The sequence below is a fragment of the Triturus cristatus genome, chromosome 6 (assembly GCF_964204655.1).
Source record: "Triturus cristatus chromosome 6, aTriCri1.1, whole genome shotgun sequence".
Classification (NCBI taxonomy): Eukaryota; Metazoa; Chordata; class Amphibia; order Caudata; family Salamandridae; genus Triturus; species Triturus cristatus.
Genome location: NC_140589.1, coordinates 1,502,857,902 through 1,502,929,990, shown reverse-complemented (window position 1 = coordinate 1,502,929,990; position 72,089 = coordinate 1,502,857,902).

Below are 72,089 nucleotides of genomic sequence, written 5' to 3'. Positions count from 1 at the left end.
TAGGGAAATGCATCAATATGAACAGACTCCCAGGTCATTAGGCTGAACATGTGGGACCTACACTGGACACCCCTTTCACAACACAGATGCTGTAAATCCATTGAACTGGCACACAAGTGAAGGGTGTGAGCCAAACACCCCCTGCTGCACACGGAGGGGCTGCAATTCCCCATTGATCCTCACATGGGGATGTCCCACACTATGTCCACCCGGAGCATCCCGTATGTTTCAGAGGGAAGTTGTACACACATTGATGCCTTCATCAGAATCCACAGTCCCATTACAGATTACTGTTATGAAGGGTGACTATCAATTCATGGGAGTCATGCAACATGTCATGTGCCCCATGGTGAGTCAACATGTATGTATAGTAACACAACATGCACAGGAAGAGTGCCCACACATTCCAAACACCTACCAACACGCCTTGCAGCAATCCTTAACCAAAAAGACTTTTCACCATGTCCGTGCATGGGACGCTGATTCAGCACACGTTGCAATACTCATGAGGAATAGCGGGAGGCCAAGGATGACACGAGCAGACAGCATGCGCAACTACCTGGGGATGACAGACACACAAGAAGTCAGGGAAAAGATTGTCATCCGCATGCATGGTCATTTACTGTACAGGAATAAGCGTGTCACCATGCTATTTTTAAATTGAGTGTCTAAGCTAAAATGTGTGGAAGGACATCATCCCTCGAGTGACACATCTGAACACACCTCTAAGTGACTTAGCATACAGTCAGCTGGACACACACATTGCAACACATGCCACACAAGGCTCCAAGCATGCAGACTCAGGCCCATGGACTCACCATTGTTGGACCCGGCCACGAGGCGTGGTCCCGAACCCTCCTACCAGACCAAACGGGGGCAACCCCAACCCAAGGGGCCACCCGAACTTGTACCCCGCTACCCGCACCAGCCTTCGCGATGCGGCCCGCCCGAGCCTCGGTCCCCGCGAAGCCCCAACATCAAGGTGCCAAGGGGGTCGAGTGGCCACTCCACCGATCCCGGAGGAGGGGAGTTTTGATGGGGCTTCCCGCCGGCCCCCGACACCTGGGCCCGAACGCCCTCCGGCCTCCCTGGGCGATGGCTCCACCCCCCCCCGCTGGGTGTCTAGACTCTCTCATCCCGGCCCCTCCGGCCCCCCAGGCACGAGGGTCCGGACATCAAAGGGCTCCAGCCATATATCTGGGGCAGCCCACAACCAGGACGGCAGTTGTATCCTGGAGTCCAGAGCCCTGCTGATCGGATCGCGGCTGACCCTACGGAGAGAGACTCATTGCCTGTAACTGAGAACTCGAGCCCTGCTGACTGCGTCGCGGCTCCCCCTTGCTGAGAAGAAGAACCTCACGGAACATAGGAGCCCTGCTGACCTCGTCGCGGCTCGACCTCGCTGAAGCAACCACCGGAGCCCTGCTGACCTCGTCGCGGCTCGACCTCACCGAAGCGACCCCTCGAACCCTGCGGACGACGTCCCGGGCTAATACTGAGACTGTCCCGCTACCCCCATTCCTAACCAAACCCTGAGACTCTTTTGGATAAACGACTTGTGAGCATTGATACCCTGGTTGTGTCCCTTTGTGGTGGGAGGGGATTACATGGCTGTACGATCCTAGGAGAAGGACCTCGCCCAGGAGGCTTCTCAGCGGTGCTAGGCTGCGTCCTTACGGAGCGGTGCCTCTCGGGGTGGTCAGTCCGACACCATCTGACTCCCCGGAGGTCGCCCTTCTAACAACCATTATGAGAAGAAGTTGCGTATGAGCTAACTCTGGATGTCGTCCTCCTCCTCCTCCTCCTCCTCCTCCTCCTCACTTGCCTCATGACCAAGCCCTTCATCCTCCACGGGTGGATGTTCCTGCTCATCCGGATCCAGGATGAGTGGCACAGCCTTCTCCACTGCCATGTTGTGCAGCATGCAGCACATGAGGAAGATTTTGCAGACTTTCACCGGTGCATATGGGAGGGACCCGCGTGTCTTGTGAAGGCACCAAAATCGGCTCTTCAGGAGGCCAAACGTCCTCTCGATCACTCGTCTGGTCTGCCCATGTGCGTTGTTGTAACGGTGATCTGCAGCTGTTCTGGGTTTGCGGAGAGGTGTCATCAGCCATGGCATGTTGGGATAGCCAGAGTCCCCCACATGGAAACCTCATGTAAAGAAGTGGGTCAGGAGATGCCGTAAGATACAAAGATAGCGCTAAACAAAGGACAAACAGAGTATACCCACCAACAAGACATCCTCGCTCATTGTGCAGCCGCAGCATCATTTCTGGCACCCTGCTACGCCTCATGATGTAGGCATCGTGTGCTGACCCTGGAAAACGTGCACAGACATGGGAAATCAGCATGTTAGCAAGACACACCACAAGGGCATTTATAGAGTGGTAATGTTTATGGTTGCGATAGGCGACCTCCTGTGCCTGTGGTGGTACAAAAGCCACATGTGTCCCATCAATGGACCCAATGACATGGGGCATCCCTCCCAGGGCATAGAAATCACCCTTGACACCTGTCAACTCCTCAGGAGTCGGAAAATGGATGAATTCATCCAGGTGCTCCAACATGGCTTCTAAAACATCATGCAGGACACGGCTGAACATGGTCTGTGACATGCCACCCACATCAGCTATGTTGAATTGAAACGTACCGGTGGCAAACAAATGTAGGGCTGCCATCACCTTCATCTTGGGGGTCAGTGCAGTAGGATTCCTGTGTTGCGGTTGGAGGTGTGGTTCCAGCTTTGCGGTCAAGTTCTCAATCAACTGTTGCGAGAAGCGGTAACGTCTTATGCAGTCACGTTCCCTCATGGCACCCAAGTCTGGCATTGGTCGGGGAAGAGGCGGTGCCCTGCAGACAATTAGAAGGAATAACAAAGAGTGAGTACATAATAACATCAATGTCAATTAACTGAGCACACGCTCAACTGCTACTACACATCTGCTAAATACAGAGTCTGGTGTGTGCAATACATCCAGGACACGTATGCCAGCCAGGTGATACTCCTACGAAAATCCAGCTACACCCGTTGATTGTCAATTTCTACATGACATGCCCCAAAACTAGCTGTGGGTCAGTGTAAGTGAACATCACAGGAGTGACATACATCCACATATCTGCATTTGAAGGATGTCATCTCATACAGACAGCTAGCGGCAAGCTAGACGCACAGGTCACATGTCATTGAAAATTAACAGATCACACACATTGCGATGAAGGGGTACACGTGAAAAACGAAAACGCAGACATGGATACGGCGCAGATATGTCCTCATGTCAAAAAACCATCTTCGAAGCATCCAGACACACGTAACGTGGGAATCCACATGTGGCATGGTGTGCGTATATGTGTGCCATGCCCATCTACACACAGACATATGTTGGATGCAGCAACAGCAGATGCAGTTGACGGAACACCAACAGCAAGCTCATGGGAACACATGACACACACAGGACATAGTCACATCGGGGCACGCTGGTACTTAGATGTCAGGTGTTAGTGTCCCTGTCCCTGGCATCAGGGGACAGTTGCGGGTTTTGGTGACTGTGCCATATCAGTGATGCAGTGCTTGACACGTTTGTCCTACATGCACACATGTGCAGAGTGGGAAGGGGAAGGGTGCCACATACTGCCCCATCACACATAACATGTGTACACAGGTCATCACACATCTATTGTGCTAAAACATGAGGAGACATGTGCCATATCACTGCCTGACACACCTAGGCCCTCCACATGAAGGACTGCATTGACAATGACTTGATGTACAGCCGTGCACGAGTCTGACACCTCCATTCCTTTCGTGTGCGCCTCCTATCACCAGTGTAAGCTGTGAAACGTCCCGTACACACGCTCTGAGGGCGTGTGAACGGTCCGTATCAATATATTGGTGTTGCCGTGGGAGTACGGGTGTGTGTATGGACCGTACAGACGTACGTCTACTACCAGTGTGTACACGTACGTGTACTACGGTCGTACACGTACGTGTACGACCAGTGTGTACACCTACGTGTACGTGTACACGTACATGTACACACTGGTAGTACATGTAGGTGTACACACTGGTCGTACACGTACGTGTACGACCGTAGTACACGTATGTGTACACACTGGTCGTACACGTACCTGTACACACTGGTCGTACACATACGTGTACGACCGTAGTACACATACCTGTACACACTGGTCGTACACATACGTGTACACACTGGTCGTACACGTACGTGTACGACCGTAGTACACGTACCTGTACACACCGTATTACACGTACCTGTACACACTAGTATACGACCGTAGTACGCGTACCTGTACACACCGTAGTACACGTACCTGTACACACTGGTCATACACGTACGTGTACGACCGTAGTACACATACGTTTACACACTGGTCGTACACGTACGTGTCAAACGCACTGTGCAACTGGTTCCGTAGGGGTACGTGTGAAACGCACCGTACCTGTGTGTGGATTTCTAAATTACATAGGGACACATGAGGGACACGTATTAGGGCCTAAATGCATGCTGGTTGTCATGGATACCGAGTTTCCAGTTCAAATGTTTCCATAAGGTGGCCTGTAAAAGTCAGTTGGCAACTAAATACAATGTTGCAAAGTGGTTGTTGACTTCACATGATGCTCAAATTTTGAACTATGCAAAGGCACTCACTGGTGTATGTTTAAAGGGATTGGAGGAAACGTAGGATGCAAATGAGTCTGACCAATCAGTCTGTACTCCTGTAAATGAAACAGCCCAGCAAGGCAGATATAAGTCAGCCAGAACCCATGAGAGGGCACTTGCCTGCACAAGCTTTCAGTCGACCCCACTGCTGCTGCCTGTGCTTCCTCTGGCACCATGTCAAGGTCTGTGGAGAGAGCCCAGCCTTTCACACAAGAGGCGAATGAGGCATTGCTAGATGTCATCCTCCCACAGTACCCCAGCCTGTATGGGAGACCAGGGGAGCAGGTGAGTGCTGACTCCACTACCTTTGACTGTGCACCTTTTTTGTGACTGCCACTTCTGGCATTTTGTCCAGGTGTGACAGACATGCAATGTTGTTTATAGTGGGTCCCAGGGGTGGGAATGGCTTATGTCTCTCATGCAGAGTATGATGTAGTTCATGTGTGCACTTCTCACTTGCATTGTGCTTACTGTGACATTCACTGCATAGTGCATGGCACATTCAGCCTGCCCAATCCTTTGGGCCATTTTTGTTCTATAGTCCTGAGTTGATTCAGTGGCCCCCCCGGTGTGACAGGTGACTGTACCCACAGATGTGTGTGAGTTGAGTGGAGCTGTGGTGAGAGTGGTGAGAGTGTCCAAATGATGTGTACGCCTCCTGGACATTGATGTGTGTGAATGTTCCTTGTCATGTGGGTGAGTGTCTATGTGAATTGTTGCACCACAGCTGCATGGAGGAGGCAACAGCTCTACCCAGCTGATGTGAGAAGTAAGCCGTGCTGTGTGTCTGACTTGCTGTGCTAGCCCCACACCTGTGACACCCCACAGGCAAGTGGCACATGTGCAAAGTGAGGTTTGTATCCGATGTTGCCAATGGCATGTGATTGATCTGTGCCTGTGTGTGTCTGTGTACTCTGCTGAGGTTGCGTCAGGGGCCTGGGGCATGTGACTGCTTGGAGGTGCTGTCCATCAGCCTGGTGTTGTATGTGATGCACAGTGTGTGCCATGATCAGGGAGTGTGTTGCACCCCTCATGCCACCAGTGTACTTTCAATGCCATGTAGTGCATTGGGGCTTCCACAGAGGCTAATGTCCCTATGACAAAGGTTCTATTTGTTGCCAGCATACTATGCCCTGTTCAACATATCAAAGATGTTCAAATGTGTGTCTCTGTGACATGGAGGAGGTGTAGTGATGTAGTCTTACTTTGTCATCCTCACAGGTAACTGCCTACGAGAAGGGGAAGATCTGGATCGGTGGAGGGTCGCAGTCGGTGCCTAGCCCAAGTGAGGAAACGCTTGCAGGACATCCGGTGCTGGACCCGGAGGATCGCTCGGGTCCAGCTGAAGGACTCGCCTCCACGCAAGCACGGCAGGCGCCGACGCCTGACCCACCAGATGAAGCGTGTCCTGGCGGTGGTCTTCCCTGACTTGGATAGGCGGTTACAGGAGTTGCAGCAGCAGGAAGGGGGTAGGTACATGTGTGTTTGTTGTGTGTCACCAGCTTTTGGAAGTGCTCAGTCGCCTGGATACACTGCGAGGGTTAATATGTGCAGGGCATATCCTGTTCCCCAAAGTCAATCGGTGCAGTTCTTCCTCCTTTCCCCTCCTTGACATGTGTTCCCTGGTCACTATTGCACATGGTCATCTAGGCTACCAGTTAATCCAAGTGCACATTGCTTTCTGCATCATGTGGGGGGGGGTCTGAGACATGTGTTGTTACCTTGCCTGTGCCATGTCCTGTTCTGTCATTTTGGGGTCCATATTAGTTGGCACTGATGCTGAGTCTCAACATAGGAGTGTGAGTTTTCAAATGAACAGACTTGCAGCATGCTTGACCGATGTTGTGGCCTCAGACATGATGTGCATGAGTGGGAGAAATGCATAGTGCCGGGACGATTGCTCATGTTACAGTCAGATCATTCTAGGACCATGGAGCAGTGTGCCCACTACAGTCCCCTAAGTCACCCTTGCCTCGGAATCATGTGTGTCATCCAACACTGTGCCCATTCTCTGTGTGTTCAGCATAGGTTGGCCTCTGTGGCATTGTTCCCTGGCCTCATTTGTATTTATCTAAAGTGTGCTACATGTGCCCATTGTACAGGCTGACCCCATTTGGCTTGTGCATCCTCACACTGGGCAGTGCCTGTGTGTCTATGTACAACTATCTGTTGATGGTTGTTTGTCACAAATATGTGTTGGCAGCCTCACGAGGTGATGTGGAGTACATTTTGGAATTCTTGATGCACATTTTAGTAAACCCAGATTAAGAGGTGTAACTTCTTGATCTGTCTCAATCACATTGTCTCAGGTATGGGGGGTTTGTGCGGGCAAGGCCTACATGTCCAAACCTTAGGTCTCCTTGCCAGGTCTGACCTGTGTGTGATAGTTGTATGGACAGACACTCAACATGCAGTGACCCAGTCATGTTGTGCAGGGTTTAATGTTTGTGCTTTGCAACATGTGTCAAAAGTTAAAATACATGGTTCATGCTCATCCATTTTTGCCACCAGTGTGTGGTCAAGATGCTACGTAGTTTGGTCTGTGTGTGCTGACATCTGTGTGGACATTCTTGGTTCCCATGAGGGTGTCTACTCAGTGCAGGTGCTCCTTATCCCGACACAATTGCAGGCACATTAGCTAATGCATTGTCCTGTGTTTGGACATGTGTGCCACTCCACATAACAGGCAGTGGGTCAGATGATGGTACGGATGGCCATGTGACAGGTGGCATGATTCAAGTTGTTAGTCAAAAAGTATTGTACCTTGGCACTCACTACACTTATCAACATGTCTCAATTTTTCATATGCTTGACTTTGATGTTTTGTTGTGAAGGACAATAATGTGCCTGCATGACAGATGTCTCCCAAGGAAGTGCAAAAGAAAGTACCTTTACACTTTCCGGGGACACGCTGGCACATTTTAAAGAAAGGCACAGTTCGATTAACACTTGTTTTCTGATTATACATATCCATGTTCCGACAGTGTGTTTGCATTTGGGTAAGTCCTTGGTTGTTGCTATACCAACTTACGAGTGTCAAGTCATCCAGACCACCGTGGTGCCATGTATATGTACTTACTGATACCCCATTTCTTCTTTACAGTGGCTCATTCGAATTCGGCTGGCAGCTCATACAATGACTGTGTAAGTGTAGTTTTGTGTGCACCGCCTTGTGTGACTTCTGTTATACAGGCACATGTGTGTTCTGTTCACAAAGTGGCACATTCACACATTCTAAACATGTAGATTGTGTAAAGTGTTGTGAGTCCCAAGGGATCACAATGTTTTTCGTTTGGGTTTCCAAAGTACTCACAGGTCTCTGAGTGTGGGGACACCTTCAGCATTGAGGTCTGTTATTTGGCCTTGGGTGCACCAATACTGTTCCGTTCACAGTGAACAAGAGGTGGCATGCCTTCATAGTCTTGCTGTGCTCAACTGTTCCCAGACACTAGCTTCTCAGTATAATTCAATATCAAGTTATTTGCTGTTGTGTCATAATCTCCATTGTTTCCAAGTGGCATGGTGGGTCAACCAACTGGGTAGTGCAGGGTTACATATGTGCGGAGTATTCTAGATGTTACTCATGATGCATTTCCTGATATGCACTGTGACATATTTTGTTTGGACTCATGTGTCAGATGTATACAGATGACTGATTATTTTCTGTATCTTCACCTTGCCCACAGCATCATCGGAGGACACCGAGGGAGACACCTGCACAGACCTGGAGGAGGGATCCAGCACCGCTGCCACCACTGCTGGCGAGTCTGCGAGAGCAAGTGGCACGGAGGGCGAGGGGAGTCAGGCGGAGGGCCTGTCTAGTGGCAACACTGACTATGACGCTGACGGGTCCGAGGCTGAACTCCTCGAGGGGGCAGAGGCTGCTACAACACCTGGCAGCAGCACTACATCTGTCACCGCCCCCTCCATTCCCATCACCGCCCTCCCATTTGCTCCGGTCCCTTCTGTCCGTGCAAGGCACCACCTTGTCTCCTTCGTGCCAGGCACCACACCCCCTGCCCCTGTCCCCCCTGCTGCCCTCACTGCAGAGTCTGTGGACATTCTGCGGCAGTTGCAGGTTGGCCAGACATCGATGCTGAATGTCCTCCATGGCCACACCAGACTGATGACACAGATGGTGTCGTACATGGAGGGCACGTCATCAGCGATGTCTGACCAACGGATGTTGCTGAGGTCCATGGACTCTTCACTGATGGCAGTAGTGAGTCTCCTGCAGCGCTTCGTCCCCCCCTACCCCTGCACCATCCACACTTCCCACTCCCATGCCTGTCCCAAGCACACCCAGACATTCCCAAGCACGCACCTCACCAGACACAGGCAGCACACCAACCCGTAAGGGCAAGCGCACACCTCCTCGCACGCACACTCAGGGGGATGAAGGCACACCCACTGGGTCTGGGGCACACAGGCATACACGCAGCCACAGTCCGAGCCCGCATGCCGCACTACCCAGTCCCTCCAATGGCACTCCCCTCGGCTCCCCTACCACACAATCTGACAATCTGTGCTGGGCCTCGGCCCCTCTGGCTCACCAGCCTGCAAACGGGAACGGCACTCCACGGGTAGGGGAGTTGAGTCCCCCCCTACCCCAGTAGTGCTGCACCCCATCCCTCCGACTCCCCCCTCCTTTGAGCCTGTGGTTTCTTCAGGTGCAGGGGATACGCTGGACGACCTGGCAGCAGTGTGCAGCGCCGAGCTGACCTCCACCTTTGGCGCTGCCCACCCCCTGTGGTGGAGGCGTCCGTCCCTGCACCACCACACCTACCCTTACACCTCCTGTCCCTGCGGTGCCTGGTCCTTCCCCACATGATGCCCCCTCACCTAGTCAACGAACATGAGGGTTCTAATGTGCAGGCAAGCTAGGGGAGACGTGTGACCATGTGTCCCCCCCAAGGACTTCTGATCTGGACTGGCCATGTGCCTTTGTAAATAGTGTCCTTTTATAAATGTGCTTTTAATGCTGAATAAAGCATTTTCTTTGCACTTTGAACACTATTGCATTTCAGGTATTGATGTGGGTGCTGATGCTCCTGGAGTTGGGGTTGTGGTAATGTGTTATGTTTTAGGGAAATGTTGTAGTCTGATGCTCATGGGGTGGACCATGGTATCTGCGTGCCATCACAAGGTCTCTGCAAAGAATCTTTGGTCGTGTGTGCTATTTGTGTTTGGAGACATTGTCCCAAGGAGTGTTCCTTCCTCTGTGGCACCTGACATCTTCCCTGCAGGGAGTTGCACAATTGTTGTGCTGACCTCTGTCTACATTTCCTTTGTTGGTGACGGATCGCTTCAACTATGGCCATGCCTGCTCAGCAATGTCTCCGGCTGCATCGTCTGTGCCATCCTTGCTAGTCACTGTACTTGTGTATTGAGTATGTTGTAATGCCTTAATGGTGAAATTCTCGATTTTCCGCACTATGCATGTGTGTTATCCCAGCCTAGCATACAATTGGTACTTGTTCTGCAGGGTATTTGGGCACCTGACTGACAATTGTGGACATTGTATCTGTGGGACTCCGCCCTATTCCTTCCATGAGAGGCATCATCCTGGTAGCTGTTCCAGCACCTGTACATTCCTATCAGTCCTAGGATGTGCGTGACATTGTGTGTTCCCTTTGGCTCTCTTAGTTTAGTAGGCATTGACATGACTATACAGTCTTGTGGCATGATCTCTGTGTGTGTATTGTGCTGCATCCGCCAGGGGTGGGTATGCATGTGTCATTTGTCCTCACACCCACAAGTGGTGTGTCATGCAGTGTGGGAAAGACATCCATCCTCATGGGAGTGGGACACTGCTGTCAGTGATGTGTTGTTCTGGCACTATCAACATAGTCGAACATTAGGGATGCGTACATACACCCATGGAGTTGTGGTCATCTGATCATGATATACACATCCCCATGTCTCTGTCCACTGCTGGTATTCCTCTGCATCCACCCCTCACTTTTCTCTGTCCACTGCTGGGAGTGATAGGCACCCACCCCCATGTCTCTGTCCACTGCTGGGAGTGATAGGCACCCACCACTCACATGTCTCTGTCCAGTGATGGGAGTGATTGGCACCCACCCCATGTCTCTGTCCACTGATGGGAGTGATAGGCACCCACCACTTACATTTCTCTGTCCACTGCTGATATTCCTCTGCACCCACCCCTCACATGTCTCTGTCCACTGCTGATATTCCTCTGCACCCACCCCTCACATGTCTCTGTCCACTGCCTGGAGTGATAGGCACCCACCCCCATGTCTCTGTCCACTGCTGGGAGTGATTGGCACCCACCCCTCACATGTCTATGTCCACTGCTGGTATTCCTCTGCACCCACCCCTCACATGTCTCTGTCCACTGCTGGTATTCCTCTGCACCCACCCCTCACATGTCTCTGTCCACTGCTGGGAGTGATAGGCACCCACCCCTCACATGTCTCTGTCCACTGCTGGGAGTGATAGGCACCCACCCCCATGTCTCTGTCCACTGCTGGGAGTGATAGGCACCCACCCCTTACATGTCTCTGTCCACTGATGGGAATGATAGGCACCCACCCCCATGTCTCTGTCCACTGATAGGAGTGATAGGCACCCACCACTTACATGTCTGTCCACTGCTGGTATTCCTCTGCACCCACCCCTCACATGTCTCTGTCCACTGCTGGGAGTGATAGGCACCCACCCCCATGACTCTGTCCACTGCTGGGAGTGATAGGCACCCACCCCTCACATGTCTCTGTCCACTGCTGGTATTCCTCTGCACCCACCCCTCACATGTCTCTGTCCACTGCTGGTATTCCTCTGCACCCACCCCTCACATGTCTCTGTCCACTGCTGGTATTCCTCTGCACCCACCCCTCACATGTCTCTGTCCACTGCTGGGAGTGATAGGCACCCACCCCTCACATGTCTCTGTCCACTGCTGGGAGTGATAGGCACCCACCCCTCACATGTCTCTGTCCACTGCTGGGAGTGATAGGCACCCACCCCAATGTCTCTGTCCACTGCTGGGAGTGATAGGCACCCACCCTTCACGTGTCTCTGTCCACTGATGGGAGAGATAGGCACCCACCCCCATGTCTCTGTCCACTGATGGGAGTGATAGGCACCCACCACTTACATGTCTCTGTCCACTGCTGGCATTCCTCTGAAACCACCCCTCACATGTCTCTGTCCACTGCTGGTATTCCTCTGCACCCACCCTCACATGTCTCTGTCCACTGCTGGGAGTGATAGGCACCCACCCCCATGTCTCTGTCCACTGCTGGGAGTGATAGGCACCCACCCCTCATATGTCTCTGTCCACTGCTGGTATTTCTCTGCACCCACCCCTCACATGTCTCTGTCCACTGCTGGTATTCCTCTGCACCCACCCCTCACATGTCTCTGTCCACTGCTGGCATTCCTCTGCACCCACCCCTCACATGTCTCTGTCCACTGCTGGGAGTGATAGGCACCCACCCCCATGTCTCTGTCCACTGCTGGGAGTGATAGGCACCCACCCCTCATATGTCTCTGTCCACAGTTGGGAGTGATAGGCACCCACACCTCACATGTCTTTGTCCACTGCTGGGACACCTAGGCAGACACCCACACACCCACCTGCACCCTTGGTGCAGTACACTGCTGTCCTGGCCATGAACACACCCCAATATACTGGTTATATGCTGCACCAGGCCCTAAGCCAACTTTTGTGGCGTGTATATGCCTTGTATCACAAATGTACTGGTGCCCTAGGGGTACGGGTTATGCGGTCCGTACCGCCGCATTCATAGGTTGGGTACGGTCCGTACCACGCGTACCCCTACATCACCACTACAATGGTGGTACGGACCGTACCCACACCCTCAGAGCGAGTGTACGGCCCGTACCACGCGTACCCCTACATCACCACTGCAATGGTGGTACGCGCCGTACCCACGCCCTCAGAGCGTGTGTATGGCCTGTACCACGCGTACCCCTACATCACCACTACAATGGTGGTATGGGCCGTACCCACGCCATCAAAGCATGGGTACGTCCCGTACCACCATTGTAGTGGTGATGTAGGTGTACGCGCTGGTGCCCTAGGGGTACGGGTTATGCGGTCCGTACCGCCGCATTCATAGGTTGGGTACGGTCCGTACCACGCGTACCCCTACATCACCACTACAATGGTGGTACGGACCGTACCCACGCCCTCAGAGCATGTGTACGGCCCGTACCAAGCGTACCCCTACATCACCACTACAATGGTGGTACGGGCCATACCCACGCCCTCAGAGCGTGTGTACAGCCCGTACCATGCGTACCCCTACATCACCACTACAATGGTGGTACGGGCCGTACCCACGCCCTCAGAGCGTGTGTACGGCCCGAACCACGTGTACCCCTACATCACCACTGCAATGGTGGTACGGGCCGTACCCATGCTCTGAGGGCGTGTGTACAGCCCGTACCACGCGTACCCCTACATCACCACTACAATGGTGGTACGGGTCATACCCACCCCCCAGAGCGTGTGTATGGCCCGTACCACGCGTAGCCCTACATCACCACTACAATGGTGGTACGGGCCGTACCCACGCCCTCAGAGCGTGTGTACTGCCCGTACCACGCGTACCCCTACATCACCACTACAATGGTGGTACAGGCCGTACCCACGCCCTCAGAGCGTGTGTACAGCCCGTACCATGCGTACCCCTACATCACCACTGCAATGGTGGTACGGGCCGTACCCACGCTTTGAGGGCATGGGTACGGCCTGTACCACCATTGTAGTGGTGATGTAGGGGTACGCGTGGTACGGGCCGTACACACGCCCTCAGAGCGTGGGTACAGCCAGTACCACCATTGCAGTGGTGATGTAGCGGTACGCGTGGTACGGGCCGTACACACGCTCTGAGGGCGTGGGTACAGCCCGTACCACCATTGTAGTGGTGACGGATATGCGTACGCGGGGATTGGTGGACACGCCCCCTGAAGTGACCAGACCCTGGCGGTAATGTATGGACAGTATATGGTATTTTCAAAATTAGGTAGAGGTTATGTTTCCTGTCCCTCACCCCCCCCCTTTGCCCCTGGGTGTTGTGCTGACCTTCTGCGGCGTGCGTGGTGGTTTCGGTGCACCAGGTCGTAGGCTAGGAGGGCCAGGATGACACGTAGGATGGGGTCCATGGCTGTCCGTCACGTACTGCTGCTCCTTCTTCGCGTCATCCTCAATTTCCCAGGAGTTTTTGGCTGCCGTAAAATATTTGCCGTGCGGAGTGACGTAGGCACGAATCGTACTTGCTGGTCCGTAAAACGCTGCCTGACTCCGTCCGGACATCACGTACGCGATGTCCCGGATTGGAACTCTGGGTATTTTTTTGCCGCACGTAGTTTTTTACGATTCGTACGGAAAAGGTATATCTGTGCGATTCGTACTTGCTGCTTTGTAAGGAGGATTTCCCGGGTACGAGTCTTATGGAGAATACGCTCCGTACGACCATTCGTACCCGGGTTTTACAGGATCGGAATTGGCACCAATGTGTTTTGAGGAAATATGAATTTTGTGATCAGTTATGTCCCCTATCGTAGACCCCAACGGCTCCATGTGCATGCTATAAGTACATGTATGTTCCCTCCAGTTCCAGTTATGAAGACGCAAATACATGTGCGTCCACCGTCAACATGTCCTCTTTCAGATCCGCCATGAATGGGTCAGATATTCCATTCCTAAGTATGAAAGGCCACCGACTTTATGTGGTTCACTTTCCACATTTTACAGATTCAGGCGAGTAGGCCCTGAATTCTGTCATCAAGCCTTTTCCTGCCTTCTGCCTCTGAAAGCTCCAGTTCGAGCCCGCATCTGTATCCATGAACTTTGTCCTACTCCCTGCGCGGCTAACGGTGCCTGATCCAGCCTGTTGCCTGCCAAAAACTGTATTTCACCTTCAAGATTATCTGCTCCGCTCCTCATCCGATGCATTCCTGTCTAGTAGTTTAGGTAAACATTCTTCCAGCTACCGTGCAAAGGGCCAGGCCTCACTGTCCTCATGCAAGTAATTCATAGCCCCTGTTACCATGGAAGATTCCTGCCCCCTCGCATCTCATGTAGACACTTAGACGCTTGTACACGCACCAACAGTCAGTATAGAATAGATTCTGTCCGAGAGACCTTTCCTTTTGGATAATACAGTTCTTTAAACATAAGATATTAGATATGATTTGGGATTAGGTTGACATGACCCCCCAGACTTCTGTCTCCACATGTAGAGCTAAATGTCAAGTCCCCTTCACCCTCTAGTTGCACGTCAATCACACGTCATGCGGCTGCGCGCGCATCTCTGCCAAATATTTCTGCTGACATTGCAGGATTCTCTTATGGATCCACCCACTTGTGACATCATGTATAATGACGTTTTCTAAGTTACGCCTATATGTCCGCCTTTTTTAGTTACGTATGCATATTTTATCTATCTTATCAACTGTTACGCCTCCTGCATCTGTTTCACTGTAATGCATTTCTTATAAAAATGATTACCTGTCAATAATGTATTGCCTTCCTTCCTGAACCTCCATGGTGATGGAATTTGAAGCCTGCAGTTCGAACTGTAATTCCTTTGTAGAGGAATAAAGCCTTTTAGAACCTCTAATACCACGGATTCTGCCTCTTATATTTACTGAGTTATTCTTACTAGACTTTACCGCATAAAAAATAGTACCGGTAATGAAATATTTACCACATAAATTGGCGCCCGAACAGGGACACTTTCTCATCTCACGCGCCGGAGGTGCGTTGCAGGCCCGGTCTCCTGCCACAGCTGAACGGACAAAAACGCGTACCTGCAGGATTTCCTGTATCTCCCTCCGGCCAAGCGGGGGCGACTGAGGCTGCGATCAACACCCAGACGAGGCGGTGAGAAGTGCGAAGTATCCCGACCAGAGCCTAGCTGGGAGAGCAAGATCCAAGGTATACAGAGGCCCACCAGGTTCCGAAGTTCCGAGTCCAGTCGAGTCGAGTCCAGTCCGGTCCAGTTTCAGTTCAGTTCCGAGGCCTTCCGTTCCGTGCTACCCGGTGAGTACCATTGCCGGGGAGGCATTTAAACGTGCACATAGTCTGTGCCGGTCAAGACGGGTTTGGGTACACAAATCCGGTCTGCACTGTTTCAGCAGTGTATCTGTACTGTTTAGCAGTATATCTAGTATGTCTTGCATATAATTAAGTATTATTTAGTGTTAGTATTATGTCAGTAACTAGTTTTCTATTAGTTATCATCGTTCGTTAAACTGTTAAATGTTAATTGTTTTAATACGTTCTATACATATTGTGGTGTGAATGATTGTTCATTATTGTGTTTATTGTATAAAGTGTGTTCTAGTAATAAGGTCAAAAATGCCGCTCTTTTCGAAATTAAGACAGATCAAAACCAGAAAAGGGGTACTCGAAGAAGCTGTTCCCATCCCACCTAGGGACACTCCAGGGTACTTTATGTATCATAAACATGGCTTAGATGCCGTATTATTTCTTGATTTATGGGTGGACTACACCAAAGAGTTACCAGAGAATCAGAGATGGCCCGCAGCGGGGACCTGGGATGCAGATTGCATCATGAGAGTAGAAGAAGAATTATGGAAAAAGAAAGCCAGACAGTCACAGAAAGATGCCATTGAATTATGGCGTAAAGAATCATATAGACGTACAGAAAAAGCGCTCAGACAGGAAGAGAAAGGTAGGGAGAATTCAAATAAAGCCCGAGAAAATTTATTAATTGAGGAAGGTACCCGAGTAAAAACAGAACAAGTAGACAGACAACGAAACACTCTTATGAATGGTATGTATCCTCTTTTGGCCGAAGGGTTACCTCAGGCCACCCCGGAAATACCGAAAAACTTGACACCCCCATTACTCCCGATAAAAGCACATCCTAAAACAGCAAAAGACGTTTTCCTTTCCTCCTATTTAGATGACGTAGCTCCCGAGTATGCTAATACCATACCACACACCCCGCTTGCTGATGGTGTTCAACGTCAAGATCATCCGTCTGTATCCCCGCAACAACAAACTCCTACGCCCATTCCCACAGGTCCATCCGTTTCTACTGTTTTTCCCGCATCTACAATTTCTATCTTACGTCCAACGAATCCTTTCTTGCCCAGCACCTCAGATGGTGCTACAGGAGGTACGACAGACATGTTTGCCACACCGCCGCGAAATAAACAGACCCTTAGAGATTTAGCACTCCAACGTACACCCCAACTAGCGACACCCGACATGTTTAAAGAACATCTTGTGGATTGTAGATACGATCCAGTGCCAGGTAAACAGGACAGATTGCTACTATCATCACTACGTATAAGACGAGCTACATTGTATTTAATGACGATACCAGGAATGGTTGAACACCTAGACAATATATATCACTTTGTCCAAACAGGGCGAGGCCCAGAAAGTATTAACGAAGCTATGGAATACCAGAAAGTGGATGTACAAAGACAACTACTACGTTTTTTCATAAACTGCGTGATCAGGAACCAAGACAGGCCTGAGGCAGATCATGATACCATGCAAAAACTTGCCAAATGGGGTCAGAACATATCAGACGAGAAACATGATAGACAGGCGTGTATAATCGCCATGTATCGAAAGATCCGCAAGGAAGTAGAACGAATACATAAAGAAAGACGAGAAGCAGACAGAATTGAATCAGAGGGAGAGGAGGAGCAAGAATCAGAACAATTAGATACGATAGCTTACGTAGGGAGAGGAAGACCCCATAATAATGCTAGAGGCTTTAATGATCCGATACGTCCGATACGTCCAGAATGTAATAGACATTTTCAAACCCCTATGTTAAATACAAGATCCCCTGAACACCTATTCCAAGCCGCTGATAAATTACTCCGAGATCGAAGGGGATACCATATGCTCGATTCCATGGATGAACAGGAATAAGCTAGGTCAGCAGTACAATGGGCTGACAGTCCCAGCAAATACAGTGATGATGCACTAGCACACACGTTTCTGAATCTTGCCCCAGACGAACAGCGTTTAGCTAGTATATACATGATTCAACACCTCCTTATATTATATAAAAGCCAACACTGCGATCCTGGACCCTTACCTGACATATTGACAGAACTACTCACGAATAAATGGAGAGGGTCAGGTACTGATTTAATTAAAGAAATTCTAGAATTTCGAAACCAGTATATAGCTTTCGTGTGCCCAGAACACGTTCCAATTCCCACTATGGGAAGAAAAATGTATCACATAGATAGTCAGAATCCGTTACGCGAAGTACACCCAATCAGAGGTGAAGATAATAACTTTACACGCGTGTTTGTGTACACGCCTATAACCAAAATTGAATTATTAGAAATGAAGAAAGTAGTACCCAGCCATGACAAGGATCCAGCAGGTTTCCACCGTGAGATAAAAGACATGTTACTCATGGGAGAGTATACCTACCCCGACATTATGAAAATATTGAAAGTGTTAATGCCTGCCGGTGTTTACGAGAAACTCAAAGAAAAGGAATGGGAGGTGGGAGACCAAAAGATAGATTGGACAGCATTAGAGAACGAAGAAAAGGCCCGAGCTGCAGGATCAGGGCTTGGGGAAAATACTACAGCACTACCAGGATTACTAGTGCAGGTACTGCCATGTTTATTAACTACGAAAAAGGAGGACTGGGGTGCAATCTCAGCCTGTAAACAAAAGCAAGATGAAGACACTAGTGATTTCTATTCCCGATTTGAAAAATGTTTTGGTATTAATAGTGGCATAAAAGCAAGTAGCGAGTCATATCCACATCTGTTTGTGACAAAATTAGTTGAAAATTCCCTGCCGCAAGTTAAGAATAGAGTATTGAAATTTGAGAGTACCTGGCAAGGTAACACACCGTCACAGATGTTACAGATGTTACAATATCACCACAATAGAATTAGAGAAGAACAAGAACATGAACAAAGACGTATGAAAGATACGAAAATGAAAATGCTTGTTGCCCAGTCAGTTCCAGCTGATGGTCATAAAAAGGGTGATTCCACAGGTCCGGCGAAAGGGACATGCAACTATTGTAAACAACAAGGTCATTATATACACGATTGTCCAGTCCTGAAACATAATATTGCCACAGGTAGAACACAGGAAAGACCACGTCCACCTAGACAGGATCAGAACCAACCACAAATCCCTCAGCATACACAATCTAGGTCAGCTCCGCAACAACTAGCTCCACAACAGACCGTAGCACCACCACAAGTGCAGCCTATTGCTACCACACAAGCAACAACGCAACAGATGTACCAGTATGCACAAAATGACTATCCCGATTATCAGCGATACACATGAAATAGCCTAGAGAGGGAAGTTGGCTTACCCCTTATCGAGGTTCCTGTAGATCAAGAGGGACCTTATGTACATAGTGAACTATTAGGGGAAGACAGAAAGTTTTTACTTGATACAGGGGCAAGCAGAACAACTATACGACGCAGTGAAGTTCCAGGGGCACCCCTCTCAGGCTCACAGAATATTTCCCTTGGATTCTCAGGAAAACCTATAATTAATGAAGTAACGCAACCCCTTCCACTTACGGTTGGTCCATTGACACGAACTACAGATTTATTGCTTACTAAATCATGTCCAGAAAACTTGTTAGGTATAAAAACATTGAAAGCTCTAGGAGCTATAATATGTTGTTCTCCGGAAGGAGTACGACTATTTTTACGTGACTTCAAAGGTCACTACGTGTCCAGAGACATGGATCACCGGCTGCAGAATTTACCTACACATTTATGGGCACAAGGCCCCACTGATGTTGGTTGCATGAATATTACACCATATCGAGTCACACTGAAAACAGGAGTAGTACTACCACGAATGCGACAATACAAGTTACCACCAGATGCTGTTGTGGCTTTGCTGCAAATCATTGACGAGCTCATTGCACAAGGAGTGGTTGTAGAAACCGACTCCAATGTATGTAATTCCCCGATAATTCCGATACTTAAAAGAACGGATCCAAAAGCACCACTAGTATATCGATTAGTTATTGATCTGCGCGAATTAAATAAATGTATTGTACCACAATACCCTGTGGTCCCAGATATCTCTTCATTACTAACAGCTATTGACTCAGAAGCAACGTTCTTCACCGTAATTGATCTCAAGAATGCTTTCTTTAGCGTCCCAATAGATCCGGAAAGTCAATATCTGTTCGGATTCAGTTTAAATGGACGAAGTTTTAAATTCACACGCGCACCTCAAGGATTTACAGAAAGCCCCAGCATCTATAGCCAAGCACTGAAACGAGAACTTGACAGTATCCACATGCCAGTCAACACTGCCTTGCTTCAATATGTCGATGATCTGCTGATCACCGCCCGAAGCGAACCTGAATGTGAAACAGCGTCACTGACGGTTTTGAAATTTCTGGCCGACAAGGGGCACAAGGTGTCCCCTTCTAAGCTGTAATTCTGTGTCCAGCGAGTTGTTTACCTTGGGCACTCGCTGTCCAAGGAGGGAAGACAGCTTACACCCGACCGCATCCAGTTAATTGCTAACATGTCACCACCCAAGACACAAAAGGAGGTGCGGGCTTTTATAGGTCTCACTTCATACTGTAGGCAGTGGATCCCTCAATATGCATTTCTAGCAAAACCACTCATCCAGTTGACAACACAGGAGGCAGCCACATCGACTGTTCTCCCTTGGACTCAAGAGCATACACATGCCTTTGAAAGCTTAAAGAAAGCTTTATGCCAAGCACCGGTTTTAGCAACACCATGTTACAGTAAGCCTTTTACACTCTTTGTTACAGAACGCGACGGTACTGCCTTGTCAGTACTCACTCAGGAACAAGCAGGATCACACAAACCATGTGCTTATTTCTCTAGTACATTAGATCCAGTAGCTCAGGCTCTTCCTGCGTGCCTGAAATCAGTGGCAGCAACAGCTTTAGCAATCAGACAAAGCGATGCCATAGTGTTAGGACATCAATTGACAGTACAAGTACCACACGCAGTAGAGGTTCTCTTGAACCGCACACAAACACAACACTTGACTATAGCGAGACTCACCGGTTATGAATTAACATTGTTTCAGCCACACATAGAAATCAGACGTTGTAATACGTTAAATCCTGCCACACTTTTGCCAGTAGATGGAACAGATCCATTAGCACATGATTGTATTGAAGTTATTACTATCACGACGAAACCCAGACAAGACTTAACAGATATCCCTTTATCAGATCCAGACTTGACATTGTATGTAGATGGTTCATGTATGAGAACAAGTACAGGAGAGTTAGTGGCCGCTTACGCAGTCACAACAGACACTGAAGTCATTGAAACAAATTGTATTAACACTTTGTCAGCTCAAGCAGCAGAGCTCATCGCTCTGACACAAGCTTGTATTCAAGCCAAAAATAAGAAAGTCAACATATACACAGATTCACGTTATGCATTCGGAGTCGTCCATGACTTCGGCGTACTGTGGCGAGAGAGAGGTTATTTAACTTCTCACGGTGCCCACATCCAACACGGACCCCTCATTCAAACCCTATTAGACGCGATTCATTTACCTACTGCAATATCGATTATGAAATGCAAAGCCCATACAAAAGTTACCAATATCATTTCTCAGGGTAACGACTTAGCTGACAGAACAGCTAAACAGACTGCTCAGAATCAGACTCACACAACTGACACGACAAAGATAATAGTTCCGACACCAACACATTGCATGACGGTTAAGGATCCCGCCCTTGATGTAATTGACATACAGACACATGCTACACCAGAAGAAATAAAGAAATGGACTGAATTAGGAGGGATCCAAACGGATCAAGGATGGATGACGAAGGAAAAATCTATATGGTTTCTTCCCGACTCCATGGTTCAAGTCATCATTAACACAATACATAGTCCAGCGCACCTAGGAGAAAAAGCTATGCTAGATAGTATTCAACACATTTGGTTCAACAAACACTTGCGAGCAGCAGCCAAACAGAAAGTACGTACCTGTATGATATGTTGTCAGTTTAATCCAGGTAAAAGCATCCCCGTAGAGCAGGGTGGATTTCAACCTCCCGATCATGCTTTTGAAGTCCTCCAGATGGATTATATCCAGATGGAACGATGTCGAGGATTCAAATATGTTCTCGTAGTTGTTTGTGCTCTTTCCCGTTGGACAGAAGCCTACCCGGTTTCAGATTACACTGCCCCGACTACTGCCAAACAGCTAGTTCGAGAATTCTTCCCACGATTCGGTTTACCACGTGTTGTATACTCAGATAACGGCCAGCCATTCTCATCTGAACTAATGAAACACGTTTCACTTTTGTTAGGTTACCAATGGAAATTCCACTGTGTCCGACATCCCGAGGCAGCAGATCTCGTGGAACGTCATAATCAAACCCTGAAAATCAGATTGTCCAAAATATGTAGAGAAAAAGGTGTCGATTGGATAGTAGCCTTACCAGTTGCGCTCTTTTACATGAGAATGGTAGCACATTCTCGAACAGGGCTATCCCCGTACGAGGTGATCTTCGGTAGACCACCAAATATGTGGGGGACGCCTATACCTCGCAAAATCACTGATGTTGACTGTAATATGCTGACAGATTACCTGGCTTCCTTGATGTCTGCACTACAATCTTGTCGTTCACAGGTAGCTGCAGCTTTTCCCAATAACACTGAGGTGAAACCCCATGACGTGGTTCCAGGTGACCTGGTTCTGGTGCGGAATTTCGACCGGAAGACCCAACTGGAGCCTAGGTGGAAATCGCCTAAACTCGTTCTGCTAACAACAAGGACAGCCGTGAAGATCGAGGGACGTAAAGGGTGGTTGCACTCGAGTCATATCAAGAAATTTTATGGACTACCGTCCGATGTGAACACTCAGCCCTGCATTCCCTCACAGACAGACTCAAAGCTCCCCTTGGTTGAACAAACAAAAACGGAGCTTTATAAACTGAAATTAAGGTCTAGCAAGTCAGACAATTTGATTGTTTAAGTCCTCTCCAAGGTGAATCGGTTGAATTTGTCTCTGACATGTATCCTCTAGACCGGAGTAGAGAAAGAAATCGACAGATGCAGCTTAAAAAGCATGCGTATTGTAAATCACTTCGTAGTCACTGCACAGTAACATTATTAATTTTGTTTCTTCTAAGTCTTCTGATCATCATAACTAGTGTATTGCTTCATATGTATTACCCTATTTCTAAACGTGATTACAATGTTACTGCTGAACATTCTTTTAGCGAATTACCTCCGCATGAGTTGTCTTATAGATTTGCGCTGCGCAACAACACATTCATTAGTATGTTACATCATTCCCATCAGACCAGCAATGCTACAAATTGTTGGATATGTGGCCGACTCCCTCCCTATCAGAACTATAAGGGAGTTTTGCCCCTCTTTCCATATCCGTTCACACACAATGGCTCCTGTGGAGCATGGTTTAGTTTGATTAATTCCCTAGATTCAAATTCAGTAGTTTATCAAGACAACTGGGTATGGGGAAACCTGAACCTAGTTTTGCTTAAAGTCTGCTACCCTAACAAGGAGGGACTTCCCAAAAGAACAGGAACTGATCTAGAAAATGAAGTATATGGATTAGGTAATTTTACACTTAACCTCCTGATTCTGAATGTTGAATCCGAAGCTACACCAATCTTGCCCGCCATGTCAGTATTCCCAGTTAGAGGGGAATTATGTGTAAGAAAGAATGGTTCCATACACATGGGCCATAGTAAATGCACCACTGTAATAAAATTCAGTGATCAAGGCAAATCTACATTTAGAGCTTCCCGTCATTCTTACTTCATATGTGGCCAGACCGCATATATACGTCTACCTCTAGACTGGGATGGTACCTGTTACATAGCATTCCTTCTGCCACCTGTTTTCCTAGCCCCTCCTGATTATCACAGAAATACCCATTTAGTACACAATAGACAGCAGAGAGATCTCCCGATTGTCGATTACACTGAAACGGCATGGGAGCAATACACAGATTTCAATAAAGGTTTCTTTCCCTATATAGGTACAGTCACTAATAGTAAGTTGATACGTAGATTAACTAGAACCCTTGAAGCAGTAGTAAACGAGACTACTTCCGCCTTAGGCAATTTAACAGAAGAGCAGTCTGCTATGCGGATTGTTGTGCTTCAAAATCGTCTTGTCCTTGACGTCATCCTGGCTGATAGGGGCGGAGCTTGTAGGGTCATCGGATCAAGTTGCTGTGTTTTCATACCAGAAAATTCGCCGTCAGTATATAAAGCCATAACTCGCCTTCATAAGATTGTGAGCCAGATACACCAGAGTCCAGGCACCTGGACTTGGTCCGGTTGGTTCTGGAGCGTGTTGTCAGCCTGGGGATGGAGGATCCTATCCTTCCTAGGTATTGGCTTTCTCATACTATTCAGTTGCTGCTTATGTCTACAATGTGGGCCAGCGATTTGTGGTCTGTGTGCCACATCGTGTATCCCGCATCCAAGTTTTCGTTCAAGATCCCGGAAGAAGAAAGAAGAACAAATGATGCTATATGAACAGATCGATGGATTGATGAAGATCGATATCTCTTGAGGGTCCGTAGGGGACAAGGAGGGAATGAGGAAATATGAATTTTGTGATCAGTTATGTCCCCTATCGTAGACCCCAACGGCTCCATGTGCATGCTATAAGTACATGTATGTTCCCTCCAGTTCCAGTTATGAAGACGCAAATACATGTGCGTCCACCGTCAACATGTCCTCTTTCAGATCCGCCATGAATGGGTCACATATTCCATTCCTAAGTATGAAAGGCCACCGACTTTATGTGGTTCACTTTCCACATTTTACAGATTCAGGCGAGTAGGCCCTGAATTCTGTCATCAAGCCTTTTCCTGCCTTCTGCCTCTGAAAGCTCCAGTCCGAGCCCGCATCTGTATCCATGAACTTTGTCCTACTCCCTGCGCGGCTAACGGTGCCTGATCCAGCCTGTTGCCTGCCAAAAACTGTATTTCACCTTCAAGATTATCTGCTCCGCTCCTCATCCGATGCATTCCTGTCTAGTAGTTTAGGTAAACATTCTTCCAGCTACCGTGCAAAGGGCCAGGCCTCACTGTCCTCATGCAAGTAATTCATAGCCCCTGTTACCATGGAAGATTCCTGCCCCCTCGCATCTCATGTAGACACTTAGACGCTTGTACACGCACCAACAGTCAGTATAGAATAGATTCTGTCCGAGAGACCTTTCCTTTTGGATAATACAGTTCTTTAAACATAAGATATTAGATATGATTTGGGATTAGGTTGACATGACCCCCCAGACTTCTGTCTCCACATGTAGAGCTAAATGTCAAGTCCCCTTCACCCTCTAGTTGCACGTCAATCACACGTCATGCGGCTGCGCGCGCATCTCTGCCAAATATTTCTGCTGACATTGCAGGATTCTCTTATGGATCCACCCACTTGTGACATCATGTATAATGACGTTTTCTAAGTTACGCCTATATGTCCGCCTTTTTTAGTTACGTATGCATATTTTATCTATCTTATCAACTGTTACGCCTCCTGCATCTGTTTCACTGTAATGCATTTCTTATAAAAATGATTACCTGTCAATAATGTATTGCCTTCCTTCCTGAACCTCCATGGTGATGGAATTTGAAGCCTGCAGTTCGAACTGTAATTCCTTTGTAGAGGAATAAAGCCTTGTAGAACCTCTAATACCACGGATTCTGCCTCTTATATTTACTGAGTTATTCTTACTAGACTTTACCGCATAAAAAATAGTACCGGTAATGAAATATTTACCACAGTTTGTTAATTACCTAATCTTTATTCTTGTGTGGTACGTCATACTGAGTCATGCTGACACTGAATTTACACGCTTCACATTTCTTGCATGGATGGAAACCATGGTTGTCTTCTATCTATGTTATTATTTTAGGCATGCTTAGGTGACTGCTTACTATCATGTTTTTATTGTATTGAGCTTTCAATATGTAATACTTGGAGAGGTATTCAGATGTTTACAGATTATGCTATCATTCAAAAGAACTTACCAATGCTTCATATTATTTTTAATACTATTTGACTCAACTGAAAACGCAGTGATAAACCTAATGGTATTTTGTTAGTAGTCACTGATGATGGATTTAGTGTAGTGCATTTTGTTTAAATAGCAGATCTTCTCTCTAGTTTGTACATTATCTTTTTCAAATACCACTCTTAGATACCCTATTGCCTGAAAAATTCCCAAACATTCATCTTTGGCAATTTATTATCCTTTCATAGTGCTGCAATTCCTTTTTAATCTTATCAGTTCTCCATTTTGTAAATTCCACTTAATATGGCTTAGATGACACCTGTTGGCACGTAGACCACTTGTTCTTGAGGTTGCCTTTCTAAATAGAGATATCTGTGATTCATTCTCCCTAATTTCTACCTTCAAATCAAGAAAGTCTACATATACTTGATTGTAATTCATGGTCAACTTGTTTAAAACTTTGTTGATAAGTAATGATAAAAAAGCACTAAATCTTCTGATCTGCTACACCATAGTGTAAATAGATCATGTATATATCGTAGCTATATGGTCACTTTCTGCATCTGATACCTCATATCTCTGATATCCCATGTCACTGAACACCTGCTCATGAACAGATTTGTGTAACTGGGGCCGAGGTAGGTGGCCATCGCTGAACACCTCTATTGACTATGTAGTTCATTGTTAAATATAAATATATTTTCTGTTAAACACATTTTTACCATCTATCTGTATCAGCATGTTGGTATGTTCCTACAGACTTATAGGTCTGACACTTAGAAATTGCTTATATGCTTCGAATTTAAGGTGGTGGTGGATTCTAGGGTAAAGGACTATTTGCATCAAGAGTAGCCATGTGGATACCACAGTCTCCATAAAGGTTTTTCATTATGAAATCTGTACATTTCTTTGGGTAGCTTGGAATTGTTTCTACTAAATTGGATAAGAAATGGCCAATACAGAGTAATATTTTTTGTTTAAAAAAAAGGATGCTTTTAAAGAACATTATTGATCTGCGAGGGGTTTACGATACAGTAATGAATTTTGGATAAGAGATAAAAAGTCAAAATCTTTGGATGATCATTCTCTAAAATCATGCATTCTTCATATTCTAGAATACCATCATTTTTCTTAACCACATCTTTACAGTAATCTTATTCAACCATAGTGTTACATTCATTGTTGTTCAATTGTCTCATTAACTCTTTTATATAGTTAGGCCAACCTGTTTTAGGTTTAAACTGTTTAATAACTGTTAAAACTCAATTAAAGGAAATCAGACCTAACCGATGTAAACATATAAACATTGATTAACACCTACACAACCACAAGCTAAAATGCCATTCACATAAAGGAAAGTGAGAGAGAATGAGTCATGTTTATTTATTTCCGTAGGGGCCAACACAATGCAACTTTATCATACAATGTAGCAGCAAAAAGAAATAATGGTCAAAGATACTGCTTCAGTTTTGCAGTTAAGGGATGTCACAACATTTTTTTTTTTACTTTTGTTTCCTCTAGTTTTGTGTGCTTGGACTATAGGAGCAGGGTCTAGAAGCATGTCATAGGTCTGAGCCACATTTTTTTATACACAACAGAGAATCTGAGAATATTAAAACTATATTTGATCTTTTGGCATTGTTTAATTCTTTCACTGATTGGTGAAATTGCTGGCTCATAAGAATCCTGGCCAATATGTATTATCACATTCACCTACAGACGCAGCTGGGCAAACTTCCTTAACTTCAGACTCCTTTTCTAACAAGTCAGTATTGATAGGAGGTCACCTTCCAAACACCCAAGGCTTTAAAAACTCAATGCAAGTTGTAGTAACAGGTGCCTGTAAAAAGAGTGGTATTACCAATCACATGGATGATGTTAAACACATGACAAAAATGTTCCACATACCCGCAAAATTCATAGCTGCATGGTGTCCCATTGCTATGCATGATACATTCAGCTAATCCTGGCTTTTTCCCAACTGCACTTTATTGCTGGGATTTTGAGTCCCTAGTTACAATGTTAACTGCAAAATTCCCAGAATATAATGTGGTGTCTGTTAAAATGGCAGAGCTGACTAAAGGTGGGCTAAAGGTCAGGACTGACTAAAAACTATGACTGCCCACACAACAGAACCACCACCACCTTAATGCCATATCATTCAAAAGATTAATAATTAGTTTTCGTCAGCCACATTTGTTGAATCAGACATCTAAAGACTTCAATTTTCAATATTTAGATCATAGGCAGTACAAAGATGCTTAGCATCCCCCATTGTCCAAAGATCCTTCATTCAATTTTTGGATGGCAACTCTTTTTTCTGTGTCTGAGTATTGCAATGTACCTTTAAAAATGTCAGTTTATGAAAAAAGTGGAACATATAGATTCTACAATCCACATAATTGAATTGATTCTGTGATAGAAGGATAGCCCAAGGTGCATTACCACCTCTCCCTCACTAGTCAATAGTTATATTTTCAATCAATGATCAAAGAGAAACCAGATGCCATTTTCCTTACTGAAACCTGGCTATATGTTAGATCTGGCCCCAATATAACAATTGCTGTGCCTTCAAACTTTGCCATTGTTAGGCGTGATGGGGGAACTAAAATTGGAGGAGGCATAGCGATTATTTAAAAAAATTCTTTAATTTGCAAATTTGAAGTGCTACCCTTTCAGGGCTGTGAAGCTGCCTTTTTTAGACTTATATTAACCCCCCATTTTACGTTTTCGGGTATTCTACTCTATCGACCACCTGGGCCGGCAGGGGCCTGGGCTGCGTCATTTACGGATGAAGTTATACCGTATCTTGTAGAAGCTACTAACTTCACCATAAAGGGCGATTTAAACATTCATTTTGAAGAGAGCTCCTGTACATATAGCACTGCACTTATTTCTTATCTTGCAGTGGTGAATCTGCTGCTTTGTAATTCGCGTCCTACTCATGGGGCCGGTCATCTACTTGACCCCATTATCTCTAACATGCATACTGTTTGCTGCTCCCCAGCTTTGCCCGTCTTGTGGTCCGATCACTTTCTAATTGGTTTTTCAATCTTAGATGATGTATCTGATCCATCCCCAATGGTCTCTGGTCTTTCAGCTAAATACAGGAAATGTGGCAATCTGAACACTGATATGTTCAACAATATGTTATCTAAAACTGCCCCGACTATTGGCCGTTCACTTGTTGCAGATGTGGCGGCTGTTCAAAGTTGGATTTTCAATTCTGTGGCGGTTTTTCTTCCTTTATCCACCATCAAGGCCAACAATCACCGTCCAACTGCTCCCTGGCTTACAGATAATTTTAGAACTGAAGAAAAGCAAATGTAAGGTGTTGGATAGACTCTGGAGGAAGAGTTATGCCCCAGAGGCTAAATTAATCTATAAAGAAGCTTTAAGGAAGTACCATTCATGCTGCAAGACTGCGCGCACAAATTATGTAAGAGCGGCTGTGTCTAGAACACAGCATAATCCCAAGCAACTTTTTAAACTTGTTAAGAATTTGTCTGGTGCCGATTGTCTTCCTGCTTCCCCTGATTTAAGCACCTCACAGTGTGAGGAGCTTGCTATATTTTTTTTGAGTAAAATTGAAAAATCTATAGCTCATTCCAGGAATCTACACTGAATAATACGTCTCAGTTAACTGGGAATCTCCATCCCTCTTCTAATGTTGGGCTCATTCAGGCTGATTTGTCTATTGAGTACGCTGACAAACTTGATTTCTGGGCACCCCTAGAAATGAATTCTTTTAGGCGGATTCTGGGAAGCCTTAAATCTGGCTCCCTTAGAGACTCTATTCCGGTCACTGTTTTGCAGAAGTCTGAACCGTCTTCCTTGATACAGATTATGGAGTCGCTCAATACATCTCTTAAAGAGGCCATTGTTCCATCGATTTGGAAGCATGCAATGGTTCTCCCACTGACCCTACTCAGCTATCCAATTTTAGGCCCATCTCTCTTCTTCCTGTGTTCTCCAAGATTTTGGAAAAGCATGTCAACTTCCAACTGGTTGCTTTTGTGAATTCCCGGAATTTTCTTCACGGCTCCCAATCAGGTTTCAGAGCGGGTTTCTCAACCGGACATAATACGCCAACAAGTAGACGCGGGCGGCACTGTGGCTCTTATACTTTTAGAACTAAGTGCCACTTTTGACACTGTCTCACACACCGTGCTACTTCAGGCTTTACACTCAATGCGGGTGACTGATAGAGCACTCAATTCGCTTGCTGATTTCTTGACAAATCGCACGTTCCAGGTTTTTTCACCAATAGCGTGCTCTGAGATTCACAAGTCATTGTATGGTATTCCACAAGGCTCTATTCTTAGCCCTCTATTATTCAACATCTATGTGAGGCCTATGGCGTTGATTGCAGAGGAAGCTGGGTTGTCTCTTTTTTCATACGCTGACAAAACCCAGGTTGTCTTCTCCCTCTCTACTGATGGGGCATTTAAACCGTCTTTACTTCAGGTTGGCTTGAGGAATATTGCGGAATGGATGCACACCAACTTGCTAAAACTCAATGGAGAGAAAACAGAAGTGCTGATCGTGGGCAAAAACAAAGCTTTGTAGGGTCCACAACATTGGCCCGCAGAAATGGGTCCAGTCCCTCAATCCAAACATCAAGTCCAAAATCTGGATGTCCTAATCGACGATCAATTGTCTATGAAGCAGCAAGCAGGGAGAGTAGCCTCTACCTGCTTCACTATCCTTAGATGGCTAAAAAAAAAATCATGGATGTTACCTTCTTCCGCCCAACGTACAGTGGTCCAGGCCCTTATCACCTCAAGACTGGACTATAGTAACATCTTGTACTTGGGTGTCTCTAAGGAAGTGTTACGTAAGCTGCAGTTAGTACAGAACGCCGCAGCATGGCTGCTTTGTAAGATCCCCAAAAATGCGTTTATTTCAGGCTCAATCCGAGAACTTCATTGGCTTAGGATCGAATGCCGCATTAAGTTTAAGGCTTTGAGTCTTATGTTTAAGATAAAATCTGGTAACGCTCCTCCCTACTTGATGACTCTTGTTCACCCTTTTGTTCCTTCCCACACACTTCGATCAGCTACTCAGGCGAAGTTTGTCATTCCTAGGATGAGACTAGTGCGTATGGGCGATCGCTCTTTTTCCCATTTGGGTTCTTCTTTATGGAACTCCCTTCCGGCAGGTCTCCGTAGTGAATCTTCTTATGAGATCTTCTGGAGAGGTATAAAAACTTGGCTATTTAATATGTAGTTCTCTTTCTTTTCTTCGTGCACATTGAGGTGGCGCCGGGAAACCCTAGGGTAGCTGTGCGCCGTATAAAATTAAAATAACAATAACAATCACATTTGTTTGTGACTCCATTATTGGAGTTTGTTCTGCCCTTATTCTTGTCCTGGTTTTTCCTCCTCTTTGACCTCTGTATTGTTCTGTTCTTCCTCCTGAATATCAGTTGCCCTTGTCTTTTGGGTGGTATCTGTCCCACTAGTGCCCATAGTGTCTGATCAGCCTGTACTCTTCTGTAAAATTAACTGTGTCCTTTGTGTTTGAGCCTGGTCCATGGGTGCTTTCCATCATATCATTGTCTGACCTCATTTCTGATCTAGATTCTTTCATGGTCCTGTCCTGAATCTGCATGTTTTCATCATTAAGGATGGAGTACCTAATTGGATCAAATTGCCTTGAAAATGTCACGATTCTCCAATTATTGTAATCATTTCTGTCTCTCAGAAATGTATGTTGCTTGTCTTGCTTGATTTCTGTTTCTAAAACCTCAAAGCACTTTTGCACTTAATCTTTGAAACTTTTGATTACATTCTAATTTGAGAGTTCCATTTCCAACTTTTCAGTTTAGATTAGAACCTGTCACATGGTTTAGAGCACAGTTCATAAACCACTTTCTAATATTTTTGGATTTGAATGAGAGATTATGGAAACTGTGTAAATTTGCAACCCACCTCAGGATTCTGCCCACATCCAAGTAATTTCTAATAGTTGTACTTTTGATTAACATTTTGATGGCATAATCCACAATTTATGAAATACAAAATTTGTTTTTCGTTTAAAAAAAGAATACATGAATGTGGAAAGTATTATTTATCTTTTTAGACATGTTAGTGCCTACTGGGGCTAAATCATTGTGTTTTGTCAACATAATCCAGAAATGTTAATGTACATTGGCTACTCGATTGGCTTATCCGGGATTCGCTGCCCTGGAAATGCACTCTGCCTCATTTGGGCTAGGGGCATACAGCTGACAGGAACATTACTGGTGCGCTCATGTGAGTGTTCGCTCAAAGGTCAGCTCAAGCCTTCAATATTCTCTGTCCAATATCAAAAAATGCAGGCAGCACTTTAAGGTGATATAGTAGTTTCCCAGTTCCTTTTGATGATGATCTCCTTATAGCCTCTCAATCATAAACATTGTCTCAAATCTTTGCACTCCTTTTCCAGTTCTTTTCCACTGCAGCAATTTCTTTTTAATGTTAAGAATTCCCCATAAGGAATGTGGTTTAAAAGTGAATTTTTGTGGAAGCTGCCCTCATATAAGATACTATTTATGATTTTTTTTTCCGATGCAGAGAGGTTTCAAGTTTGTTCCCTAGTACATAGATTATAATATCAAGAAAAGTGATTTTTAAGTTGAGCCCAGACAGCACTTGCATTGTCAGGATGATCTATTGTATGTACTTTGTGGGGTTGGACTCTGCTTATCACTTGTCGTTTGTGCAATTGCTTGTGTTTTAAAATTCCTTGCTTGCCAGTGGGTAATTCTTCTTCCTGGTCCCTCCTTTTTGGAACCTGTTCACTCTCCTGGAGTACTGCCCTAGGAAGTCCTAGGGACAACCCTAGGACTTGTCTGCTTCCGCTTTTTACTATTTTACTACCAGCTGATGACCTTTTTTCCATCCAGAACAGCTCTTTACATACACAAATGCTCTCCCTCTCCCTCTCCTCGGGCTGCAGCTGGCCCCCCTCCCTCCTGCTTGTTTATTTAAACTGTTCACATTTATTCACATTCTGTCCAGTCTCTTACCCCCCATTCCACCCACTATTCTTTCTGGCCCCTTGTTTCTCTTTAGCTCCATGATTGTCTTTGTATTCTTCATCTGTCTCGCAATCCTCTCGGTAGCCCCTGTTTCACCCACCTTCCTTCCTGGTGTGTACACGCGCTTGTTGCAGATCACAGGCTAATACAATGTAACATGTACCATGACAGCAAAATTGCAAAAATCGCACTGCCAGTACATATTACAGATGAGAAAGCAGATATTTTTGTCCATGTCAGTGGCGGCCGGTGAGACCACTGGCTCCCCTCGCACTGCTCTATCGGCGCCTCTACTCCTGTGAAGTGCCCCGGGAAACACTGCTCGGAGTTCCGTCCATGAGGCAGAGGAGGTGGGTGAACTGTGTGCACCATTTCCGCTGTGTGTCTTACATTGCAGGAGGACAGAGGTGGCTGCATGCATTGAAGGAGGGCTGCACTACACAGCGCTGTCACTGCACGGTGCCCTGGTTTACAGCGGTCCTGATTCATCTGGCTTAGAGAATTGCCCGGTCCCTGAAGTGCTGGAAGATCACTGCAGGAGGCACACTCTCCTCTGCAGGATGCACTGGGGCCACTTCCAGAGGGGGCTCAGGGGACAGCAGTGGCTATGTGGGTCAGCCCATAGTATCAGCTTGGGGGTGTCAGCTGTGACTGTGTGGGAGCACTGATTTCAGCTCTGTGGGTTACATCCCCGCAACAGAGGTTGATTGTAAAAAGTTGGGAATGATGCCGCCTACTATGGGGAGCACCGCACTGCTCTCTGTGCTGCTGCACACCGTGTTGCTGTCCGTATCATTTGCCTCAGCCATTCGGACTAAGACCGGTATGCCTTAGCCATGCAGCTGCCTGTTTGTGCCCTGCAGTCATTTGTTTGTGCCCTATTGATACTCTTGGTAGTTGCATTACACTATGCATGTGTCCGGTTGCTGTCAGTACTTGTACTACTCTCTCAATGTGCCATATTGCTGTCTGTATGTTCATTGCTGTTATCTGTATTTGTTGTGTTGCTCTCTGTGTGTGTCCTGTAGTAGCATTTATGTGTCTTGTTGCTGTCTGTATTTGTTGTGTTGCCTGTGATCTGCTTTTTTGATATTGTAGTGCTGAGTGATTTGTGGGCTGAATGTAAAATAGCTATGCAATGGCCATTTACAGAGCCTCCAAGAGATGGTCATTCTTGTGCACCTTTGCCTGTAGTGATAACGAAGCATGATGAGGTGATTACCTTCTTAAAAGGAAAAGGTCCAGCAATGGATATTGATTGGTTGAACATCAATAGAACTACTCAAGAAGCTAAAGAATTAGTGCATGCTTATTATGAAAGATTGTTGCAGGTGTTTAAACAACATAGTGGGCAAGGAAATCCTAAATAGGGAGTTATCGGGGGCTTTGTGTCACAGTTCGTACTTGGGTTGCGACCAGAAATTTGTATGCACATACAAATGAATGTCATTTCTTGGCAGCCAAAAACATTAGATGAAATCCTGAGATATGCAAAATACTGTAATGATGAACAAGAGATGAAGCAGAAAAGTTTTAAAGAAAAATTCATGCTAGCTAAGACGAAGTTGGCCCATAAGGGATTTCAGAATCAGTCATATGTAAGGAATGTTGGTTGAATGCAAGGTGTTGGCTTTCAGGTTGGTGGTCAAATTGCACAAGGTAGTGTCATTGTACACATCAGTTGTACATGAGATTGGGTTTACTGCATGTGAATATTTCCTCAGACAAAGAAATGTTAGTGAATTTCAACATTCAAAGATGTTATTTAAATTGCACAATGTGTAATTGGCATTTCACAAGATAGTGGTTGAAGTGTTCCAGCTGTTCCAAATTCAGGAGAAACATTGCAACAAACAGAAATCAACTCCTTGTCAATATTGTAACAGGCTCGGGCATTTGGAAGAGGGAGTGGAGACAGAATCCAAATCAAATAAGTGGTGATGGGCAAATACAAGTTTAACTTAAACGCAAATACAAAATGTTCCAGCTCAGGTTCTAGTTCAGCGATTGCAGATGTCAACACATGATGCAGGTCCCACAAGCTCCAATTGTCTCACAAAATATGGGAAATTCCAGATTCAATATGAATCAGGCATCTAGAGCAAATTCAAATCTGTTTCAAAATCAGAACCCATTTCAACAGTCCCCAATGTTGGATAATGAGAGCTTTGATTCTTATAATTCACAATGATGGTGCCTGAGGGGGGAGGAAGATTGCATACTTGGTGCAGCCTTAGAGGTAGACCAAAGTGGAACACTTGTAGAAGGAGAAGTAAATAGCCTTCAAGGGTAATTTCTTATCGAGACAGGTGTTACCCGTTCCTAAGTTAGACCAGCAGGAGTCACAGACCTACCGCTCTCGGGAATGAACAAAGAAGATCCACGTTGTAGGTGTTGCAAATAACTAACCCTGTTTCAAAGAAAGTCTTTGTGAAAATAGGTTCATTTGAGGAAGATCACCAGTTTGTGGTGTGTGGTTCAAGTCTTGTAAATCTGTTAGGAAGAAATATTTGTGTAAGTTAAATTGAACAATGTAATGCACACTGGATGGAGCTGAATTTCAAACACATGATGAAGATGTTTAATTTAAAATTGGGCGACAAAAAACAGCTGTAGGATTGTATCCTGTGAGAACGGTAGAGAATTTACCTTCAGACTTGTCAGATACTGTAAAACCAGAAGTATGGGATTTTTCAGGGAAAGACATTGGACTTATCAAAGGCGTAGACCCAGTTTGAATTACAATAAAGCAAAATGCTGTATTTCCGAGAACACCCCCATATAGTTTAATGCCTGAAACTGTGACTGAAATTACTCCAGTTACTAAAAACATGAAAAAAGAAGGGATTTTGGGAGAAACTTTCAGAGGTTCTTGCAATTGGCTGATAATGGGATTACAGAAGCCCAAAAGCAAGTATTGAATTGTACAGGATTTTCGAAAAATTAACAACATAGTCATTCCATGGTAAACCTTTGTAATGAATCCAGCAACAATACTATTTCAAATTCCCTGCAGTGCAGAGTGGTTTACTGTTGTGGATCTCTGTCAGTCCTTTTGTTCTCTATCATGTTGCATGAGACCAGTCAAATCACGTTCTCATTTGTGTTTAGAGATAGAGTTTTGGCATGGTGCTGTGTTCCACAAGGTTATACAGAGAGCCCTTCGATCTTTAATCAAAATTTGAAAAAATCTTGACACTTTACAAATGCCTTGCAATTCAGTTCTTGTGCAGTATATTTATGACCTACTTGTGGCATCAAGTACACAAGAAGCTTTAAAACATGATACAACTGCTCTTCTAAATCATTTGGCTAAGAACAGGCATAAAGTGTCTCAGAGCAAACTGCAATGCTGCCGAAAAGAAGTCCTATATTTGGCACATCTCATTGAAAAAGGAAATGAGAAAAGTGTCACCGGAGAGAAACATAACAATACTGCCAATTAATCAACCCAAAAGGCAGAGAGACGTCAGAATGTTCCTGGGAATGGTGGGCTACTGTATACAGTGGATACCAAACATTTTCCTAGTGGCCAAGCCATTACTTAGGCTGATATACAAGGATATGCTAGATCCGCTTCAATGGGACAATAATTGCCTAAGAGCGTTCCTAGAGCAGTAGGAAAGTCTTGGTCGTGCCCCGGCACTGGGAAGCCTGATTAAAGTAAAATGTTCACATTATTTGGCAGTGAGAGGGAGTGGTGCAGTCTCTCAGTTCTTACTCAATTGCATGGAGACTCTTGAAGACCTGTGGCATATGTTTCAACTACTCTTGACCCTGTTGCAGCAGAATTGCCCGGCTGCCTTAAAGGGGTTGTAGCTGTTAGTGCCAGTATTGAGAGAAGTCAGATCATAGTGATGGGACACCCTATGGCAGTGATGGTCCCTTACTCAGTGGAAATATTTCTCACTCGCACTAAAACCCAGTATTTAACAAACAGTAGACTTACAATATATGAACAACAAATTCTTGCTGCCGAAAATGTAGTTCTTACAAGATGTCAAACTCTCAATTTAGCTGCATTGTAGCCATTGCCTGAAAATGAAATTGATGGGGATGAGGTTGAACATGATTGCCTTGATGTTAGGGAATTATGTACCAAGACAAGACCAAATATTAAAGATTAACCTCTCGATGAGCCCGACTGTGTCATTTTGTGGATGGCAATGTTTAAGAGACAATGAGGAAACCTTGAGAGCAGCTTATGCTGTCTGTGCAATTCAGGAAGTAGTAGAAGCCTCCCGGCTCCCAGGTGTTACCTCTGCACAAGTAGCAGAGTTGATTGACTATACACGAGCTTGCAATCTTTCGTCTCATTTGCGAATTACTGATAGTCAGTATGGCTCTGGTATGGTCAATGACTTTGGGAGCACCGATCCAGAATCAGGAATATGTGGCAAAACTGCTGGAAGCTTTACAATTGCCACAAAAAATTGCTCTGGTTAAATGAGCAGCCCACAGAAGTGACAATGATTATGTCACAGTTGGAAATTGATATGCAGATAAAATTCCACGGTATTGTGCAATTGTAACATGCACATTTAATGGAGAAAATACAATTGAAGTTGATGAGGACACCACTTTTTCAATGCTATTGTCAATAGCTGATACATGGAAGAGATCAAAAATGTCAAAGGAAGAAGTTCTAGAGGCAGAAAAACAAGGATGAGCAAGGTCAGGATGTGTCAAGAATACCAATGACATTTGAGTTTCAGCAGATGAAAGACCTGTTGCCAGACAGTCTGTTGTTTTCCATGACACAACATTACCATGGCCCTGCAAACATTGGGAGAGATGCAATGGTTATATTGTTTAGGTAGAATTGGCTTAATTCTTGATTCAGAGTTCGAGCTGAAGAGCTATGGCAAAAGTGTTTGACATGTCAGCAGATAAATGTAGAGAGGAGAATCCCTGTAAGACTGAGCCAAATAGGAAGATCAGAATGACCCTTTACTGAATGCAGTTGGATTTTATCAAGATACCTGTATGTAACATGCTGAGATATATCCTGGTTATAGTGTGCATTTGCTCACAATGGGGGGAAGCCGACCCATAATGGGGAAGTGACAGTCTCACTGTAGTTAACCTGCTGTTTCAAGAACTCATCCACGGTACAGCTTTCCAGTTTCTCTAGAGTCAGAGCGAGGAACCCACTTTATTATTTTTTTGGGATCTGTTTAGTGAAAGTTTTGTACTTGAAATAAAACATTTTAACAAGCATATATATTTCCATATGGAACTAGTAGGCAGTCTGCGAGGTAGAATGTGTAAATTAGCATCACATTAGCATGAAGACATAAGTCATCAATTCTTCCTGGCTAACAACAAATGTCATACCCCATGTTTCACATAAAAATAAGAATCCTTCGGCATAACTGTTTTTTCAAGTTGCGATACATTATAAATATACTTTACGTGTACATATTAATTACATATATACAACCCATATGGCTTCACACTGCCATGTAACATCAGCTAGCTGGTCAATCAAACAGTCTTATTGATAACATCTAAATTAATAACACAACCAGAAGGAGGGGGTAGGGAAAGGGAGCAGGATCCTCATAGAGGAGGGCGAAAAGATTTACCTTAATCAGTGCAGAAAAGTACAATTTCTACACTGGTACATTTGCATATTTGGACTACTTGGAAATTATAAATGTAGGTTTGGGGTATATGGAACACACCATACCGTCCAGTTCACAGTACGGGTCACATTACGACACATGTATTAAGCATTACTAATCAGGGAGAGGAATGTCTGGAGGGTCATCCAGCATCAGCATCCCTTGAATCGTGCACAACATTGAATTCCATGCTGTAGAAATGGGGAATTTGCAAAGACCCAGCGTATCTTCCCTCAATAAAAAGACCGCCTCGGCCTTAACCCAGTTCAACATTGAATGAAACCATGCTTTCAGCGGTAGGAGTTCTTCCACTTTCCACCGGCGTGAAATGAGCCGTTTGGCCACAACAAGGCCCAGATCTAAAACCTAGAGGCTGCATTGTGCTTTTTGCTTCTTGGGAAAATTCCTGTAATACATGCCTCCCATGTCCGCGGCACCTCCCTATCAGTACTAGCAGCCAGAGCATGAATCACCCCATTCCAGTAAGATTGTAGATCAGGGCAGGACCAGAGCATATGTAACAGATCCGCATCCAACAATTTGCAGCGACGACAGCCCGCATCTAGTCTATGAAAATACCTGGTAATCTTGTCTAGGGATAGGTATGTTGGCATTTGGTTTTGGTCTGCAAGGTTAGCAACCAGCCTATTTTTTAATTTAACAGATCACACTCTGTGAATAATAAAGTAATTGCGAAAAAGGTGTGTCTGTCAATTTTAATCACTTTTTGTCACTACGTGGAGTGCGACTATTTATCACTCTACTGCACTAACACGGTTTATTCTTTTGTTTGGACACTTTTTCTTAGGGACAAAAATGACCGCCTATGATGAGAATAGGGGGCCTATCTGGTGAGTACCTACCAGTTACCCCGTTGGTGGTGCGCCCGTGAGGGGTAATTTTTTCCCTCTCACTTTTTTTCACATTATTTCTGGTGTATTGAATAGATTGAGAATTTTGTTAGGAGTTTTAAGTCATCATTCACTTTCTTGGGGACTGTCTGTTGGAAAAAGTTTTTTTTTAAATAAGGCAATAAGTGTTGCACACTACCATATTTAAGGAGTTTTTCGCAGAATACAAAATAGAAGCGACATATACACTTCATTTATAAATAATTTGCCTTAGAGACCGGGTTTTGTGTGTTTATGACTTTTGAGTGGAGTGCGGCCCGTAGTCTCCTTTTCCCTATGTGCTCCTATTGGAATAGATGATTAGGAATAGGTATGCCCCATGAACAATGTAAAATTGAATCTCTCTAAAATGTGCATTTCTAGGTATCTGTGGGCCACGCCTTTTCTGAGTATGGTCTCTCCCGGTCCGCTTCCCATTTAGTTCGCAGCGGCGTTAAGTCCACCAAGGTGTGTTCTCGGATCAACTCCGTGAACCACTTTACTAGATGACGCCCATTACGTGCACATATTACATAAGGAGATGTGTTAGGGGTTCCTGCGCAATGTTACCCCACCAGTGTCGCATCATGGCCGTCAAGGAGGCATGGATCAGGAATTGGCCCGGGGGGACTCTGTCCTCCTCCGTGATGGCGAGGAACGGCCACAGAGTGCCCTCTCCATACAGATCCCCCAGTGTGGTTAGGCCTGCAGCCACCCATTCTGTAAGGTCAGTATCCCAGACTCATCCTCTCGCTGTATGCATACCTAGCAGAGGCATAACAGGCGCATACGGTGTGACATGCCTAGTAAGGCGCAGTGCCCTGCGGAAACATTTCTGTGCAATCTGAACTAATAGTGGAAGCGATTTGTGTGATATATTACAGGGATGGAATAAGAAAAGGATTCTTCCAGGGAGTATGGAGGGTCCGGTTCCGCCGACTCTGACAAATGTAGTTCCTCCAGCCATTTTGCACCCACAGTATCTGAGATGCCAAGAAATAGTGCTCTAAATTGGGTAAAGCCAGCCCTCCCCGTGACCTTGGCAGGTACAACTTCGTCATTGCTACCCTGAACTGTGTGTTATTCCAAATAAAATCCCTTATGACACCCTCCAGGGAACGAAAGAAGGACACAGGCAGGTAAAGCGGGAGATTAGCAAAATAATAAAGAAGACGTGGCAGCATTACCAGTTTTATTAGATCCACCCTGCCTATAACTGAGAGGTTAAGCGTCTTCCAGAATTCAGTTTGGGATTTGAGCGCTGAAACTGCTCTAGTGATGTTACCATCCAAGAGATCTTGGTCGTTGTGATAAATACGTATACCCAGGTATCTGATCGCCACCAACTGCCAATGTACTACTGTCCCATCGATCTCCAAACGAGGATCCTCCATTCCAGAGGTAAAGGGAAATAAACAAGATTTACCCCAGTGCACACCCAGCCCAGACAACGAAGCAAATAATCTAAGCGTGTCAGGGATGACCCATGGGACCCCCTGAAGATCTTTGACATACAGGAGTATGTCATCCGCATATAGCGAGACTGCATGTAGGCCATCCCCAAGGTGTATCCTCCAGTCCGGTACCAAATTCCTCAGCACCATCGCTAGTGCTTCTATTACCAGGGAAAAAATCAATGGGGAGAGGGGGCACCCCTGGCGGGTTCCCCTTTCTTTCAGTATAGGGACGGAGAACAGAGTCCCCAAACACACACGGACCATACGAGCACCATATAATAGTCTAATAAGGCTCAATATGTATGGCCCAAACCCAAAGCGATGGAGAACCGCAAACATAAACGGCCACTCGACTGTGTCGAACGCCTTCTCCAGGTCCAACACAACACAACTAGCTGTAGGCCAGTCTACTGCAGCACAGAGCATCACTCTGAACAGCCGTCGGATGTTAAGTGACGTGCTCCGAGCAGGCACAAATCCATTTTGGTTTTGGATGACCAATTGCGCGATCACAGGTGCTAGTCTGTTTGCTAGTATGCCCGCCAAAATCTTGTAGTCTCCATTCAGTAACGCCAAGGGGCAGTATGCATCTGCGGAAGTAGGATCTCTACCCGACTTAGGAAGTGTAATCAGAGTAGCTTCTGTCATTGAGGCTGGGAGGGAGAGGCTTTCAAGCGCTGCCGTATATACTTTAAGTAATTACGGGCTTAAGGAGTCAGCATATGACTTGTACAATTCGTGGGGTAATCCGTCGGGTCGTGGAACCTTTCCAGATGGCATGGCCCTCATCGTACCCGTAACCTCTTCTAGTGTGAGCAGGGGCGTCCAGCTCCATCCGCTGCTCCAGAGTTAGAGCCGGGAAAGGAAGTCTGTCTAGGAACTCCTGTATTTCTATCTCAGGGACCTTCCGGGCAGACCTGTATAGTTGTGCAAAATGTGCAGACCGCTCTCCATGTATTTCTAGCTGTGTGAAAACAAGGGACCCACTTTAATAACAAGGTCCTTAGAATGTTGTGTGTGGCACTTCAAGTGAAACAGAGACTGCAATGTAGCTATTGTTGAGATGCCGCAGTTATTGTCAAACAAGTGAACAGAATGTTAAAATTACATTTGCCCAAAGTCCACCTCATTGAAATGGCCAGATGCTTTACCCTTGGTGTAGATGAGTCTTCGAAGCACATCTGACAGGAGGACTGGATTATCCCCACATGAGATTCTCATGGGACGTGCTATACGACTGCCTCCTGTGCTTGTCGATATACTTGTGAACATCACAGATGACGTGATACTCGACTATTAGAAAGCATTGGCTGATGTGGTGTGTTATGTTTCTCACCAGACTGGAGCTGTCATAACCTGAATCAGTAGCAGTGTCATGATCTTAACCCTGGTGACTGGGTTTGATCAAGAAGCACTTTGTTTTTACTAGTTTTTATTAAGAATGTGCACAGTACGGTACATTACATGCTATTGCTATCACATATGCTAACTGTACAGTAATAAGAAACATGTAGCGTCTTACATTCAGCAACCTATTGTATAAGCGTCCTGGTTTGGACCAATGTGACATGTCAGGGATCCCAACCCAATAGCATCATGGTATAATATGTACAGTGTCACAACAGCTTAGCAACATACAGTGCAAGTATATCAGGGATTGAACTACACAAACAAAAACGTAAAAACCATCAACAGTGGCGGCCGCAAACATTGAGGGTCGTGAACATCCATGGCAGTAGCCAGAACGAAAAGAGAAACAGGATTCAGGTCAAAATCAATAAGCACTTTCAAAAATCCTGCCTGGAACCAAGATGGAAGGGACCCTGATTACCAACACTGCTGTGAAATGTGTTGGGATACCTATTCAGGTGCATGCTTTGCACACCCAGAGAGTGAGGTATCCGTTGGAAGAAATAGTATTCTTTGAGCCAAATCTGAGACCTCCTCTGTCTATACATCCTGAGGGATCAGAGGGGGTGAAGCACAGCAAAATTACTCACCAGTACAACTCCCATATGTTTCAAAAAGTGGTATAGACATATCCATTGAAAAAGGAGACCTGAGACCCAAAAGTGGAAAAGCTTTAGAACCACTTCCAGAGTAAGCAAATGATCCTAGTGAAGGAACAAGTGTGATGAGAGAAAGACCCATATGGAGATTGAAATGGTCAAGTAGTCGGAGGCAATCAAATCGAGTGCGTCAGTTGAATGCATACCAAAAACAATTGCTGAAGAAACAGAATCCAGTGGCATAAGTGAGTCAGAGGAAGATCAACAAACACCAAGGAGCTCTAAGTGAGCAAGAGTACCTTGTTGTAGGTATTCTGCACCGAGTGAATGTACTATACAGAGAATGTGCCTAATGCAACAGGTCAAGATTCCAATGAGCTGAGATTAGAATCATTTGAACCTCCATGATATGCCACTCTAAGACAGCACTAGCTTTAAACTGGAGAAACAAATACTACAAATGAAGCTTAACATTCCAAACCTAGCTGATTTAAATCAACGAAATCTATACCAATGAACTGTGTAAAACTGAATTAAAAAGACTGTGATAAATGAAAATGACATTAATTTTCAACAAAAAAAAGAAAAAAATAGGATGTATTCCCTAGGGCCAAGGCTACAGTAGAAGAATAGTAATAACACTACAAAACGAAGAGGGAGGTGGGCTAGGGATGCCTAGCAAGGATTGCTGTAGAGAAGCTCAATGAAATAATTGCCAATTAACCATTGAAATATTGTTTATTTGCACAAGTAGAAATCAAAGCAAAATATAAAAACTGCCTGCTGCTAAATTTTACCGAACCTCTGACTGTAGACAAACATGTGCATCCTTACCAAGGCAAATTGTAGAATATTAAAGGTTGTTACATTAATAGTTTTTATTTTAGCATTTATAGTTCTATTAGTTGGAATATGTTTTGCCCTGGAAACAGAAACAATTAGATCAACCGCTGCACCAACCTTGTCTGCACACACAATAGATGAGAAGTAAAAGCTTCATTTGTATACGTCTCAAAAAAAGATTTCACAACAAATGACTATTCAAGATATGTTCAGGAGTCCACTCAAGATTTAGATACTATTGACTGTTATGTCTGTGCACACCAACCTTCTTCAGTTGCAGAAGATAGGATATGTTACCACATACCACTTTCATATTGATTTACATGTAGTATCTTACTTAGTTTCTTTTATAGACAGGAACGATTTGAGTATTATTTTTCCATATGACATGATTCTTTCTAAATTGTTCCTGAACAAAAGAATGAACCCTCAGCTACAAGCAAAACACATGGAAGTTGCATGGTAATTCTTTAGATCCCCTACAGTTATAGACACTGTCAATGCATACAAAAATAATCTGTCCTGTTTGATGAGACCATTGGAAAATAAATGTATTTTAGGATTGGAAGAGAGAAGAGCTCACATGTTTCACAAGACAAATAAAGAAGATGTATTAAAAAACGTTTAGAAGAAAGTGAAAGATGAGTGTAGAAAAAAAATTATTTATGCTAAATTCAAATTGGATAGACATCTAAAAGGGAAACTATGGGGGTCATTACAATGGTGGGCGCACTTGAGTCTGCCTGCCATTGTGGTGGTGCTTGGGACCGCCCGCCTGTATGGTGGCAGTCCCGCATGTAGAATCATGATGCGACCCATTGCGCGGGTGCTGCTGGCTGCAGCAGCCACCGCAATGTGAAAAATGCATGTAGTGCGTTTTCCTGCACTACGTGGCAGGCACCATGCAGTGCCTGCCACTTAGTGCAGGGAAATGTAGGGGGGTACCATGGGTACCCCCCGTTCACCACCACCTCCCCCCAACACAAGGGGGCCCTGCAACGGGCCCCTGAATGCATTCTCCACTTGCCTTTCAATTGCGGTTTACCCGCCATGGAAAGGCTGACTCTGGCCAGCATTGTAATATGGCGGACGGTGCCTGCTAGGCACTGCCACCATTTTGCACATGCTGACCGCTCCGCCAGGCAATCGGAATGATTCCCTTGGTTGGTTGGGTTTATGACCGCCATAGTACTGGAACAATTCCCCCACCATCGTAATATGGTGGGGAAAAATTGCTGTCCTATGGCGGAGGGCCCGCCACTGAATGGTAGGCGGTGGTGGTCCTCCCACCATCGTAATCAGGCCCTATGTCTTTACAAAAGAAGAAATCAGTTTAGAAGGAGACATATTAGGATATGTAGTTGTAAAAACACAAATTCTAAATTATTGGAGGACCTGTTCAAATATTCATAATGAGAAGAGGCAGTAATTCCTTGTGCCTGGTTTGTTTGTGGACAAGATGCATATTTCAAGTTGCCTGCAGATTAGGACGGTATTTGCTATTTGGCTTTATTGTTTCTCAAAACATATATCATGTAAATAGCATAAATGCTGTAACAATGACTCCATCTCACAGACATATATGCAGTACCACTGAAGCAACTCAAATGGTGGGAGACATTTTTTGGGGCAATCATACCACCAGTAGGAGTAGGTTTGAATGATGAGAAGATCAGAAAACTTTCTACAATAGTAGACAAGCTGGCTACTGGTACATCTGGTGTTTTGTTAACTCAGAGTTAGTGGCTATTAGATTGAGAAAGGCAGAGTCTGTTAAATGTTGAAGGTTCAACATTGTTGTTCATATATACCTGATGAGAGTCAAAAGATAGAAGAATTCACAAAGAACATTACAGATTTAAAAACCTGAATTAGAAACCTTAGAAATCAATAGTGTGTTAGAACATTAGGCAATGGTGCTTCCGCTATATGTAATTGGTTTACAACTATAGGGAGTGAAGTTTTAGGGTTCATAATGAAACCTGTGCTAATCATTCATATTTGGTTCATATTTTTTTTGCTTTCTATAAATGAGTTAGATGCTATTTCACAAGAAAGGAAATCAAGAAAAGAAAAGGTGAGAAGAATTTGAACTAGAAGAAAGAAAGAACGGGGTATACAAAAAGTTGAAGATCTGAAAAATAAAAATGATGGCCCAGCAAAGAGAGAAGGTGCACTCTAGAGATTCATTTGTAAAAATGTGTGATGGTTATTCATCCATCAGAGGGGGGAACGGATGCAGCAAATACCTTCATGTTATCAAAAAAGATGCATTTAATAGAGAAGTGCAAGAAAGTATATTAATTACACACATTGCACTTTACAAATTTGTAGTAAGTAATGATAATTAAGGTATTATAACTATATACACAAGAAATAATAATGTACTGACTTAAGTTACCCTAACGTTTGATGCCATATTAATGGACACTTCACATTAACATTGAAAGGCCTGTTAGCTTGAATTGAATGTTCTCAACTCAGGTTTTTTAATTTGTTGACGGTTATATTGTGGAAAACATCAATGTAGTCCATTGGCATGTAAGGAAAAGTGAAAGATGGTTTCTTAAAACCAACCACTCTTACTGTCTGCATTTGTTCTAATTCCCATATCATTCAAAAGATTGTGTGCCCATTAGGCTGTGCATAAGGCAAAAAAAGCAGTGATGAGTGCAAAGCTGTGTGCAACAGTGAATGAGGTAAAGTGCTCCAATATGGTGTATGATGCAACGCTCAATAATGCCTCTCTCCTGCATCTGACCCTCTTTGTGTTCATATAACAACCACAGAAGCAACCCATGTACCCAAGAAGGAAAGGGTATTAAGTAACCAAAAAGCAAAAAGCAACAAATATCTATCTAGGTTTCATTTATCAACATAAACAATGCAATGGTTGATTGGCTATAAAGGCAATCAAAATTCATAATTAATGGCAGTAATATGCAAAAACTGGATTATAGTACACTAACCGTTTATCTACAGAAGCCATTAAAAACAAACACTGTACAGAAGGATCTACAAAAGGCAATAAGGGGCCTGAAAAGATCTGATAATAAGGAATGTCCACTCTTCTTTAAGTTAAAAGAGTAACTTTATTCCAGATCCACAGCAATACATCCATAACCGGGCAGTCTAGGGCAACGGCTCTAACGGTCATGAGAGTGCAGAGTAGAACGTTCGCCACGTTCCACGGGTGTTCCAATTGTAAGGGTGGGTGGAAGAAACCAACTTGTACTAAATACAACACATCATCCCCCCACAATACATATTGAACACAATAAGATTAATACATAACAAAGTCTTTTTGCCAACTTGGGTTGGAATGCACCCTTTTAGTGCACATCTTAGATCAAGGTTGGTACCCTGATGGTTACTGTTGAATCTCATATTGCTTCCCTGTTGAGTTACATCGTCACTCTTGTCATGGACTATACTATCCATGCTCCAATACTGTCCATCATAAGTTTCACTACATTCTTAAAAACTTTGCTTATTACCTTTTTTCCAGAGAATTTAGAACACCCAGCCGTTACAAAATCAGGTAACTTTACACTTACCACATCCCCTACTTCAAAAACCCTAGTAGGTCTCAGTATTCTTCTGTTGTACCTCTCTACATATTTCTTTTGATTGATATGTATCTTTTCCATAATCTTACTTCTACTCACCTCCTCTTCTCTTCCCCCAACCAGCCATAATGGGCCTAATTTGGTACCCGGCTCTCTACCTTTCAGAGATTTGAATGGTGACACTCCCGTGACTGAATGAGGGGTGATAAGATAAGACCAAATCATGTCCTCCAGTGCCTTCCTTACATTGCTGCCATTTTTTACATTGAGTTGTATGCAGTCTTTAATCATGCGATTTATGCGCTCTACCAGCCCATTCGCCCTAGGGCAGTACAACGGTGTGAGTTGATGTTTAACAGAAAACTTGTGTAGGAACTCCTTCATACATGCAGAGGTAAACTGTACCCCATTATCTGTGACCAAAATCCGTGGTACCCCTTCTGTGCGAAATACCTCTTGAAGAAAACCTTTTACACATTCGGTAGTGATGTTTTCAACTACCTTTACAATTATCCATTTTGAATGGTAGTCCACTAACGTAATGATAAATCTACCTCCTAAACCATTTACATTTAGTGGACCTACTATATCCATAGCAATTTTTACCCAAGGAGCAGTCGGAACCTTCACCGCAATGATTTTCCCTTTGCTTACGACTTTGCTCTTGTCGCTCATTGCACAAGGTATGCACTCTCTTATTTCTCTCTCCACCATGCTGTCCATTTTCGGCCACCAATAGTGTAAACGAATCTTACTTTTAGTTTTGCTGCAACCTAAGTGACCCTCATGTGCTAAGTGCAATACTTTCTCTCTCATTCCCTCTGGTGGTACCAGTTTGTTTCCTCGGTAAATGTTATTACCTAGTATGTGTAACTCATTTCTCACCTCCCAAAACACTTCTTCACCTTTTTCCAACATCTTTTGACTGCATGGCCATCCTTTTTGGATTAATCCTTTTACCCTGAAGAATAATTCATCTTTAGCTACTGCATCTTCCCATTCTATCTCTTCCAAGCCATCCGAGATAGCGGAAACTACAATTTCGTCTCCAGGTTCTTCTTCACTTTCCTGCCTCTCAAGCGGTAACCTAGACAAACAATCCGCAGCTTGATTCTTCTCTCCCGGTATGTACACTACTTCAAAATTGTACCCTTGTAGGCCAAGGAACCATCTTGAAATTCTGGGTGTTGTCCTTTCTATACTTTTAGATGTAAAAATACTTACTAGGGGTTTGTGATCCGTCCTTACCTTAAATGGTATGCCCCACACGAACGTTCTAAAGTGCAAAATGGCCCAATAGCATGCTAATGCCTCCCTTTCAATTACTGAATAACGTGATTCAGCTTCTGTCAAAGCCCTTGATGCAAACACCACTATTTTCTCTCCACTTTCAGTTATTTGGCTAAGTGTGGCTCCCACCCCTTTCAAACTCGCATCAGTAGTAATGATGGTGCGTTTGCTAGTGTCAAAACATCCAAGGAATGGTGCCTCTGATATCCCATTTTTAATCAATTTGAAAGCTTCTTTGCATTTACCATCCCACTCAAATTTTGTATCTTTCTTAAGTAAGCATCTCAAAGGGTAAGTCGTGTCTGCAAAATTCTTTATGAACTTTGAATAATATTCGGAGAGTCCCAAGAAGGACTTAACTTCTTCCTTGCTAGTAGGACATGGTGCTAATTTGATAGCATCTACCAAATTTGTTTTCGGCTTGATTCCTTCTTGTGAAATTATGTGTCCTAAATAGGTAACTGACCGGACCCCAATCTGGCATTTTTCCTTCTTCAAGGTAAGTCCTGCTTCCTTCAACCTGCTTAGTACCAACCGCAGTATATCATTGTGTTCAATACCATTCTTTCCATACACCAACAGGTCATCTTGGAAACATAAAACTTGTTTCAATCCCTTCAAGATGTTCTGCATTGCCCTCTGGAAAACCGCCGCCGCTGAGGCTAAGCCAAACGGCATCCTACAAAATTGGAATGCTCCAAACGGCGTTATGAACGTGGTGAGAGCTTTACTATCAGGGTGCAGTCTTATTTGATGGTAAGCTGAAGACAGATCAATTACCGAAAAGATCTCAGCCCCATTTATCTGATTTAGCATGTCATTAATGTTGGGTAATGGGTGCCTATCAACCCATATATTCTTATTCAATTCTCTCAAATCAATGCATAACCTGATGTTTTTGGTGTTCCCTTTGGCCGCGATAACTATGGGTGCAACCCACTCAGCACATTCTACAGGCTCTATAACCCCTTGACTTAGGAGTCTATCAAGTTCCACTCTCAATGGTTCTTTCATCAAGATAGGAATATTCCTACATTTGTGAGCTACTGGCTTTGCTTCTGCCTTCAATTTTATCCTGTGTTGGTAATCCTTCATACACCCTAACTGTTCTTTGAAAATCTCTGGGAACTCCTCACAAATCTCTGCTCCACACACACTCCTTTCCACTAGCATGACTGGTGTTACAGCACTAGGATCCAACTTTATTCCCAGGTCCTTCTGGTGACCCCAACCCAACAAATTTGCCCCTTTCCTTGCGATATACACTTTTCCCACTGTACTCCTGTTCTTAAAGGTTATTTTCATAATGGCTACACCATCTAGTGGGATAGGATCCTTATTATACCCCACTGGTATTACATCAGGAGTGTGCAACATAATTTCTTCTTCCTTAAATCTCTTTCTGAATGTTTCACTGTTCATGAACGTGAATGGTGAGCATGAATCCGCAAACATCTCTACCTTTTCTCCATCAAGCCCTATTTCACATTTGGGTAACTCAATATGGTTCACACTACTTCCATCCAAACTTCTCACTTGTAACACAAAACTCCTTCTCTGTCCTTCTCCATACTCCACACTGTTCACTGCTCTACTTGACATATCTTTACACGCTCTAGCAAAATGCCCCTTCCGATTACAATTCCTGCACGTTGCTGTCCTTGCAAAACAATTCACACTATTAGCCAAATGACTACTACTTCCACATCTGTAACATTTTAACCTGTTCTCACTGTATATTCTCTCTTTGTTAACTACTTCCTTTCCTTCTTTTTTCTTCATATTCCTTATGGCACACACTTCCTTTAGTTCCTCACCTATCTCATTCACAGTGTTGTCTCCTGCGACGTTCATCTCCTTCATGCATTCCGCTGTATGCTCCACACTCTTGGCAATATCAATTGCCATCTTCAAATCTGGATTCCCCACTAATAATTTTCCCTGATCTTCTTATTATTTGTACAACGTACAAGTTGGTCACGTATCAAAGATTCTGTCAAATCATTAAATTCACAAGTATTTGCCATTCCTCTTAAACTCGCGACATAGTTCCCTACTTTCTCATTTTTTCCTTGTACTCTTCCATAAAATTTATGTCTCTCCAGAACTACGTTAATTTTGTCAGCAAATTGAAGCTCTAGTTTCCTCATACTCCTTTCATACACATCTTCCCTCTCTCCATCGTCTTCCTCTTCCTCCACTTCTGGCAAGCTATCAAAAACTTTCCTTCCCTCTCCTCCCAAATTATGGAGTAAAATATGCTGTCTTCTTATTGCTGAAAACCCACTTGCTCCTATTGCTATGAGTGAAGTACTGGGTATTTTAGACCCAGCGGTGCAGGGGCACACACCCTATGACTTCTGGGTTTCACCCTGTTCCGGACCTACAGAAACACAGAGTCTTCTGGGTGAAGTCAAAGAATCGTTTATTGGCTGCAGACCAATGACAGGTATCCTAGAAGTACAACAGCGTGTATGTTCTCAGGAGACTGCTGAAAATCATAGGAACGGACTTCTCCTTAAGTACAGAATATCATGCTCCAGGCACACATTCCTTGGTTTACGATATGGTCATATAAAGGTATACATTACAAACGAAAAAGCAGAGTCATGATGACCATCCCACATTCCAGTTCGGCCAGCCCACAATGATTTACACAGTAAGGTTCATATCCCACGGTTGATGTAAAGAGACCCCCCAATAAACATGAGCATCTCCTGTTTTGGGAAACAAGTCATAAAGCAGGAACAAGCAGGTGTGGAAGAGATTAGCCGGGGGATTGTGTAGAATGAAAGGGTTTTATGACGGGTCAAGCCCTGATGCTAATCACAGGTGGACGGAGGAAGGGGAGCTTGTGAGACCGGTTTGACCCAGGGCAGCAGAGCCAGCTGCCCAGGTCACAGAGAAGTCAGAGGGAAAGCCCATGTACTGTGAGGCCCGTATTTACTCCATTAAAGCCTATGTGAGGGCAATGACAAGATGGCCACTGCTTCCAAAATGGAACCCGCGTAGTTGAGCAGAATAACGTGTACACAGTGCATTCATAGCTAGAACGGTATATAAAGCACTCGTACATGCCGCATTTACCATTTGCGGTTCGCTAATACCAACATAGACAGGGGTAGGGCCCTGTCCCCTACGCGGTCCCGAATATTAAAGTACGACAGACCCTCCTTTTGCCCTTACATAGGCAATCACTATACTCATCTTAATCCGAGTCTAGGTCAATGTTCACGAATTCATGGAGATGTTGCTGTAGCATCATCCTGTTACTTAGCTCGTCCCTCGATACAGGTTTCCTTACACATAAGGTAGCACAGAGGCCACATATCGCAGGAACACACTGTATGCACAGACAGAACAGGAAAAGAATGGCTAAGATCATTCCAATGACCATTAGAACTTTCCAACCCCAGGCAGATATCAATTCCCAGAACCACCCCACTAGTGACCAATCTCCCTTATCCACGTGTATGGCTTCAGATATTTTATGGAGTTTGGAGATGGCTTGATACACTGTTGGAGCATTATCTGGTATGAAAATGCAGCAACTGTATTGGATGACCTTGCATACCCCACCGCGGTCTGCAAGAATAACGTCTAGAACCATGCGGTTCTGCAGAGTCATAAGGCGATCCGCTTGGAGCTCAGCTGTCAGATTACTAAGGGCACCAGCCGTTACATTGACAGTGGATTCAACCACACGAGTCAGCTGTCTCAGGTTCCTACTATTGACCATAGGTCCCCAAAACGGCAGGAAACCCAAGAAGAAGTCTCCTGCTTCCTGACCGGCAGTATCTTCCTTACTAATCACACCTCTCACAACTCTGGTCTTGTGATAGTCAGAGGCGGCAGTAAATGTCGGCGGTAGCAAGTTCGCAATATAACATGTAAGCAGAACCGACCCATGTGGGGTACGACCCAGATTGGAGATGAGATTTTTCGCTGTCTTTCACCCAGACTAATACTATACCCCGTCGCGTTCCATCCTACATAAGGTCTCAACTCTTCTTTGGGAATGGATGAGTATGCATCAATATCTCTACTCATATCGGCAACTCCTTTCATCAAAGCCTTATTATTGGTGATGGGTCTGATGGAACGCGGTTGGCGAGGGGAGTATGTATCTAGGGCATAGAGAAACATGGTTTGGAATGCCCATGACGATCCATTGTAACTGTACGGTAGCACCAGGTAGGGAATACCTTTGTTAATGGTATGTGGCATTAACCCACAGACCCAGCAATTGGTCGTATTCATTACCAGTTGGTGCTGGTGCAAGAGTTGGATGAACAAGTTATTTACGAACTCTGATCGTCTGGTCTGTTCGTGCTCAGGCAAAGGGTGAAAAGAGTGAGAGGAGGCAGTAGAAAGAGATATAGGCTGTTGAGTGGGTGCAATGGGCTTTTGAGCGGAGAAAAACACAAATCCTACAATAAACATTATGATACTACACAGTGTAAAAAAACACAAAAAGACAAAACATTTACTTTTTACAATTCTACACATTCTTGCGTTAAAGTTCATTTCCTCAATCGGTCTCTCCATCTTAAAAAACTCCATCCTCTACTCGGGCCGCTCGCGGTGGATGAGTTTCTTCTGCTAAAGAGTACGCCTGTCAGTCCAGGGAAACGCCCTAGACTAACCAGAACCGTCGACCTAGCGTCTTCGGCCTGTACCCCAAAGTCTTGGCACCGCGACCCTGCGGCAGAACCCGGATGGTGGTTCGAAAAACAAAAATCAAGAAAGTCCTTCAGATGGGAGAGCAAAAATGTCAAAAGGGAAATAATGAGGAAATCTTTATTTGTCCATGGGCCTAGGTCTCAAATTATAGCGGAGACGGCCAGGTGCTGTTTGGTCTTGAAACAAAAGTTCAGGCTCAGTGGTGTCCAATCGATTTGATGGTGGCACAGATTCCTGCAGAATATTGTCACTCTCTTGGTCTGAAACTGTGCCTCTTAAGCGTGCGTCACTGAATGGTACAAAGCGAGGTACAGTGTCTGTCTCTGAGTCGGCGATACCCTCCTTGACCCACTGGTCATATGGCAGAGGCAAGGGGACTATTTTGCAGTGGGTACCATGGATCCAGTGCTTCTTCCCTTTCACTCGCACTGCTGATCTCGTCGACAGAAGAACAAGATGAGGGCCGATCCAGCGAGGCTCGTCGTTGCTCTTGCGCTGGAAGTTCCGGACCAGGACCCACGAGCCAGGGTTGATAGGGTGTCCAGGAGGTTCAGAGGCTTGGGGAAGAGTATCATGTACCTGTTGGTGCAAAACACGCAGTTTAACAGTCAAATCATACAGGTAATCGAGCAGTACTGGATGCTCAATCTCACTGAACTTCGTAGGTCTCGGTACACCCCATACGTTGGCGGGACGGCCAAAAACGACCTCGTAAGGACTAAGTCCCACTCGTGAGTGTATGGTCATTCTAGTAGACAAGAGTGCTAAAGGCAGAGCGTCAGGCCATTTAAGACCGGTGCTCGCCTGGATTTTGGCCAGCTTGAGTTTTAAGGCTCCATTGTAGCGTTCTACTAATCCAGCTGATTGGGGGTGATTTGCAGCGTGGAACTTCTGCTTTATCCCTAGCCCTTCACATACATTCTTCATCACTTTACCCACAAACTCACTTCCGTTATCACACCACACCATTCTTGGCATCCCAAACCTAGGGAAAAACTCCTTCACAAGGGCTTTGGCTGTGGATAGGGCAGTGTTATCTTTCAGAGGATAAGCCTCAATCCATTTTGAGAAAGCACAAACAACCACCAGTACATATTTCAGGTTGTTGCATCTTTCCATGTGAATAAAGTCCAGCTGCAAAACTTCAAACGGACATGATGGGGGTGCAAAGTGACCAGCCGGAGTTGGGGTTCCCCTACCAGGGTTGTACTTCAAGCATACTATGCAATTCTTGACCACATTCTCTGCACACTTGGGAATCCCAGCATTCTGCCATACTGGAGCCAACAACTTGCATATACCTTTCGTACTGATATGTGCCATTCCATGTGCCATAGTAACCACTGGAAGCACATATGCATCAGGCAACAACCATCGCCTATGTTCTGTCAGATCAGTCCAACAACCATTCTCATCCAACTTACCCATACTTTCTCTCCACTTGCTTAACTCTTCCTCTGTGGCTTCAGCCTGAAGCGACTTCACACTCTCTATTGTGTTCTCACACATTCCAACATCATTAACCCATCTTGCGGGACCTGCAACATACATTCTAGTCTTCACATTCTGTGCTGTTTCTCTCGCGGTCTCATCAGCAAACGCATTCCCACGTCCAACATCATCTGTGACTTTCCTGTGCGCACTGCATTTCATGATCGCAACTTGCAACGGTAAGGTCAGTGACTCAAGGAGATCATTTACCAACTTGCCATTCTGAATTTTAGCTCCATGTGACGTCAGGAACCCACGCTCCTTCCACAAACGCCCAAAATTATGAGCCACGCCAAAGGCGTACTGGCTATCTGTGTATATGTTCACTCTCATTCTTTCAGACAACACACATGCTCTCGTGAGGGCGATTAATTCTGCTGCTTGGGCCGAATTATGTGGCACTCGTGCAGTTTCCACAACCGTGTGTAGAGTCGTGATAGCATATGCAGCAGTCGTGTCACCATTAGGGAGCTTGAAACAGGACCCATCTACCCATAAAGTGCCATCACACTCAGTCAGGGGAGTATCTTTGAGATCTACTCTCCCTTTCGTCTCTTCTTCTGTTCTGAACAGACAGTCATGTTGCTCAATCTCATCTGAGTCTGCTGGAATTGGCAACAATGTAGCTGGATTCAGCGTATTACATCTTTTTATGTGTATGTGATTAGCTAACAGTGTAAGTTCGTAGCCCGATAATCGTGCACTAGTCAAGTGTTGTGTCTTAGTTCTATTTAATAATGTATCTACAGCGTGTGGAACCATGACAATCAATGTGTTGTCCATTACCAAACCAGCCGATTGTCGGATAGACATCGCTGCAGCAGCTGTCGCTCTCAGACAGCTTGGCAATGCCCTCGCTACAGGGTCCAAGGTGGATGAAAAATATGCGCATGGGCGCGGTCTGTCGCCAAAAGGCTGTGTTAACACTGACAACGCACATCCATCTTTCTCGTGAACATACAATGTAAAAGGCTTACTGTAGTCAGGAGTACCCAACACAGGTGCTGAACATAATGCATTACGCAATTCCACAAAACTCTTCTGGCACTCTTCAGACCATGGGATAGGATTCGGCGTGTCTTTGCATGTTAAGGCTAACAAAGGCTTTGCCAACAAAGAAAAACTAGGGATCCAATGCCTACAGTATGAAGTGATGCCCAAGAAAGCACGCACTTCTCTCTGTGTCTTTGGCACACTCAACTGTGCAATGGCTTGAATTCTTTCTGGGGTCAGTTTCCTTCCCTCCTTCGATAAGAGATGACCTAAGTAGGTCACTTCTTGTCGACAATATTGCAGCTTAGAGAGAGACACTTTGTGATGGAAAGCGGATAAATGGCGCAACAGTGACAATGTGGCTTCTTTACAGATCTTCTCAGTATCCGCGGCGATCAGTAAATCGTCCACGTACTGAATCAGGATAGCGCCACTAGGTAAAACAAGTGCATCAAGCTGCGCTTTCAAAGCCTGACTGTATATGGATGGACTCTCACAGTAGCCCTGTGGAGCACGTTTGAAGCGGAAGCTTCGGCCTCCCAGACTAAACCCAAAAATATCTCTACTCTCTTCTGCAATTGGGATGCTAAAGAAAGCATTCTTTAAATCGATCACCGAAAACCATGCAGCAGAGGCTGGAATCATCGTTAACAAGGCAGTTATATCGGGGACAACCGGAAACTGTGGCACAACAATCTTATTAACCTCTCTAAGATCAATCACAAACCTGTAAACAGGTGACTGTGAAGGATCCGTTCGTTTTAAGACAGGTAAGATCGGACTATTGCAAACGTTGCCTCTTGTCTCTTCAATCACACCCTTATGAATCAAGTCGCTGACAATGTCTAACAATGCTTTCTGCCCTTCATTAGAGATCTTGTACTGGGGAATACGTGGCAGTCTGACATTAGCCTTTAAAGTCACCACATATGGCGGTATCTCTAAGAGGCCCACGTCATTGGGACCAATAGCCCAAAGGGCATCCGGAAGGGATGACAATTCAGGTGGCATCGTGTTTTTAGACAAATACATTGGGGAAATCACTTTCTTGCCTAATGTAAGTTGTACTCCTGAAGGAGAACAATACAGTGTAGCGTGTAATCTTTTCAACAAATCTAATCCCAGCAAATTCTCACCACAACCTGTTGTCAGGATCAGGGGTGCTTTCAGCTTGCAAGGTCCAACAGAAAGTGACATGGGACTAGAAATCGGGTTCCTAACTGGGGCGCCAGAAAAACCTACTGAAACATTTATATCGCCAGACAAAGGTGCGCCAGGGAGTTTTGAATGCATGATTGAACTCTTTGCAGCACCAGTGTCTAGCAGAAAAGGCTCCGTTACATTGGCTGTAGTCACCTCAACATACGGTCCACTCTGATCCACTGGCACTGAAACAACTCCCTCTCTCTGTCTATGGCTGTCCTAGTAATCATTATTCTCTGCATCACCGTCTTCTGCATAATAATCATTATTATAATACTGGGCCGTATTACTAATCGCGTTAGCTTGCTGATCAAAGCTATTGATGGTACTTTGAAGCGGCAGAGGACGCGCGTTCTGGGGAACACTTCCACGCCCTCTACCTCTAGGAGCTTGCTGACCACCTCTACCTCTTGCGCCATACATATTACCGTTCCGCTGCATTAATTTAGGGCAACTATATTTAAAATGACCTTCCTCTTTGCAGTATGAACATTGGTTGGGACCTACAGGGACACGTGGTTGGTAATACCCGTTCATTTGCTGATTGTTCTGAAACTGTTGGGGTTGGTGATAGACACCTTGGGGTTGCCTATAATTATTCTGACCTCCACGTGGCGGATAGGCCTGCTGTAAAAGGACCTTTGTCTTCAGTTCCTTCGTTTTCTTCTCCGTTCTATCTTTCTCGTCTTTATCTCTATTTTCATAATACTGTGCAGTAGCCAGTATTTGCGCTGAAGAAGAAACAGCCCAAGAACTTTCTGAATCTTTTAACTTTTTACACAGGTCAGGAAGTAAATTCTGCACAAACTTATCCACAAACAGCCGTTGGCCACCCTCAGTACTCATATCTTGCCCACTGTGGTCAATAAACGTTTCTTCAAACCTAGTAAAGAAGTCTGACACTGTCTCATCTTTCTTCTGCTTGCATGCAGATAACTTGTCCCAATTTACGCGCATTGCAGGCATTAGTGTCTTCATATACGTGATGATTCTACCAGGGAGTTCAGCTACTAAAGGTTCTGGTTTCGCACCACCCGTTTGTCTAGCATCAGCAGCAACAATGTTGGCCCATGTATCCCCTAGTTCTGCATTGTGATCTACATTACGAATTGATCCCCATAGAGGCGGTGGAACAACATTGCCAAACAACATGTCTATATCGGCCAGATTCATAATGCATGACCCTGCCGTCTGTGACAACTCTTTATAATAACCTGCTGGGTTCTTACGGGGATCAGGTAAGGACTGCTTAAGCGCTAATACTTCAGAGCGCTTCCATGGAACATGCACCCAAACACGCTGGAAATGCGCTGCCACAGCGGGGTTACCACCGACAGCTGCAACCGCTTCCTTCCATACCGGGGGAACTTCTCTCATGGGGTATTGTCGCGCTTTTGCCTTTTTCCCCACAAGGACCTCTTGTTCAAACAATGACTGTTGGCAATCGTCATTCCTAAGTGACAATACAACCGCAACTGCTTTATCTACTTCGCGGTCCACAATTATACCAGTTCCAAAATCGAACCTCACTCTACACAATTCCTGCGGACTCGGATTTTTACCACTATCCTCCAATTCTTCACAGAGAATTTCGCACATTTTCTCGAACACATATCTCTGTTTAGGGGCATCCCATTGATGGAAAGTATTGACAACTGATTCCACATCATAAAGTGAAGGAAAAACGATCCATCTACGCGCCATGTGATCTATTACCTTTTTCTCATCGGGGTTAGGCAATTGGCTGCGCAGCTGCTTACGCTGTAAACCAGGAGTTGCACCAGATGACCCAAAGAGAGGAGACATTAATGTAGTAACCACATTAGCTAAGCGCTGTCGCGCCGAAGGAGAAGCTGAGGCGAGAACAGGGGGAAAAACAGAGGGAAGAAAAGAGGATGTAGAGACAGGTACTGGAGTGATGGAAGGAAGAGTGTTAGGGGAGGCAGTTACTGGATTAGACAAAGTCGCAGGAAATGCGGGGGCAGTTGGAAGCACCACTGGCGGCGCTTGAGAAGGCTGCGCTACAGGAATAGGAACTGGCTGCAAAGCAACTGGCGGTTGCGGCAAGGCTTGCAGTATATGCACTGGAGGTGGCATATTTACAAGCTGGGGAGGCGCCGTGGCAGTTTGAGCATACGGGGGTGGCGAACTCAACAAATGTGACATCAAGGGATCTTTCTCTTTTTCTTCTGACTCATCCTGCTTAGAATGTGGCAAAGCTGGGTAACATTTGTCAATCCCTAACTTGCGCTGCCTGTGCAATTGCTCATTCATTTGCTCCTCTTCATTGTCTTTAAATTGTACAGCTGCTTGCATTACTGACATACCTCTCTCTCTTTTATTCTTTTTCGCTAACTTAATTTCCTTCTGTTTGGCTTCCTTTCGCCATAAGCGGAAAGAGTCAAACATCGCCGGCAGGGCTTTCTTCTTAAACAATTTAATTTCCAGATTATCTAAAATATCGGTATCAAAACTACCATTTTGGGGCCATTTTAAAACACCATCTTTCCTGGTGTAGTGGATCCACACTTCGTTATATGCAATGGGGCCTACGCCATGTTTCACATAGAGCTCATAAGTTGGAGTTCCAACCGGAGGAACCGGACATGATTCCTCTAGCTGGAAATCTTTTCCACAACCCAAACAGAATAATCTACCAAATAGTCCAGAACCAGGCATCTTCGCTCACTAGTCTAGATCCAAACGTCAAAGGATTATCGATTACGATAGCCTCGTGAATACACGAGTCCTCTGGTTTTGGCGTTTGCAAACACCAAATCACCAATTACCAAATCAAACCAAACGATCCCGAGGGATACCAAAACAAATGGGAGACGCTCCACTTATACTTAACTGAATATTGCTGATCGATGGCGTCACCAGAAGACTCTCTCGATTGTTTCGCTCTCTCAAACTCGTCAAGGGTCCAAAACAGGTCGATTAATCAGGGCAGCAGTCCTTCGTAGCCGTCGGGACGTGAAGAACCTCGCAGAAAAGACTTTCGGACCACGTCGACATGCAGGGGTCGATGAAGTGGCGGCCTTCCTCCGGAATTTCCACACGAAGCTCCTCACGAACCTCTGGCTTGGACTGGTACCGCTGAAATCGCCCCACGTTGGGCGCCAAACTGAAGTACTGGGTATTTTAGACCCAGCGGTGCAGGGGCACACACCCTATGACTTCTGGGTTTCACCCTGTTCCGGACCTACAGAAACACAGAGTCTTCTGGGTGAAGTCAAAGAATCGTTTATTGGCTGCAGACCAATGACAGGTATCCTAGAAGTACAACAGCGTGTATGTTCTCAGGAGACTGCTGAAAATCATAGGAACGGACTTCTCCTTAAGTACAGAATATCATGCTCCAGGCACACATTCCTTGGTTTACGATATGGTCATATAAAGGTATACATTACAAACGAAAAAGCAGAGTCATGATGACCATCCCACATTCCAGTTCGGCCAGCCCACAATGATTTACACAGTAAGGTTCAGATCCCACGGTTGATGTAAAGAGACCCCCCAATAAACATGAGCATCTCCTGTTTTGGGAAACAAGTCATAAAGCAGGAACAAGCAGGTGTGGAAGAGATTAGCCGGGGGATTGTGTAGAATGAAAGGGTTTTATGACGGGTCAAGCCCTGATGCTAATCACAGGTGGACGGAGGAAGGGGAGCTTGTGAGACCGGTTTGACCCAGGGCAGCAGAGCCAGCTGCCCAGGTCACAGAGAAGTCAGAGGGAAAGCCCATGTACTGTGAGGCCCGTATTTACTCCATTATAGCCTATGTGAGGGCAATGACAAGATGGCCACTGCTTCCAAAATGGAACCCGCGTAGTTGAGCAGAATAACGTGTACACAGTGCATTCATAGCTAGAACGGTATATAAAGCACTCGTACATGCCGCATTTACCATTTGCGGTTCGCTAATACCAACATAGACAGGGGTAGGGCCCTGTCCCCTACGCGGTCCCGAATATTAAAGTACGACATGAGATAGGATTCAAAACTCTTTTTCCATTCCTTCCACGTTACTAATGGTTCCCCTGCCTCAGACAAAAAAGGTGTAGGTTGTAACATACTTGCTGCCGCCATGTTCTCACCTATAACACACACTCACTTTTAATACCAACGATTTTCCACTCCTTCTCCCTTATGATTTATCCCTCACACTCTCAAAAAAAAATATATATATTTCTCCTATATTTTACTACTATTCCTTCACCAATTCCAAGTTTTCCTACAGTCTGCGTCCCAAGGTTACGCTCTTCCCCTCCGTTTTCTCAAAATACTCCCTCTTACTTCTTAAAGTCTCGCAAAACACCTCCAATCAGTATTCTCCAAACTATACTGTCGATTTTCCTTTAAAATACTGACGTCCACTCTTCTTACTGACGAGCAGTTCACTGTGACAGCCTTCCTTTTACACTGCTTGCAGTTCTCTCAGTTTCCCTACTCAAGTCTTTTCATTTGTCCTTACTTCACTTCCTCTCCGTTTCCCGACGCACGATTTTCTGTCAGCTCCGTTGTCCTCTGCGACGATCCGTCTACACTTCTCCTCAGATTTCACTCTGCGCAAGTCCGTTCTTGTGCCGCTTTACTCCGCACAGCGCATGTGCTTTACAAACACTACTTCAATTCCACATCCGTGTCTCCCTTTTTTTTCCTGTCAGCATCCACTCCTCTCTCTCTGCGCAGGTCTCCTCTTGTTCCGCTACACCACACCGCGCATGTGCTTAACCAGACACCTTCTTAAATTCAACATCCGTGTCCTCTCAATTCCCGTCTGCGAAGCACTCGCCTCTCACTCCGGAATGAGTTCTTCACTGACCCTTCCAGACTGTGCACAGTAAGTCTATTTTACTATTTCAGAGTCTTTTTCTCTTCCCTTAGTTATTTCTTCATATTATTCTCCTGCACCGGCCACACACGGAGGGAATGTAAAGCTTCGTCCTCCCCACGATTTCTCATCGCCAATGAAAAGATCTGATAATACAGGAATGTCCACTCTTCTTTAAGTTAAAGGAGTAACTTTATTCCAGATCCACAGCAATACATCCATAACCGGGCAGTCTAGGGCAACGGCTCTAACGGTCATGAGAGTGCAGAGTAGAACGTTCGCCACGTTCCACGGGTGTTCCAATGGTAAGGGTGGGTGGAAGAAACCAACTTGTACTAAATACAACAGGGCCTCTGTGAAATAAAGTGATCACACAGTGCAAAAGAACATAGGGCCATGTTATCAATGAACGGCGATAACATTATCGCTGCTTTAGCGGCAGGAAACTGCCTCTAAAGCAGTGAGAATGGGCTTGATAATATGCCCTTGTGAATTCCCATAGAAGCCCAGGTTCACACGAGAACCTGGGCTTCTATGGGAATTCAAAAGGGCATATTATCAAGCCCATTATCGCCGCTTTAACTGCAGTTTCCTGCCACTAAAGAGGCGATAATGTTATCGCCATTCCTTGATAATATGGCCCATAAAGAGGTGATCATGCGAATAGGCAAAAGAAAATAGAGTGGTCTGTTGAAGGGCTAATAAAATGAATGTTTAGACAGCATTGAAGGAATCCATCAACTTCTCAGTCCTATTACATCAATCTTGTGAGTAAAGGATATCTTTATGCTCTCAACTATCAACAGAGTTTTGACCTCTTAGGCTTTATAGATAATAAACCATTGACATTGCTTATGTTCATAAATTAAACCTAAAGGGACACTTGATGCTTTTTGACCTCTTTGTGCCCCTGGCAGCACTAGACGCAGAAGAGAGCAATTAAAAGCAGAGTGGAAGTCCAGGAGACAGATAGCTATTGTTCAGGTTAATTACTTAAGCAGGTGAGCAGAAGAAATAAAAGGGTGTAGAATGAATGTTTTATGTATACAATGCGTGCATGGCATAAACAATTGAGTGTGACAAACTGTGTGACAAACTGTGTGATGACTGAGTTTTCTTTTTTAGATGTAAAATAGTCCCCCATGCATGGTGTGTAAGGATATACCCAAACAGCTCACAGCATGAGAGGAGAGAGAAATACTTCCTTAGGCTGATCCATGTTTTAATTGGCAAGATTTGAAACCAGTGACTGAAAGAGGCTAGCTCAAAAAGTCAATGTTTTTGTCAATCCTAAAAAGTATTCTATGAGGTATAATTGCAAATAGGATAATGTTGCTGGTAAGCTAACAACTTTGTGCCTCTAGGAATAAATTATTCCATTATTGCTAGTCATGGGTGATTATACAAATACTAATACTCCTCGATTTATCAGCAGCCTTTGATACGGTCGACCATAGGGTTTTATTTGAGTTTCTCCGAGCTGTCGGAATCAAGGGGCTGGCACTTAAACTCCTAGAATCTTTCTTGCCTGGGAGATCTCAAGTGGTAGCCCTTTGTGTCCAAACCCTTCTCACTACCATGTGGGGTCCCTCGGTGGAACGCACTCAGCCCTATGTTATTTGACAATTATGTTAAGCCCCCTGGCCCATTCGGGTTTGATCTCACCTCTTATGCAGACAATACTCAAATTGTTGCAGCTCTGTCTGCTCCCAACTGCCAAGCAGGTTCCATCTTTCACGACTGCATGACTGCTGTAGGAAATTGGATGACCTTGAACTGTTTAAAACTAAATTCAGAAAAAAACGAGGTCATCATGTTTGGAAACTCCCCTTTCATATGGACTCCGTCTTGTTGGCGAAAATAATTGGGTTCCATTCCTACACCGGTGTGCAAGGCCAAAAATCTTGGCGGGATCATGGATAACAAGCTGACTTTTGGATTGCAGGGCAATGCAGTGTCATCCTCTACATTTCAAGTCCTAAGGATGCCTAAAAAGGTATTTCCTTATATTCCAGACAACTCCCAAAAAGCAGTGATCACGGCTTTCATACTTACCAAAATTGACTACTGCAATGCTTTATATCTTAACATACAGCAGCAACACCTCAACAAGCTTCAGGTTCTGCAAATGCAGCTGCAAGACTACTTACTGGAATCCCCAAACATCAATCGGTTGCACACGCTGTTAAATAAATAACCTTCATTGGCTGCCTGTCAGGCAGCACATCAAATTTAAAGCTCTCTGCCTTACCCACAAAGCTCTGCATGGTTCCTTAAACACTAATTTCAAAGGTGTATTCCAGGAAGATGCTTAAGGCCCACAGGCACCCGAAAACTAATTGTCAATAGGTTCAAACAAATAAATTGGGGAGGAAGAGGTTTTGTAAACTCTACTGCTAAGGAAAGTAACACATTTCACTTTTCCATTAGGTCAATTCCAAACCTGCTTCTGTTCAGAAATAACCTAAAAACCTGGTTCTTCCCTACAGAATTTCACTGTACTTGTTGTCTTGCTCCCACTGTGCGTGCGCAACAAAATATTATAACATAACATTTCAGATCTTACTGGTGAAAGGGGTATTTCTATAGGAGTGGAAAGAATTTAACTAGACAACTGTCCAAAATGTATTGTTAAATGTTTGCCTTTTGTGAGGGTTGAGATTGAATTTACTGAAGGCCTACAGGCTTGCTGGACCTACCTTTGCAGGATTAGGCAACGCTAACCCCACTCCCCATTCCCTCGCCCTCCAGGTGTAACTGTACAAAAAAATGAGGCCTCTCAGAAAAAGACTTATGGGCCCTGCCTTTTGTTCCTCAGACCTTGTACATATGCCACACACATAGCACATCATGTGAATAACCTAACTTAATGACATTCACAGTAGCATTGGAAGTGGGAATAGATCATTTAAATGTAATTGTGCTTGCAGGAAAGGTCTCTCAATAACTATCAGACATTGCTTTTAACAGCATTAGAAAAATAACCATGACATCTGGAGAAACAGAAGCAACTACATGACAGTACCTGCCTGGCCGCTCGATGGTTTGATGCTGCTTAGATAGCCATTTGTGGGCCAGAAACTGTTAGAATCACTTACGTGAAATCCACAGATGTGCCAGAGGAGAACAAATTGACAACATAGGGGCATATTATCAAGAAACACGCGTTAAAATTATCGCCGCTTTAGCGGCAGAAAACTGCCGCTAAAGCAGCGATAATGGGCTTGATAATATGCTCTATGGAATTCCCATAGAAGCCCATGTTCTGGTGTCAACATGGGCTTCTATTGGAATTCTCTGCGGCATATTATCAAGCCCATTATCGCCACTTAAGCAGTTTTCTGCCGCTAAAATGGCGATAATTTTAACGCTGTGCTTGATAATATGCCCCATAATTCGGAAACAGGCCTCATTGTTTTCTTTCTCTTTGTGGTGCTACTCCCTGTCAAGATAACCTGATCTTTGCCCTGTCCGAGTTGCATTGCGGACCTCGAGGTAGAGGTGCTGACTTTCACCCCAGGACTCAAGCAGCAGAATCAACACAGCAGCTTCCTTTACTATGCCGGTATTTTGCTGCTGGGTTGCACACTGAAAAAAAGGTTTAGCAATTTATCAGAAAGGCGGAATAGTCATGGTCGGGCAACTCTTTTCGGGGCATTGTAATTTATGAATATGCAACAGAGTTTTTCCCATATCCCATCATACTCAGAATCATTGATCCAGGAATCACACAAAGTAGTTCCATGTGAAGGCGCCTGCTCCTGAAATGCATTCACCCTAGCACTGTTATTGATAAGTATTGGGGCACTATTTTCCACCTTCAATTGGAGTGTAGAAAATTCCTTGGTGGGTTCCATCCATCCATCCATCCATCCATCCATCCCCCCCTCCCTCTCTGCCTGTCTTGCTAGATAAATATCTCTCAGGCAGTGTGTCCTTCTATGGACGCATCCTTGCATCCTTCCACCTACCCGGCCATTTAATCTCCATCTATTTACACTTCTAACTATCAGTATATAGAGTAAACTTCTGGCTTCGTATTTAGACTTTGGAGGAAAGCCCAAAGAGCTAATTATAAATCAAAGCAGAGAGAAGTATTTAGCAATCGCCGATTCCCTCTGAACGCAGGCGTTGGCACACGGTCAGTTCTGAACAATTTCCTAAATGCCAGATGATTTTCATAACTCGGCTGTGGCCTGGGAGGGCAGTCCACAGCTGCAAGCCAGCAGCTGCGAACTATCTCCCACCTCCTGAAGTGTGCCTGAGCCGCAGGAGCGTGCAGAGAGGCTCAGCTGCTCATCGGGGACCCTGTTGGGGACAACATACGCTCAGCTTTTTGGCTGCAGGTAGACTGAAGCAGGGCCGCCAAGGGATTCATTTTCGGACAAGCAACTTTACCCTCCATGCGCACAGCACTGTGGAAGTAAAAGCCAGTGGGCGGGTGATTCCCCGGCCTCCTCGACGATCACAGCTTCGAAAGATTCCCCTGGCTTTCGGAATGTAAACATTTTTCAATCGATAAAGTTAGTAGTCATCAGCTGAACCGCTCCTCCTCGGTTTGGGAAATCGCAGTAGTTCCCAAAAGATATACTAAATCAGGTAGAGTCAATGCAGAATGAAAAGTTCGTTGTCTGTCTGGGATGCCTTTTTGTATGTGCTGGTATTGTTTTTGTTTTTATGACAAAATCTCAATAAAAAGTATTGAAATTAAAAAGCATCCGTACAAATTAGAGTTCACTTTCTTTAGGAATGACTTTCTAACTCTTCCTCATTAATGTCAGAGCAATATTTTGAGCCGGGGAGCTGCGTGACGTATTATACCGTAGGATTTTCTTTCCAGAAAGCTCTGCTATCCCAAACTCCAAACTTCCAGCAGTGAAATTCATTCGAGACAGTGGACTACTTTCATGAGGACTGAAGACTTATTCTCTCGAAGGGGTGCAGATTAACATCGTGAATACCTTTTGTGAATTTTGATTGCATCTATGCGAAGGCAGTCCTGCACGCATACTTGTACTATTTTACATAGAAAACGGATTTCACATTAGCTGAATCTCATTTCACTGTTTTGTGCTTTTTTATGCATAAAAATAAACTCATTCCCATGTGTCTCCCTCTTCAACCAATTTTGGGATTTCTGCCAATTGACATCCTGTAAACAAATGTACTTATGCGTATCATTGCGCCACATTGGGGGGACATATGAATGACCCAGTGCTTTAACATTAGCCCCTGCGGTGCTGGAGGGCCCTGTGCACAGGCAGCGGGCCCCTGATCTGAGAGCACCTGACTGGGATCAGGGGGTGTCCATGTACTTTGCATGTGGGGCCACCTCAAGATTTTTCACGCCACTACTATGACACGAGACCAAACATGATGGTGGCTCTTTAGCAAGCTTCAGCTCAACACAATATATGATTTTGCCACTTATTTACTGTAAACAGGGGGCCTAATTTACAAAAAATCGGCATAGGGCAGTGCCGCAAGACTTTTAGAGGCGCTGACCAATGCCAATTTTAAAGGGCAGGAATGCACTGTATTTACGAGATATAGTGCATTCCTGTCCTTTCAGCCGGCGCACAATTTGGTGCCTAACGCCCACGCAGGTAGCCTTGCATTATGGTGCAAGGGTGTCTGCATTTTTGGCATGATTGTTTTTGTGCAAGAAGGGGCACCTTCCTGAACAAAGACAATCCATGGTGGTGTTTTCCACATGGAAAGAGGGAAAACGAGGAGAAATGAAAGCATTTCTCCTTGTCACGACTGCTGTGGCAGGTGTAAGGTTTTGACGCTGGCCCAGGTTATTGTTGCATGCTTTGGCGGAGAATGGAACTGCTGTTATCCAAGAAGAGAATATCAGTGAGACTCTGAGAGAAATTGGTTTTATCCTCGACAGATCACTCAAAAGTGGTTTTAAACCCAAGTCGAGATTTAACCCCAATGTTCCCTACGACAATATTGAGGCATTCAATTCCGTGATGATACATGAACTACTAAAGATGTGAGACACCTATGGCAATATGGGATGAGACAATTTTACAAAGGAACAAAGGAGAGTTTTAGAACAATCAACTGGTGACTCCTCTCAAATTATCAAGCCCTCGGACAAGGGGGGCAACATTGTTCTTAAGGACATGGAAGATTATAGAACACAAGCTCTTAGAAAGCTGAATGATATGACGTTATGAGGAAATTAAATGGGACTCCTATAGGCTATCTATCTGCAGATATCATGACGTTGAAAAACTGGTGGGTCACAGGATTATTGGTTCAAGATGAATATTTATTTCTCAGAAGTGACCATCCACGCACACCATGTTTATATCTGTTGCCCAAGATTCATTAGCATCCCACTAGACCACCAGGGAGACCCATTGCATTATCCGATTGAGGTCTTCTGGAGAGTACCTCGATTTGAAAAACTGGTGGGTCACAGGATTATTGGTTCAAGATGAATATTTATTTCTCAGAAGTGACCATCCACGCACATCATGTTTATATCTGTTGCCCAAGATTCATAAGCATCACACTAGACCACCAGGGAGACCCATTGTATTATCCAATTGGGGTCTTCTGGAGAGTACCTCGATTTTTCTTGATTATTTTTTGTCTCCCTTTGTAGTCATTTAAGATCATATGCCTTGACAGTACTGACTTCCAGAGAAGAATTCACGATGTGAAATGGGAAAGCACATATTTGATGATATCACTTGATATATGCTCGCTATATACTTGTATTGAGCAAAGGAAGGGAGTGGATGCCTGTATGTACTTCCTTCAAGGCAGACAATTATCCATGTTAGAACATACCAACATGTTGCAGGTGATGATGCTTTACTGTCTGGAACAGAATATTTTTGAAAAAACATTATGCAGACAAAGGTCAGGCTCAGCTATGGGAACCTGCTTCGCCCAAAGCCTAGCAAATCTTTTCCTGGGGTGGTGGGAGGAGCAGTTGGTCTGGGTAGAAAAAAAAAGAGAAATACACAGAGCTCATCCCCATTTGGATAAGATATATTGATGATCTGTTCCTAATCTGGGATGGTGAAGAAAGTACAGCCAAGGAATTCATCAGTATATTGGAGAGGAATTACCTCAATCTGAGTTTCACTTACAGTACAAGCAGAACCTACTGCGAATTTCTAGATGTTGCCATGCAGATTGAAAAAGACAAACTACACACATACCTTTTCAGAAAGAAGACAGCTGGCAAAAGCATATTGCATGCACAAAGCCACTATCCGGCCCCACTCATCCATAGCATACCCCATGGGAAGTTCATTAGAGCATACCTCAACTGCAGCAGGGATGGCACCTTTAGTAAGGAACCGGAAGATATGAAACACAGATTTAAGAAACGGGGTTACTCACACAAAATACTAGCACAGGCCATCAAAAAATAGAGGGAATGAAGCAGAAAGATGTCCTATTTAGAACTAAGGATACTTCTAAAAATAAGAGTGAGGACAAAAAACCAAGACTGGTTACCACTTTTAATAAAATATTGATTCAGTTTAAACAAACTCTGAATGAACATTGGAACCTACTAGTAACTGATCCCATAATTGGCAGTATGATAGGCAATGCACCCCTGGTAACACACAGGCGACCACAATCATTGAGGGATTACCTAGTACATAGCTGTCAGGAACCAACACCCATGACCAGGTGGCTAGGTACCCAAAGGAGAGGTTTCTTTCCGTGTAACTCATGCAAAGCATGCAAAAATTGCCAGATTTCTAAAAGCTACTCCACGAGAAATGGAAGAACCAGGCAGATTCGAAAATACATTACCTGTACTACTGAGATTGCTACATATGTTCTGGAATGACCATGTGGCTTGAGATATGTTGGTAGTACAAAATTCCCACTTAAGATGAGAATTCTCCAACATCTACGAGCTATTAGCAATAGTGATTCTAATTATCCAGTAGCTCGTCACTTTCATACAACTCATAACAGTAACAACAGTCACCTGAAAGTCTTTGGTATTGATTGCATTGTAAAGCATACAAGAGGGGGTGACAGAGAAAAGATGTTATGAACATTGGAGTCCAGATACATAATTGACTTAAACACTAAAATACCTTTTGGGATGAACAGCTGCGAGGAACTGACAACACACATTGGATGGCTGAACATTACCTTAGATGATAACCCTTTACGTATGCACTTACATCTAATTTTTAGCTTACTCACAATGACCTCTTCACTTTCTGGCACCTTTTAAGATAGGTGAACACCCTCTACTTACATATGGGCACTTGCCCTTTATTGTAGGTTTGGTTGAGGCCTTTGTGAACTGTGACCATTCTGAGTCACAATCAGGCACTGTGAATTATTCATATATATCAATATGGTACATTTCAAGTTTTAGGGATGTTCTCCCAAACTCGATAATTCTGTCTCGACTTGCTTGATAACCTCGTCTATCCCACATAGAGCCTATAATTTAAGAGGCCTTGTGTTGGAGATATGCCTACACCCCTATGCCCGCCATACACAGTATTATGTGTGAAATATGAATTTGAGAGTGTTACTGCCTTGTTAATACAATTCTGGTGCCATTTAATTTATGTATATTATCATGCACTTTATCACATATGAGAAATGCACTCAATATACGCTGCCAATATTGAAATTAAATACGATGGTGATTCCCCATATGTTATTGAATATGATGAATTATTTGATGTGGACTATTGATTCATTAATAGGATCTATTTTAGATCTAATGGAAATTAATTATATCAAGCATGATTGTAAATGAAATTCAATCATTGCAGTATTTTGTCTATGTCCACTGTGAGCAAGCATATTTCTATGGTGAGTGGTGCACATTGTGTAAACGTGACAAAGGCTTCCTAGCTGAAACGCGTTGTTTTGCACATTAAATCTCTGTGCTACTTCACTTGGTGTGCCGCTTTTCATTCTGGATTACTTGAATGCTCCACTGGGGAACTTATATATATATATATATATATATATATATATATATATTACCTACTGGCGGTCGCCAGTAGGTAGTTATAGTTAGGACCCTGTTTCCATAGGAAAACCGCAACATTCTATTTGGAATAACTTTGGCGCCGGTCGGCGAATCCTCGCGAAATTTTCAAAACTAATGGGGCGCTATGCTCCGCTCCTACCCTGAAAGTCTCGGGGGGATTCGTCAAGCGGGGGCTGAGAAAAAAGGGGGGTCCCAAAACGCGTTTTTCCCATGCATTTTTCCATAGGACCTTTAGACACAGCTACAGCACGAACAGCTGAACAGAGTTACTTGAAATTTGGCAGAGAGGTAGTCTACAGGTCAAGGAAGTGCCTTTTGTAGGTCTGGTGTAAATCTGTTCAGTAGTTCCTGAGAAAATAGCATTTAAATCAATATATATATCTGTGGCAGCTTACGGTGCGCTTACCGTGAGCTTACGGTAAGCTTACCGTACGCGTACGGTGCCGTGCGCGAGCGCGATTCTGATTGGCTGTTAGATCTTAGTAAACATTCGAATCGGTCGAAACCAGGAAGCGGCGGCCGCCATTTTCTCTCTCGCACTCTGAGGGGGGGAGGAAAAACAAAGGTTGAAAACAAGTAAAGGGGCAGGTTAGACAGCTCCTAACCACCTAGCCTTGATTAAGGTGTCCCAAAAGAACCCCCAAGGCAAAAAATTCAATTTTATATTTTTTCGAAAAAACGGCGATTACGCTTACCGTACGCGTACGGTAAAAACTAATTATAAAAAAAAATTATGCAAATTTCCCCCCCCCCGTGTGCATAAGGTGCCCGCAGGGCACCTTTTGTTCATGGCACGTACATTGCAGGAACATTTAATAGTTTACCTTTCACAACGAAGCGCATAATATGTCCTCCGTGTGCGGACGGTGCGCGAAGCGCATCGTGCGTACATGGCCAATCCAGCGTAACGTGGGCACGCGGTGCGCATAGCGCACCGCATGCCCACCGTGCGTGCACGGCACTAACTGCGTAAAGTGGGCGCGCGGTGCGCGAAGCGCACCGCGTGCTCACTGTGCAAGCACGGTGCGCGAAGTGCAGCGTGTGCGCACGGAACGAACTGCGTTAAGTGGGCACGCACGCCACGAACGGCGTAAAGTAACTTAGCATTTAAAAAAACGTACAAATTCACTGAAAAAACCATAGGTTTCACACACGTTATAGTTAGGAATTAGCATTTAAAAAACCTTGCAAATTCACTGAAAAAACCATAGGTTTCACACATGTTATAGTTAGCTGGACATTTTAATCATAAAAAACCAATGAAATTCCCCCGTTATAGTTAGTGCAGGCAACTATAACTCACGCGACCGCAATCCTCTGCTGATGACATATGTGTCTTTATGAAAAAAAAATATTTGTAATATATGTATAGCTAAAATTTAATGGAAGAAGACATGGGCAAATAAGTGTCTAAATACAGTATTAGCATCAGCAGAGGATTGCGGTCGCGTGAGTTATAGTTGCCTGCACTAA